The 72,089-nt window shown below is 42.0% G+C and overlaps 1 protein-coding gene across 3 annotated transcripts; it reads left to right on the top strand.

Annotated features, from left to right (window-relative positions):
• The first annotated feature begins 34,028 nt into the window (after positions 1–34,028).
• LOC110521696 (regulator of G protein signaling 8-like) lies at positions 34,029–65,894 on the top strand. 3 transcript variants are annotated; one of them, XM_021599476.3, is made up of 5 exons: positions 34,029–34,224; positions 54,816–54,920; positions 61,796–61,857; positions 64,282–64,448; positions 65,271–65,894. In XM_021599476.3, the coding sequence occupies exons 2-5, from the start codon at positions 54,820–54,822 to the stop codon at positions 65,463–65,465; spliced, it is 525 nt and encodes a 174-aa protein (XP_021455151.1). In that variant the 5' UTR covers positions 34,029–34,224; positions 54,816–54,819; the 3' UTR covers positions 65,466–65,894. The 3 variants fall into 3 exon arrangements, with proteins under 3 accessions (XP_021455151.1, XP_021455150.1, XP_090087997.1); XM_021599475.3 differs by lacking the exon at positions 34,029–34,224 and adding an exon at positions 34,809–38,282; XM_090231871.1 differs by lacking the exon at positions 34,029–34,224 and having other exon boundaries at positions 54,808–54,920.
• Positions 65,895–72,089: the final 6,195 nt, after the last annotated feature.

Raw genomic sequence — 72,089 nt, 5'->3', positions numbered from 1 at the left:
TGAATTATTGTTGTTGTTATTATGACAACAGAGAAATTGCTCAAAAATCATCAAACAAGTCTTAACAGGCCCATGGGCTACTGGCCAGGCCCATTGGGCCACAGGCCAGGCCCCACAGGTGGAAATTACATTTTTGCATCTAATTAAATATTTTGATATTTGAATTTCCTTAAAGTAAACAACAACAATTTGAAATACTTTATGAAATTCTAAATTTTCTTTAGTTTATCACACTACTGTCATCAGCATTTTAATTAATTTTAACCACTTTAAAATGGATATGCATCATTAATTTCAAAGCTCACTACATTAAATTACAAACTGGACGATATTTTGTAACTTACTTTGAAGAGATGGTGATTGAGTCTAAATAGGTGTTTGTTGTTTGGTAGTCTAAATTATGTGTACTTGTCTTTAACTGCCATTTCCCAAATGTCAGCAGGCACAAGCCAACTAATTTTCTCAGCTTCATAAGCATCTGCATTCACATATTTTTTTGTGTGGTTATCCTTAGATACTGTATATTCTCCTGACTTGAATTATTGATATGTTGTGAATGGGCAAAATAAAATATTTCTGTGTCTTTGAACAGGGTATGATAATATGTGCCAGGCACACTGGTTTGTGTAAAGAACTGCAATGCTGCTGGGTTTTTCACACTCAACTGTTTCCTGTGTGTATCAACTCCAGCCACTTTAATAATGGGAATTGATGGGAAATTATGTAAAATATATCACTAGCCACTTTAAACAATGCTACCTAATATAATGATACATACCCTACATTATTAATCTCATATGTATATACTGTACTCTATATCATCTACTGCATCTTTATGTAATACATGTATCACTAGCCACTTTAACTATGCCACTTTGTTTACATACTCATCTCATATGTATATACTGCACTCAATACCATCTACTGTATCTTGCCTATGCCGCTCTGTACCATCACTCATTCATATATCTTTATGTACATATTCTTTATCCCCTTACACTTGTGTCTATAAGGTAGTAGTTTTGGAATTGTTAGCTAGATTACTTGTTGGTTATTACTGCATTGTCGGAACTAGAAGCACAAGCATTTCGCTACACTCGCATTAACATCTGCTAACCATGTGTATGTGACAAATAAAATTTGATTTGATTTGATTTGAACGGCCCACCACCCAAAGGACATCCACATTGTGGCCTGTGGAATGTTGTCCCACTCCTATTTAATGGCTGTGCGAAGTTGATGGATATTGGAGGGAACAGGAACGCACTGTCGTACACAACGATCCATAGCATTCCAAACATGATCAATAAGTGAAATGTCTGGTGAATATGCAGGCAATGGAAGAACTGGGACACTTGCTGAAATATGAGATGATGGCGGTGGATAAATGGCACGGCAATGGAGTTCAGGATCTCGTAAAGTTATCACTGTGCATTCAAATTACCATCAATAAAATGCACTTGTGTTCCCTGTCCTTAGCTTATGCCTGCCCATACCATAACCCCACCACCAACATGGGGCACTCTGTTCACAACGTTGACAAACTGCTCGCCCACACGACGCCATGTACGTGGTCAGCGGTCTTGAGACCGGTTGGACGTTCTGCCAACCGAGCTGAAGGGATGGCAGAGATGGAGTTTGGCACCTCAGTGGTACAGGCTTCCAACTGGGAGGAATCAGAGGCTCTCAGGGCACAGCATGGAGCCATTAAAGCCTGGGATATAATCAGTCCACCCATAACACAAGTCCATAACATTTTTGCAGGCTTCATGCTTTTTAACACCTGAACACTAATACTTCCATAGGGTGCTACTCTAGTGGGTGAATATTCTTCTTCACTAAGTAGTTCCACCCCTGCATCAACAAATCCATTCTTGCTAAAATTATGTTTTTGAGGTGGGTTAATGAATCAATACTGAGCTGTTGATAGCGCCAACAGTTTGTTCTTCACCTTGTCCATATTGCAGCGAACGGTGGGGCAGGGAAGCAAACCAGAGTCGATGGTGTGAATAGCAAACACCCTTTGCAGCACACCAATAGGGTTAACCCACCAGGTGGGAATTATAACGTGGCTCATATAGCAAGGATCGCTACATTGCCCCCTCCGAAAGGGAAGACGCGATCCTTTGCTTCGACTACACAGCCACCTCACATATCCGGGCTGTGTTTTCCCATGTCATCATGCATGTTTGAAGGGACGGGCTACCAATCTATAATAGCTGTGCAATCAACTCCCAATAGGCAGGGGCGGATTGGCCATCTGGCAATTCTGGAGAAAGCTAAATGGGCTGGACCCTATTTATTTGGGTTGGCTGGTTGAAATGTAATATTTTTTTAAGGCCAGTCACCACACCCTCATAGGGTAATTTGTTTTGCATATGTGCATAGTGAGCAAATCCATTTTTCTGAACACTGGATGAAGTCAGCCTACATATTTTGGCTTCATTTTGTTAAGACACTTCAGGACCAGACGTGTCCAGAAATACTTTTTTCATATTTAAAATGTAAAAAAAAAAAAGAAAATCTAGAAAAAGTATTGACAACTTATCAACAATTCAAGTCTGGAGAATATATCTAAGGATAACCAAACAAAAAATGGTGAATACAGATGCTTCTGAAGCTGGGAAAATTAGTTGGCGTGTGTCTGACTTTTGGAAAATGGCACTTAAAGACAAGTACACAGAATTTAGACTACCAAACAACAAACACCTATTTAGACTCAATCACCATCTCTTCAAAGTAATTTACTAAATATAGTCCAGTTTGTAATTTAATGTAGTGAGCTTTGAAATTATTGATGCATGTCCATTTTAAAGTGGTTAAAATTCATTAAAATGCTGATGACAGTAGTATAATAAACTAAAGAAAATGTAGAATTTCAGACATTTTTCAAATTGTTATTTACTTTATGGAAATACTAATATTAATGGACCAAAATTCCAACACATCTCAGAATATATAGATGCAAAAATGTCATTTCCAGCTGTGGTACCTGGCCTGTGGCCCATGGGCCTGTTAAATTGTTTTGATGATTTTTGCGCAATTTCTCTGTCATACTAACAATAATCAATAATAATAATAATATAATGAGCATTTGGCTATTCAGTTGGCAATGCCTGGGCTCCCCTACCAAGATTAGCCGGCCCGGGTTTGAGACTGGCTGCGCTGAGTTCACACAAATTCCCCAAAACGACAGAGGTGGCTAATGGTAGAGAAATTAACATTACATTCTCTGGCAACAGCTCTGGTGGACAATTCTGTTGTCCGCATGCCAATTGTTGCGTTTATATTTTTGTTTAATATAGATATATATAGAGAGTGAATATAGAGAGTGAAAGTTAGTTATTAACTGGCGAGCTGAAGGGATGGCAGAGATGGAGTTTGGCACCTCAGTGTTACAGGCTGCCAACTGGGAGGAAGCAGAGGCTCACAGGGCACAGCATGGAGCCATTAAAGCCTGGGATATAATATAATCAGTCCGCCCATAACACAAGTCCATAACATTTTTGCAGGCATCTCTCTTTTTTAACACCTGAACACTAATACTTATATAGGGTGCTACTCTAGTGGGTGAATATTTTTCTTCACTAAGTAGTTCCAGCCGGTGTCAACAAATCCATTCTGGCTAAAAGTATGTTTTCAAGTGGGTAATGAAGCATCTCTGGGCTGTTGAGAGCGCCAACAGTTTGTTCTTCACATTGTCCATATTGCAGTGATGGTGGGGCAGGGAAGCAAACCAGAGTTGATGGTGTGAATAGCAAACACCCTTTGCAGCACACCAATAGGATTAACCCACTTGGTTGGAATTGTAACGTGGCTCACATAGCAAGGATCGCTACATTGCCCCCTCCAAAAGGGAAGACACGTTCCTGTGCTTTGACTACTCAGCCACCTCACATGTCCGGGTTGTGCTTTCCGATGTCCACACAAACGCCATCCCACTTCTGACACTAATGTAGTGAATGGCTGGGCAGGAAAGCAAACCCGGTTCACTGACGTGAAAGGTAAACACATCTCACCAATAGGGTTAATCCACGTGGTGGGAATTGTAACGTGGCTCATGTAGCGAGGATTGCTACAATACCCTCACAGTCATATTCAAACCAAACAACTAATTACTTCAATTGGAAAGCATTCAGTTTCCTGTGGCGATGGTGTGTTGACTCATTGTGTGAAATACTGTGAATGCCACTTAATTCTACGACTCACACTCACTGTAATAATATTATATTACCGTCACACATGACATTTTTTGCTCGCAACATTTCCAGTCCCACAATAAATTCAGTAAATATTACAGGTACAAGTCATATTCAAAATGGTACGCAGTAACTCTGAATGGCAGTAGTGCAGTGTTTGCCTGTTGCATCCTCAGTTCAAGCTCATCACTTGAAACCACTTGCTATCAGAGTAGGGTTAGGTCGAGAGTGTACATGTGTGGCTTGTGTATGCGTGTGAGTGAACACTAAGGTTCACTGACAAGACTTAAGAATGACTGCTTTAACCAGCACCGACGCAGAGCAAACTTAATCCCTGTATGCCCACCAATAAATAACCCCCACATGACTCCAACGCTCAAATGCATTATATTTGCTCTCTTAGACTTAATTGAAACTGAAAATGTTATGTTCCACACCGGTGCACTCATAATAGGCCTGTGCTGAGTGACCAGCCTGGTAAAGCAATTACAGGGCAATTACAACATGAGAGTGTGTTTTGAGTTTACCACGGTTAGAAATGAGCCCAGGACGTTGATATCTGTTGAAGTAAGGCTTAAAACAAACTCTGATATACTGTCAAACCAAACTGATTCGATATTTGCCTCTTTTATAGTCAGAGTATTAATATTTATTGAATGTCAATCTGTTGCACAGTGCTGGGAAATATTGGGTAGTTTAAAACATTTAGCGGACCTCTGGAAATGACTAAGGTCCCGTAACAGACGACTAAGGTCACATAACAGATGACTAAGGTCCCATAACAGATTTCTAATACACATGCTAATGGTTAGAGGTAAAATATCATTAGCAAGGTCATCAGAAACTTGCTCCTTTCAGTCCAGTATATGATTAATTAATTACTTAATTAATTACTTTTTAATTTAGGATTTATCCATTTGCAGCTGTTTGACCTTAAGTGATTCAATGCACCTTTCGCTTTAATTAAAATAATGAAATCCAAAATCAAATGGAGTGTGGATCTTTGTGTTGCCTGCGAATGCAACATTGATTGTCTGTGCCGGTCTTTTATTAAATGCTTCCAAATAACATGTATTAACATAACTTAATGGGGAATTAGCTTTGCCACAACCTGTACTGAAATATGGAAAGAAAACAGCACAAGCTGATTTCAATTTAAGGCATGTTTGAAATGCTTATCAGTCCCGAAGATATTAGGACATGTTTTCTGCCCGATCGTAACCAGAAAGGCAATGGGTGATTGGCCTTATGTTGAAATTGAAAGCAGGCCAGCAACACTAATGCTATGACTGGGAAGCAGTGACCTTATAGTTGAGCTCAATCCAGTTAGAGAGATAACCCCCCCAACTCAAATGAGGAGGGCAGAAATATAATTTGATTAGCTGATTGCAGAAGCTGACTGTAGGGTCTGTTTGAGTGATGCTGAAAAGATGACTGGGAGAAAATCACAGAGAGGAAACAACTTGCTCTTTCCATCCCCTAGTGGAGAGAGAGAGAGAGAGGAAATCTTACAACCACGCTCAATGCTCGCACAGGTCAAGAGCAGGATATTGAACCAGAGTAGATCAGAGCAGAGTCACTCTCCTCACACTCTCTGACACTTCTCTCTACCCCTCTATCTCTCCTCATCCCTCACTCTGAGAAGTAATCTCTTATGGGAGACGCGCTGCAGCAGGACATTAGCCAGCAGCGCACCGTGGCAACCGCCCGACAACACCCATCACTCCAAAGAGCCATTCACCTATGACGTCATCACAGCACACCAATGACCTTCATTGATTGGAGCAAACGTTCCATGCCATCTGATTGAAGCAGAGGCGTTCCGTGCCACCCTAACAAGCTCTAATGAGTTTTAATGCATGACTTCTGATAGATGTAATAGATATATCCTAAAGGACATGAGCACATCCATTTCATGATTAATTTAGCTATTAATAAGAACCTAATGCCAAGGGATAGGGCACAATGCTGACAACTGTCCAGTCTGCTGTGTGTGCCACATTAGCATACTGTAGCTGCCTCAGGCTAGCATTATGTTGAGGGTCTAATCTTAGTGTATTGTTCTGGTACAGGGTAACTACATGATCGCGTGAAGATGTCTATGCTTGGTGACATTTGGATTTCAGTGCTACTTTTCCTTCCAGCTCTTGGTCTTTTCTGTCCTTTCTTCTAGCAGGTGATAGAAATGAAATTGCACAGGAACCAACTAAACCACTGTCATTACTGTGTCTGTCTCTCTGTGCTATCTGATGTAAGATCAATCTGTCCAACACTAGACGTTCACTGGGTTTCAGACAGTCCAGACAAGTGTTTTAACACCTTTCTGTCTGGTTGAGGAGACAGAATGTTTCATTTGTTTTGTTGACTTCCTACTCCAGCTGAGTGACAGGTTGAGAGCAAGAACAGATCTAAGTGATTTCCTGAGAGCAGTTAGTGTTCCATTATTCAAACACAATCCCTTCTGGCTTGACACTTATCGATCAGAGTGTTGCACTTATATTTGTCCTATTTCACATACTCATGTGTGAAATAGAAATGTATTTTTTTGCATATCCCAAATCCACCAGAAACACCCTCGGAGAGTGGAGTCACGGCCAGGGTATTATCTACGTCAACACTGGAGCAATTAGGGTTAACTAGCAACCTTTTGGTTACTGGCCCGATGCTCTAACCGCTAGGCTACCTGCCGCTCCGTGTGTGCGTGCATGCGTGTCTATTTGTGCATGTATTCTGAACAGCCACATTCTTCCCCCAACATTCTGGTCAGTGCTGCTAAATTCCACACTTTGCCAGTCAGATAAATACCTTGAGTAAAGCAGAGCCTACATTCACTGCAAATATTAACTGACCCTGTGGTAAATCAAACAAAATGTCAAAAAGAGCTTAGCTGGAAAGCCATGTGTGGTTGCTGCATTTGGTTGTTATTTGCCCATGTCACATACAGCTCTGCCGACCAGTCGATACAACCTGTCTCTTATCATCTAGAGACGTTGATTACTTTTACTTTTTCCATCCCGATATAAAATATCACTCTGTCAATCTCCAGGTAATGAGAAATTAAATCAGGGAATTTATAGAAACATCAAACATATGGGACAAACTCAGAAAGATAGAAATCAGAAACATATGGGCAAGAGTAAATAAAGTGTGTGCTAAAACAGTTACATCTATGAAAAGAAGTCGAATTGCAATGGTCATTTTACAATTAATTTTCCAAGGCAGATGGCTTCACAGTGTGTGGACAGCTGGCTGTGGACCGGATGCTGCGTGACTGTCACTTTCCTATCTTCTTGTTTATCAGCTTTTACAAGCTCGGGCGGATATTGTCACTGCCATCAAAAATATGTCAAGTCCTTGTCACATCATACACCGATGTAGAGCCGAAGAGATGGTTCTAAACCTTCTGATGTTCTACTATGAGCTGCCACCGCCCCCTTGAGGATTTCTGCTCTCATGACATGAGAGAGAGAGAGAGAGAGAGAGAGTGAGAGAGAGAGTTAGTTATTAACCGGCAAGCTGAAGGGATGCCAGAGATTGGGAGGTTGGCAGCTCGGTGGTACAGGCTGCCAACTGTGAGGAAGCGGAGGCTTGCAGGGCACAGCATGGAGCCATTACAGCCTGGGATTTAATCAGTCCAACCAGAGACGGAGGCAGAGGGAGAAGGAGGTCTCTGAGATCCAGAGTTCTCTGTTAGGGGATCAATGAGGCTCTCGTCAACATGGATGGTTATGTTTTTTCTACACTCAAGTCTCAATCTGCCGAATGCTAAGCATTCGATAGCACCTGTGTAGCTGTGTTACCTGGACTGATGCTTCACAACGAATAATGTTTACCTGGCCCTGGTTGATCAGAATAAGGAAGGGAAGAAGAAGAAATTCACAGCTAGTAAACAAGGTCTTTCTGGTAGCTTGTTTATCATTTTAAGGTTATCATACTAGGAATACTATGTTTATCTTCTAATCACTGTTGGCCTTTATAATAATACACATAGGTTTTAGGAGTAATCCTACTGCAGCGTTATTAATTAAAAAGCAAGCGAAAAGTACAAAAAACATGTTTTAGTTTCCAAGTGTTGTCAGTCAGAGTGCTGTTATGCAGGGCAGCCAGCCCACGACTGTTCAAATAGTATTTTACACACACACACACACACACACACACGCACACACACACACACACACACACGCACACACACCTATCTGGACCTCACAAACACAATTGTATCACCTGCCGCTTGTTTTAAAGATGCTCCGGCAGCAGGGACCTGCAAACAGAGGTGTGGAGGTATTAAGTGGGGTAGGTAAGTAGGGGAGAACAGTTCTATATTCTCTCTGTCATGTCTCATATGTGGATCAGATCAGCCAGACAAGTGTTTACCTCTATCTGGCTCCTGTGGTCTGGGTCCTTCCCACTGTGGGGGTGATTCTCACCTTCTCTTTCACAGGTTCAGCCCCATCTGTAGTCGGCTATTGTGCTCTTCTATAAAACTGGCTGTGAATTAAATAAGGACACACACACAGGCAAAATAAAAGTCATCATGCTAAGCATGACCATTTAATAGCTTTAGTACCTTCCTTTGTACACTGTAAGAAGAACAACAGTAGCTCTTCCAAGGGCGATGAGTCCAATTTGTCCTCTTGTGGTACCATAGGGCTTGAACTATTTTACAGCTATATTTTTATATGAAATAAATTCTGAGCATTGTAACTATGAAAGAGATGGAGGATGATATATTTATGACAACAGCCATACCTGGGGTTCACCCCTGAATTTTTTCATCTTAATACTCCCTGTCTGTCTGGCTAGCTCTTCCTCTCCAAATCTCAGGGGGAGCAATAACAATGGGAGCACCTTGGGTTTATCTCCACCTCCATATCACTGCAGATTAAACAGGCTGAATTAGACTGAGCTCAGTCCAGCTGTGGTGAGAGAAGATGGGGAGAAAATGGAATTGGCCCAACGAGTGTGGGCTTCACAGCGGAGGATGGGTGGGCCCCACAGTGCTGCTCTGTGTCTATAGCTCAGCTCAATAATGAGGCTCTCTGAGCCTATCCTCACAGGCTACCTCAATGGGTCATACAAGAACCTTACCACCCAACAGGTAAGGCATGTTCATAGTTTAGTTTAACCTTGATTTAGCCAGGTAAGTCATATCATAAATTCTATTTTATGATATCAGATGCTTTTAGGAGATAAATGTTTTGATGTGGATTTATTGTTGTATGATATATTCTGGTCATATCTGTATACTTGTCGCAAGACCCACTGGCTGGTCATGGCTCACATCAACAACATCCTCCTGGATACCCTAGACCCACTCCAATTTGCATACCGCCTCAACAGATCCACAGATGATGCAATCAATTGCACTCCACACTGCCCTTTCCCACCTGGACAAAAGGAAAACCTATGTGACAATGCTGTTCATTGACTACAGCTCAGTGTTCAACACCATAGTGCCCACAAAGCTCATCACTAAGCTAAGGACCCTGGGACTAAACACCTCCCTCTGCAACTGGATCCTGGACTTCCTGACGGGCTGCCCCCAGGTGGTGAGGGTCAGCAACAACCCATCTACCATGCTGATCTTCAACACTGGGGCCCCTCAGGGGTGTGTACTTAGTCACCTCCCTTACTCCCTGTTACCCCACAACTGCGTGGACAAACAAGACTCCAACACCAACATTACGTTTGCTGATGACACAACAGCCTGATCACCAACAACGATGAGACAGCCTATAGGGAGGAGGTCAGAGAACTGGCAGTGTGGTGCCAGGACAACAACCTTTCTCTCAATGTGAGCAAGATAAAGGAGCTGACCGTGGTATACAGGAAAAGGCAGGCCGAACATCGACGGGGCTGTAAAGGAGCGGGTCGACAGTTTCAAGTTCCATCTTGTCCACATCACCAATCAACTATCATGGTCCAATCACACCAAGACAGATGTGAAGAGGGCACGACAAAACCTTTTCCCCCTCAGGAGACTGAAAAGATTTGGCATGGGTCCCCAGATCCTCAAAAAGTTCTACAGCAGCACCATCAAAAGCATTCTGACCGGTTGCATCACTGCCTGGTATGGTAACTGCTCGGCATCTGACTGTAAGGCGCTACAGAGGGTAAATCAAAACAAATGTTATTGGTCACATACATATGTTTAGCAGATGTTTTTATTTTTATTTTATTTTACCTTTATTTAACCAGGTAGGCAAGTTGAGAACAAGTTCTCATTTACAATTGCGACCTGGCCAAGATAAAGCAAAGCAGTTCGACAGATACAACAACACAGAGTTACACATGGAGTAAAACAAACATACAGTCAATAATAAAGTATAAACAAGTCTATATACAATGTGAGCAAATGAGGTGAGAAGGGAGGTAAAGGCAAAAAAAGGCCTTGGTGGCAAGGTAAATACAATATAGCAAGTAAAACACTGGAATGGTAGTTTTGCAATGGAAGATTGTGCAAAGTAGAAATACAAATAATGGGGTGCAAAGGAGCAAAATAAATAAATAAATTAAATACAGTTGGGAAAGAGGTAGTTGATAGGGCTAAATTATAGGTGGGCTATGTACAGGTGCAGTAATCTGTGAGCTGCTCTGACAGTTGGTGCTTAAAGCTAGTGAGGGAGATAAGTGTTTCCAGTTTCAGAGATTTTTGTAGTTCGTTCCAGTCATTGGCAGCAGAGAACTGGAAAGAGAGACGGCCAAAGAAATAATTGGTTTTGGGGGTGACCAGAGAGATATACCTGCTGGAGCGTGTGCTACAGGTGGGAGATGCTATGGTGACCAGCGAGCTGAGATAAGGGGGGACTTTACCTAGCAGGGTCTTGTAGATGACATGGAGCCAGTGGGTTTGGCGACGAGTATGAAGCGAGGGCCAGCCAACGAGAGCGTACAGGTCGCAATGGTGGGTAGTATATGGGGCTTTGGTGACAAAACGGATTGCACTGTGATAGACTGCATCCAATTTGTTGAGTAGGGTATTGGAGGCTATTTTGTAAATTACATCGCCAAAGTCGAGGATTGGTAGGATGGTCAGTTTTACAAGGGTATGTTTGGCAGCATGAGTGAAGGATGCTTTGTTGCGAAATAGGAAGCCAATTCTAGATTTAACTTTGGATTGGAGATGTTTGATATGGGTCTGGAAGGAGAGTTTACAGTCTAACCAGACACCTAAGTATTTGTAGTTGTCCACGTATTCTAAGTCAGAGCCGTCCAGAGTAGTGATGTTGGACAGGCAGGTAGGTGCAGGTAGTGATCGGTTGAAGAGCATGCATTTAGTTTTACTTGTATTTAAGAGCAATTGGAGGCCACGGAAGGAGAGTTGTATGGCATTGAAGCTTGCCTGGAGGGTTGTTAACACAGTGTCCAAAGAAGGGCCGGAAGTATACAGAATGGTGTTGTCTGCGTAGAGGTGGATCAGAGACTCACCAGCAGCAAGAGCGACCTCATTGATGTATACAGAGAAGAGAGTCGGTCCAAGAATTGAACCCTGTGGCACCCCCATAGAGACTGCCAGAGGTCCGGACAACAGACCCTCAGATTTGACACACTGAACTCTATCAGAGAAGTAGTTGGTGAACCAGGCGAGGCAATCATTTGAGAAACCAAGGCTGTTGAGTCTGCCGATGAGGATGTGGTGATTGACAGAGTCGAAAGCCTTGGCCAGATCAATGAATACGGCTGCACAGTAATGTTTCTTATCGATGGCGGTTAAGATATTAAGATGTTAATGTGAGTGTAGCGAAATGCTTGTTATGCGTATGGCCCAGTGCATCACTGGGGCCAAGCTTCCTGCCATTCAGGACCTATATAATAGGCGATGTCATAGGAAAGCCCATAAAATTGTCAAACTCTAGTAACCCAAGTCACTGTTTTCTCTGCTACCGCACAGCAAGCGGTAGCAGAGTGCCAAGTCTAGGACCAAAAGGCTCCTCAACAGCTTCTACCCTCAAGCCAAAAGACTGCTGAAGAATTAATCAAATGGCCACCGGACTACTTACATTGACACCCCCCCCCCCCCCTCCATTTGTTTTGTACACTCTGCTGCTACTCTCTGTTTATTATCTATGCATAGTCACTTCACTGCTACCTACATGTACAAATTATCTCCACTAACCTGTACCCCCGTACACTAACTCGGTACCCCCTGTATATAACCTCGTTATTGTTATTTTATTGTGTTACTTTTTATAATTTTTTTTACTTTAGTTTATTTGGTAAATATTTTCTTAACACTTACTGAACTGCACTGTTGGTTAAGGGCTTGTAAGTATGCATTTCACGGTAAGATCTACACTTGTTGTATTCGGCACATAGGACAAATAAAGTTTCATTTGATTTTTATTTAAAAAACCCTCTTAGACCTCACTCCCCCTATCTGAGATACCTACTGCAGTCCTCACTTTCCACATACAACACCCGTTCTGCCAGTCACATTCTGTTAAAGGTCCCCAAAGCAACCCTGTGTCACTCCTCTTTTCAGTTCGCTGCAGCTTAAACGAGCTGCGAAAAACACTCAAACTGGACAGTTTTTTCGCCATCTTTTCATTCAAAGACTCAATCATGGACACTCTTACTGACAGTTGTGGCTGCTTCATGTGATGTATTGTGGTCTCTACCTTCTTGCCCTTTGTGCTCTTATCTGTGCCCAATAATGTTCGTACCACGTTTTGTGCTGCTACCATGTTATGCCGCTGCCATGTTGTGTTGCTGTCATGTTGTGTTGCTACCATGCTGTGTTGTCATGTGTTGCTGCCATGCTATGTTGTTGTTCTTAACTGACTTGCCTAGTTAAATAGAGGTTCAATAAAAATGATATTAAAAACATACATATAACTATTATACATTATACTCCATGACTTTGGAATGTATTTACTATTCTTATTTGTGTTTAAAACCCTAAAAGCAATAAACACATAGCTGTAAAGACGGTCACTGGCAATACACATGAAATTACCACTATTTCCCAACACCCAATAGACAGCAGCCAATAAGGAAAGCATTAATTACACTGGCTAATTACCTGTGATGTCTATCGTCTCCAGATGGATCAGACCAGATGGAACAAGTCGCAGAATGGCTTTCCTTTGGCTTTGCATTGATTATAGATCTGAAACATTCCCCTATCTCCCTGGAAACCACAGGTGATTACTGTATTTACATTACATCCTGCTTCAAGACTCCACAGTGTAAATTATTCCGGGTGACATGCAATTGCAGTTACTATGCCTTTGACTAAGTCAATTCGGAATTTCATATTTCCCTTAAGATCCAGGTTATTGTATAGCGTTGCTGATATTTGATAACAGGGTTGGGATAACTAATGCACTGTTTCATTCCATGTCTTCAAACATCAAGTGTAATAAAGTTTTAAACTTATGCGCTATATTACAATGAACTTGGCAATATGAATGTTATGGGAAACAAATCCAAGATTGGCGAAAAGCATGAACCAAGATTGTTTTGCATGAACATCTACGACATTCCTGCAATGAAATTGCTGATAATAGTCAGCAGGGACTAGGGTTGCAAAGCTACCGGAATCTTCTGTAACTTTTGTAATTAACAGGTAATCTATGGCAATCTATGGTAATTTATACTTTAATAAAAAAATATGTATTAATGTTGTATAATCAATACCTGTCAAAAGCTTGGACACACCTACACATTCAAGGTTTTTCTTTATTTTTACTATTTTCTACATTGTAGAATAATTGTGAAGACATCTTCCTTTCCTGTGGCGATCTTCATGACGGACAGTTCCATCATGGCGCATGATGGTTTTTGCGAATGCACTTGACATTCTTGACATTTTCCGTATTGATGACCCTCATGTCTTAAAGTAATGATGGACTGTCGTTTCTCTTTGCTTATTTGAGCTGATCTTGACATAATATGGACTTGGTGTCACATCTGCTCCCACTCCCCCTCTCTGGCGCTCGAGGTCACCAGGCTGCTCATCATTACGCACACCTGTCACCATCGTTAAGCACACCAGTGCTTCATCGAACTCACCTGGACTCTATCACGTCATTGATTGCCTCCCCTATATATGTCACTTCCTCAAAAAAATAGTGTCGGCTCCTCTCCTTGCTCGGCAGTCGGTGTCGCCCATTCGGTGTAATTTTCCTTTTGTTTTGTCTCGTCTTCCCACACACCCGGTCTCAATTCCCTCATTACATGTTGTGTATTTAACCCTCTGTTCCCCCCATGTCTTTGTGCGGAATAGTTTTTTGTAAGTGCATGTGCATGTTTTCTCTGGTGTGCGAAGGGTTTTGTACCCATTTGTTAGTTGTTCTGGTTTCCGGTGATTTTATGAATAAAACTGCTCCGTTGATTACCCAGTCTTGCTCTCCTGCGCCTGACTTCCCTGCCGCCAGTTACGCACTCCCTTACAAATTGTCATGCCCTGGTCGAGGTATTTTGTGTTTATCTTCATTTATTTGGTCAGGCCAGGGTGTGGCATGGGTTTTTGTATGTGGTGTGTTTTGTCCTGGGGTTTTGTTAGGTATTGGGTTTGTGGCTTAGTAGGGTTATCTAGTTAAGTCTATGGCTGTCTGAAGTGGTTCTCAATCAGAGGCAGGTGTTTATCGTTGTCTCTGATTGGGAACCATATTTAGGCAGCCATATTCTTTGGGTGTTTTGTGGGTGATTGTCCTTAGTGTCCTTATGTCCGTGTTTATGAGCACGAGAATTAGGCTGTTTCGGTTTTCGTTACGTTTATTGTTTTGTAGTTTTTGTATTGATTCGTGTTTACGTTGTGTTATTAAACATGGATCAAAATCTACACGCTGCATTTTGGTCCGACTCTCCTTCTACCGAAGAAAGCCGTTACACAAATTGGGTTACTCCATGGTTCCATGTGTTATTTCATAGTTTTGGAGTCTTCACTATTATTCTACAATGTAGAAAAGTGTAAAAATAAAGAAAAAACGTTGAATGAGTAGGTTTGTCCAAACTTTTGACTGGTACTGTATATATTTTACAATACCTTCAGAAAGTATTCACACCCCTTGGCTTTTTCCACATTTCATTGTGTTACAAAGTGGGATTAAAATTAATTTAATAGTAATTTGTTTGGTCAACAATCTACACAAAATACTCTGTAATGTCAAAGTGAGAAAAAAATCTAAAAAAATAAATAAACACTAATATATCTTAATTAGATAAGTATTCAACCCCCTGAATCAATACATGTTACAATCACCTTTGGCAGAGATTACAGCTGTGAGTCTTTATGGATAAGTCTCTAAGAGCATTCAAGCGCTGTCAAATTGGTTGTTGATCATTGCTAGACGCCATGCATTTCAGGTCCTGCTGAAAGGTGAATGTATCTCCCAATGTCTGGTGGAAATGCAGACTGAACCAGATTTTCCTTAAGGATTTTGCCCTTTGATTAGCTCCATTAGATTTATTTTTACCCTAAAAAAACTCACCATTCCACCACTTTGCTTGAAAATATGGAGGGTGGTACTCAGTAATGTGTTGTATTGAATCCTGTGTTGTATCCTGTATTCAGGATAAAAAAGTGAATTGCTTTACCACATATTTTGCAGTATTACTTTGGTGCCTTGTTGCAAACAAGGATGCATGTTTTGGAATATTTTTATTCTTTACAAACTATCTTCTTTTCACTCTGTCAATTAGGTTAGTATTTTGGAGTAACTACAATGTTGTTGATCCATCCTCTATGACAGCCATTAAACTCTATAACTGTTTTAATGTCACCATTGGCCTCATGGTGAAATTCTTGAGCGGTTTCCTCCCTCTCCGGCAACTGAGTTAGGAAGGAAGCCTGTATCTTTGTAGTGAGTGGGTGTATTGATAACTTTACCACACTCAAATGGATATTCAATGTCTGCTTTTTGTACCCATTTACCAATAGGTGCCCTTCTTTGCAAGGCATTGGAAAACTTCCCTGATCTTTGTGGTTGAATCTTTCTTTGAAATTCACTTCTCGGCTGAGGGAACTTACAGATAATAGTATGTGTGGTGTACAGAGATGAGGTAGTCATTCAAAAATCCAGTCCATGCAATGTATTATGTGACTTGAAAGTTAGAAAAATGATTGTAGTTTCCTTCAAATTTAGAATGTTTCAAGTAATATATCCTATTCACATATGATTTTTATACACTTTGGAGTTATTACCACCAGCCTCATCAGTATGAATTAATCCACTCCCAGCAGCACACAGTTCATAGTATGGTCAGGTGGTTCTGTCATTTCCTTCTATCTCCTCTCTAAAACATACAGAATCAAAGGCATACTCGGTAATACGAATTAAAAGGAATGTGTCCCTGCTAATGTAATTTAAATGTGTCATTATCTGTTCTTCATGGAGGGATTACTGCCAATGCTAAGCTATTAGCAGGTCTGTATCATAACCCTTTCCTCTCCTTTTTGTCCTCTCCTTGTCTTCACTTCCTCTCTTCCTCCTCCCCTCCTTCAGAATGAGATTAATTCCATTAACTGTACTCTCCTCAAGCCCAGAGGGATTGATGAAATACATATTTAATATAGAGAGCGGTCATCTGACTTTAGGAACTGGGCAGTCAATCAATCAATAATTGAGTTGACTAATGATTCCCTTTGTGTGTCTCTCTCAGGTTCCAGATAGCCTGAGGCTTCAGCAGGGAGCGCTATGTCCTGGTGTTTGGTGTCAACAGCTTTGTGGGCATGACCCTGCAGTCTCCCTACTGCCATCATCGTCAACACCAAGAGTCTGCAACTCACAAGTACTGCAGAGAGACATGCACTTACAACCACACACATATACAACCACCTCAAACACATACCTTACTGAAATACAATAATCTCACAAGCAATTACTGACAAAAATTATATTTAAAAAAAGTGGAAGGTATGGTGGAACTGCATGTACTTTCTAGCTTGTTACTGTAAAAATAACAACAACATATTTTCATTTACACAGGTAGTTACTGTGTTATAAGACCTATGTAATGCAATGTAGCATAACAAGAGCGTTCTTCCCCCTGCAGTTCTTTGTCTATGTCAGTTACATTGCTGCCATGGCCGTGCTGTTTCTCATCAGAGAAGTGTATAATCTTATTCTTTGCAGCCGATTGGTGGAGCGCATCCCAGCTGAGTGTTTATCAAAGAGAAGAACTGACCTGCCACAAGTTTAACCTCTGGCATGACACTCAAAAAGGGAAATAACATGCCGCACTGCCACCACATAAAGGGAGAAGAAAGCGATGCAACGGATACACAACACACCTGTATTACAATTGTTTGTGTCCAAGGAGTGCAATACGTGTATATAGCCATCAGAGAGCACTGTAGCCTCATGAACATGAACAACAAGTTTCCAGCAGACTTTTTACAACACACACAAAAAAGTATTTTGTATAGATCTACCCTTGAGATGTGTGTGCCAAACCAAATATTTGCCATTCAGTTCCTCTACAACCACGTTCATGTGCACAATGTAATCACTATGTATATGGTCAAATTCCATTTGATTGTTTTTAATAAAAAACCTGTGCTGAACAATGCAAGTCAATGTAAAAATGTGACTAATTCATGAAGAGTAAGTATAACTGTGGGAGCCTTTTTATAGATTGCACGGATAATAGGGTAGCAGCGCAGAGATGCTTGATTCTTTACTATTGACAATTTTGTAAAAGGCTATGGGTTAATTCAGCCCGAGTTACACATGCATACATGTAATTTAATTCCCTTTTTGTGCACTTTTCTCTCTATGGGTATTCTGACCTTGAACTGAAGCATGGGGAAACACATGTGCTAGCCAGGTATTCATTTGGGGTGGAGATCCCAGAAATTGAGGGGTGGAAGAGGGGTGTCTACAGATGCGCTATATTAACCTTGACAGTATTCTGACCTTGACTGATAATTCCACCACCTTTACTCGTGAGGAAACCATGAATATGGTCAAGCAAACCTTTCGGCTCCAAGTGGAAAAACATGTGATTTCTTTTTTCCAGATAGAAGCAACACCATTCTCCATGCACAGTAATTTTATAAATTGCTATGAGTTATGCAAGCGAGTAATCTTCTTGGAGAAGGGGATTGAACAAATAACAAATGATGGAAATAATTTTTCGCTAGAGACGGATGTGAAAACATTAATGGAGGCAAACTGAAAAGCATACAGTATCAACATGACAGGTATTTCTGCCCTTTTCCAACAGTGAAGTAAAACACACCTTATGCATCATTTAAATTGTATGGCCTTTAAACTTTTTTTCTCATTATTATTATTTTTTCATCCCAGGAGATGAGTTTGGATTGGTCTGCTACTTTTCTCAACAACATTGATGCCCTGAATTTAGCAGGCGCTATGGACAGAGCAGTAGGAAAAGGTAATCCAGTGGAGGCTGGTGAATTAAAACATTGCGGGGGATGGGAGACCCACGGTACAGGCACGGAACACGGAGACAACAAAGTGTTTCAAATATCTTCTAGGACTAATTATTTTAACCTAAAGCATTTAATAAAGGCATTTATAGTAGAATATTATGAGGAATGGGAATGAAGTGGCCACTTACACAGTGATGGAAAGGGATCACAGCAGTGATTGAATAAGGGTATGAGGCATGAGTTGAACTGTTCAGAGGCTCGACCAGCGGAGGACAGGATTTGACTGGGAAGACAAAAAACAATACCACAACATAATACACAGACAAAAGAGCTACGATTGAGTTAGCCCAAGCAAGGAGTAAAATCATTGATGTGTAATAATGTGATTGTTTTTGTGTATGTGATTGACTCTACATACAGTAATGAGAGAACTGATAGGGGTACTATATCAATCACTCTCTAGTGCTTAGAAAGGAAACATTCAATGTACCAGTGGATGAGCGGGCACAAGAAACGTGGATTCAGTTCATGTCAGGAGAGAGTGGCAGTGGAGTGGAGTAGCCATCACCTCTTAATCAGGGAACAGAAGGGGACTTAGCTGTAAATACAAAAAGCAGACACATTCCATTACAGCTGCACAATCGTAGGTTTGGGACAACGAGTTTCTCTATGAAGTTAAACTCAGACATCTCAAAATAAATATAGTCAAACACAGACTGCTCATCTCGCCTACTTGACAAATCAAATTAGTCCAACAAACGTTCCTAAATAAAGCCCTGATCATCCACATACTTGATGATAACTGACAACTGCAAGCAGACTGGTGGCACCATAGGTCCCAGAGCGGTGGGGCAATTTTTACCCTCTGGGGCCTGGAGTTTTTCCTTATATGATAACCTAACTAGGAAAACTCTGGGCCCTATAAGGTATGACAGTGATTAATCAGTTGTAAAAAGGTTTTAAATGGGCTGTGATGGGACCAGTTTTTCCTAATTAGATCACATGGTTTAAAAAAACTCCTGGCCCTGGGGGGATGAAACCTCTATCAAACTGCAGCTACCTTATATTTGTTCTTATAAATTATATTTAGACTAGATTAGGAGGGGGATTTCCTCTACCTAGACACATATACAACAACTGATAGACAGTAGAACTCCAAGGGCTGAGCTTGCTTTATGCATGTTTGCATCATGCAGGCCTATGCAACTGTAGACCTTACAAAATATTTACTCACTATTATGTTGACTGATTAATTCCAGTTAATAATGTTGGATCAAAAACGTATAGGCAGCCTAGCCAGCCCAATTTTTAATAAAAACTACATTTGATCACATTCACAGTTTCTCCTGACACACAAATGGACTATATATACATGACCAATTAGTTTACCCTGACCAGATGGACAAGGCGCATAGGATGTAACGTTATGCAGCTGCTCTTATTACTAGTGTTATATAAATATTCATACACATAGCTCATATATTATACAGCGCTAAGCTAAACCGCCTGACTCAAGTCATCTTACGTACCCTTGCTAAAACAGGAACTAGCTCACACAGCCAGCAATAAAACTACCCCCCTAACACTATCCCCTCAGCTTTGTTGTCTCCCGACCCCAGGAAACAAAGACATTCCATCGCATGAACACATACACCCAGCCATAAAAACTGCCCCTCTACCTCACGAACCCCTGACACAAACATCTCCTAGTATAAACACATCTCACCCCCCCTACTGGTCGGGTGCCAAGAGCAAAGGACTTTGCTGTGCACCAATGGGGCCCGCTCTGGCTAGGGCAAGGCCCGCCTCCAACCCTTTGTGACCAGTCAGAAGACCAAGACGACAAGACTCCACCTACTTTATTCTATGTATAAAAATGAATGTAACCTTTGTATAAGGCCTCTTTTTCACCTGACCCCTTGCCGAGTTATATGAACTAGATCCGTGCACGTAAAACTGCGGGACAAGATATCTTTGACTCATTAAAACTGTCTTTTGTTACAACTGAAATCCACTCTGTCCAGCGTCCTTGATTTGGTCTCAACTCTCCAGTATTTAAACACTAACACTAGCCTACAGTTGTTCAGAGTGAAAAGTAGTCTTGTTTTCATCACATACAGCATTCCAGATTTCTAATGTTTATATGTAGACTAGGATGCAGCAACATTTCTGTCATGAGTTTTTGCTGGTGTCTGTCCGGAGTGATTATATGTTATCATCTTTGCTAAATAAATACAGGAGAAAAGTGGAAAGTCTACTTGAGCGCACACGAAAAAATGCACTGGGTCATCATCTCTCTTTAATGAAAACTTTAATGAATGGTGCGATGGAAGCTATCAAATCATGCGGAATTGTTTTCGACATCCTAGAAAAGACAGTCGAAAGTTCGATATGTTCAGCAAATGAAAGCGTCGTAACGTGCAATTACCTCTGTAAGCTCCTTGTAGTTGCCCTTGTTGGTGGAACTTTCCCTCTCGTCCTGTCCTCTATCGATGCAGCTTTTTTTTTAAATCTGATGTGGCCATTTATATGCTCGCTGCTTTTGTTTCGCCGTTTAGCTGAATGGTCGATGTTCTTCAGGTCAGTGTACCCACCTTTCGACCAAGGATCAGACTTTCCAAAAAGAAGACAAGGCAAGCAATACAGGCGGCTTGATGAAAGGCTCCCTGTTAACCAGTTATACCTTTGACACCAGTTGATATTGAACGCCCTCACATTTTCATCCTTCTTCATGAAACTGGTCTCAGGTAGAGGTCGACCCTCACTTTTAATTCGCACTCTGTGTACCACAGAGAATGAAAGGGGTTCTTTAACAATAGGACACCCATAATGCTCTGTGGCACAATCCCAATGTATCACACTAAATTAATTATCTGATCCTAATTTTATGATTGGATGGACAACATGTCAGTTTATACTGCAAAACCTTTGATTGAGACATGTAGCTAGCTACATGTCTAAACAAAAAACTCCACTTCGCCAGATTATTACATCACCCATCAAATTAGCAGGTGTGTCTGGGGGTGATTACGGCCACTGATTGTATTTCATGAATATGTGTACATGTCTAGACAATAATGACCATCAATTTACAGTAGCTAGATGTGGGTGAGGGGTAGTTATAGAATGTACTTCACATGACCCATCAATTTAGAGAAGTCTGTCAGGTAAGCGTCATCGAAAAACGATAAAATATTGATACAATTTTTTTTTCTCTGGACACCTTCTGTTTTTGATATTGCTTCTATGCAAATACGCAAGTACTATCACTGTACTGTTTACAGCTTCTGTATCCTGCGCATGTCAAATAAACTTGAGCGTGTGTTTACCACATGGCCTCAGATGTGAATCATCAAAGAGATGGGTGGGACTAAGGCTTATGAGGGTGTGAAAGATGCTGAATGTGTGTAGACAAAGAAGAGCTCTCCAGTAGGGCATTTTTCATCAAAAGTGAGGTTTACAAGTTTATCAACTTTCAAAGCAGAATTACTTTCCCATTGTTCCTCAACTGTAGTGTACAATGTACCAGTTTCTAGCTCGGAGTCTCTACTTTTATCCAAATAACACAATTTCAAATTTACTACAGAAGACCGAATCAAGCCGGTCGGTCACAAATGTCTTGACTCAATAAGTATTCAAACCTTTGTTATGGCAAGCCTAAATAAATTCAGGAATACAAATGTGCTTAACAAGTCACATGATAACTTATTTCTGTTTCACCTGTCTTTGTGCTTGTCTCCACCCACCTCCAGGTGTCGCCCATCTTCCCCATTATCCCCAGTGTATTTATTCCTGTGTTCTCTGTTTGTCTGTTGCAAGTTCATTTTGTTTGTAAAGCCTACCAGCGTTTTTCCCTTGGCTTGTTATTTTGCCTGAAGGCTGTTCTAGTAATACACTTTTGTTAGTTCGACACTGTCTGCATCTGGGTCTTCTCCTGAAAAGTGATAGTACAAACTGGCCATGACTGACCAAGAAGACTCGGACCAGCTCCACAACACCATCTCTTCCCAAGGAGACACCATTGGAAGACACGAGGAGTTGCTTCCTGGTCTATTAGAAGGGTTCCAGACCTTGTCCGTACCCTGTCCATGACCGAGCGTTGAACACATTGCTGGAGCAACTCCACAGGTTGACTGTTAGGCAGCCTACCACAATGGTAACTTCCCAGCCCCTCTGTATCCCGGCTGTTAGCAGCGCTACCCCCTCCGGCCACCTTGATTTCCCGGGAACCCTGCTTATCTCCCCCGGAATGCTTCGATGGAGTGTCGGGAACCTGTCAGGTATTTCTCGCTCAGTGTTCCCTCATCATCAAGCTGCAGCCCTCCTCCTTCCCCTCGGACTGCTCTAAGATAGCATACCTCATTACGCTGATGTCCGGGAGGGCTCTCGCCTGGGCTACAGCAGTATCGGAACAGCAGTCACTTCAGTCTGGAGGAGATTGTAGTTTTTGATGCTCAATTGTCCGGGAGAGAGGCTGCCCAGAAGTTACTCCAGCTTCGGCAAGACTCCCGCAGTGTGGCAGACTATGCGGTGAATTTCCCCACATTGGCAGCTGAGAGTGCCTGGAACCCGGAATCACTGTTCGCATGTTCCTGCACAGAGTATCGGAGGAAGTAAAGGACAAGCTTGCAGCCCGGGAAATACCGACAGATCTCAACTCACTCATCGCCTTGACCATTCAGATCGATGGGTGACTACGGGAACAAAGGAAGGAGAGTAGGTTCGATTTCACTCGACCGCCCAAGGCTTCCACCTCGCCTCCGAGACATCCCAGAAGTCCCCAATGGTTCCGTTGCCGAGTGAACCCGAGGCTACCCAAGTTCCCCCGAGAGTCTCAGAAGTCTGCCAATTCATCTCTTCCCAAGCCGATGTCACTAGGCAGAGCTAGGCTGTCCCCAGCCGAATGGCTATAAAGGCTTCACATGAAGTGTTGCCTTTATTATGGGACTACTGGTTATTTCCACTAAAAGACCAGGCTCACTGGTAGGACAAAGTACTCTGGTGGGCCATGCAGATAATTTTTACTCTCCCCTTACCCACACCCCTTTTCATGCCATCTTGCTGTGGGGGAACCAGTCGAAATCTCTCTGGGTACTCAACGACTCTGGTGCCGATTAGAGCTTTAGGGACGCTACCATGGCATCCGAGCTGGGCATCCCCACTCAGCCCCTCTCCATTCCCATGAACTTTAGAGCACTGGACGGGAGTTCTATAGGCCGGGTCACACACAATATCACCCTATCAACCTACGTGTGTAAGAGAACCAAAGTGGGACAATCCAATTCCTGCTTATTAAGTCTCCTCAGGTTCCCGTGGTATTGGGATTCTCTTGGCTCCCGCAACACAATCCCGTTATTGATTGATATGCTGGAGCCATCATGAGCTGGAGCCCGTTCTGCCACGCTCATTGCCTGAAGTCAGCGCAGCCTGCCTGGGGTCTCGGAAGTTGCCCCGGACTTCTCCGCCATTCCTGCGAGGTACCAGGACCTCCGTGAGGTGTTCAGTAAGACGTGGGCCACTTCGCTTCTGCAGTACCAACCCTATGACTGCGGGATCAACCTTTTCAAATCAAAATCGAATCAAATCACATTTTATTGGTCACATACACAGATATTAGCAGATATCAGATATTAGATATTAGCAGATATTATCGTGAGTGTAGCGAAATGCTTGTGCTTCTAGTTCTGACAGCTCAGCAATGTCTTACATGTAATCTAACAATTCCACAACAACTACCTAATACACACAAATCTAAAGGGATGGATAAGAATATGTACATTTAAAAATATGGATGAATGATGACCAAGCAGCATAAGCAAGATGCAATAGATGGTATAAGAATAAGTATCTACATATGAGATTAGAAATGTAAGATTTGTAAACATTATCAAAGTGCCAATATTTAAAGTGACTAGTGATCCATTTATTAGTGGCCAATGATTTGGGTCTGTCTTTCTGTCGTTTCCGGGAGACCAAGGCTATGGAGACCTACATTGAGGACCTACATTGAGGACTCCCTAGCTGCAGGGTTCTTCTGTCCTTCTGCCTCCCCCGCCGGCACAGGGTTATTCTTTGTGGAGAAGGAGAAAACCCTGCACCCATGCATCGACTACCGGGGCCTCAACGACATCACGGTAAAGAACCGCTACCTGCTACCACTCATCTCCTCAGCCTTCAAGACGCTCCAGGGGGCCACCATGTTCTCTAAGATGGACCTACAGAACGCCTACCACCTCAGTGCAGATACGGGAAGGGGACAAGTGGAAGACTGCCTTCAATACGGCAAGTGGTCACTACCAGTATCTGGTCATGCCATTTGGCCTTACCAACGCCCCTGCTGTGTTGCAGGCTCTGGTGAATGTTGTTCTCTGCAACATGTTGAACCGGTTCGTCTTTGTCTACCTTGATGACATCCTTGTTTTCTCCCGCTCTGCCCAATAACATATGCTCCACGGCCGACAGGTCCTCCAGCACCTCCTGGAGAACCATATTTTTGTGAAAGAGAAAAAGTGCGAATTCCATCACTCCACCATCCCCTTCCTGGGTTTCATCATCGCTGCAGGGAGTGTACAGATGGATCCCGGGAAGGTGAGAGTGGTGGTGGATTCGCCCCAGCCTACGTCCAGAGTGCAACTACAAAGTTTTTGGGGGATTCGCTAACTTTTATCGCTGCTTTATCCGGGGTTAGGGCATCCTGGCTTCCCCTGTCTGCACACACCTCTCCCAAGGTTCCGTTTCACATGGTCCCTGCTAGGAACATCCTGGACCCAGACCTCATCATTGATTTCCAACACAGGCACCCCGGTCAACCAGGTATGCGCGCAGGTAGGAGGCCAGTTGGCACCCCTAGGGGGGTGGCTGCGGTCACACCCTGATCCGTTTCATCTGTCTTTATGCTTGTCTCCACCCCCCTCCAGGTGTTGCCCATCTTTCCCATTATCTCCAGTGTATTTATACCTGTGTTCTGTTTGTCTGTTGCCAGTTCGTTTTGTTCGTCAAACCTACCAGCATTTTCCCCCTTGCTCCTGTCTTTTTCTAGTTTTCCCAGTTTTAACCATTCTGCCTGCCCTGACCCCGAGACTGCCTGCCATTCTGTACTTTATGGACTCTGATCTGGATTACTGACCTCTGCCTGCCTTTGACCTGTTGTTTTGCCTGCACAGTTCTAGTAATAAACTTGTGTTTCTTCGACACTTTCTGCATCTGGGTCCTCTCCTGAAATGTGATAGCATGGACTCACTGCGTGTGCAAAAACAGTTTTAAACAAGATGTTTTTAATGACTACCTCATCTCTTTACCCCACACATACAATTATCTAAGGTCCCTGAGTCGATCAGTGAATTTCAAACACAGATTCAACCACAAAGCCTGGGGAGGTTTTCCAGTGCCTCGCAAAGAAGGGCATCTTTTGGCAGATGGGTAAAAAAAACATTGAATACACCTTTTAGCATGGTGAAGTTATTAATTAGACTTTAGATGGTGTATCAATACACCCAGTCATCACAAAGATACAGGTGTCCTTCCTAGGTTGCCAGAGAGGAAGGCAACCCGCTCAGGGATTTCACCAAGAGGCCAATGATGACTTTAAAATAGTTACAGTTTAATGGCTGTGATAGGAAAAAACTGAGGATGAATCGACAACATTGTAATTTCTCCACAAGACTAACCTAATTGACAGAGTGAAACGAAGGAAGCCTGTACATAATATCTAAAAATATCCAAAACATGCATCCTGTTTGCAACAAAGTACTAAAGTAATACTGCAGAAAATGTTGCAAATCATTCAACTTTTTGTCCTGAATACAACGTGCTATATTTGTGGCAAATTCAATACAACACGCTATATTTGTGGCAAATTCAATACAACACATTACTGAGTACCACTCTCCATATTTTGCAGACGGATGTAAATGGACAAGTGTTGGAGGAACTACTGGATGAGAAAGGGCTTGTGAGTCTAAATGACTGCCGGGGAACCAGGATTGACTTAGTAACTGGAAGCGAATCTGCTCTGTATTTTAAACTGATCTGAAGGTCAATGGCAGGCAGATGTAGTTGTGAGGTTTTTGATGAATCTACAGGGGTTGTGATCACTATCCCATCATGTGTACAGTAGGAATGAGGGTGGACGATTCAGTAGGAAATGGATTAAGGTGGATATTTGGGAAAGTGGGGTCAGTTTCAGGAGTTGAGTGAACCTGAGCTGTCTCAGGTTGATCTCAATTCAGATATAGAAAAGTGAATGATGGATCAATAGTAGGGGCCGCAAGGCTGGTGATTCCTATGGGTACAGTGGAGAGAAAGAGTAAAGCAGTTCCCTGGTGGACTGAAGAGTGTAAGCTGTGAAGAGTAGGAACAGGGCTTTCAGAATGTTGAAAAGGTCCCATAATTACCAGCGCCTGATTCAGCATAAACAAACACAATCAGTAGTAAGGAGGATCATTAGGACAGCTAAGAGGGAGTGTTGGCACTGGTTCTGTGGAAACATAGGCAGGACCACTCCTGTGGGAGAGGTATGGGGTATGGCTAAGAGAATGAGTGGGGTCAGACGAGATTGGGATCTTCCTGTGCTGAAAAGTGGGGAGATTGTTGCAGTAGGCAATTTGGAAAAGGCAGAGATGTTAGCCCAGACATTTGTGAAGGTGCACAGCGCAAATAATCTGACAGAAAAGCGGCAGCATGGGGGAGAGAGGGTCTGTGGAGAACATCCGGGGATACTGGATCAGAGAGAGATGGTGGGGGATGAATTGAATGCCCCTTTTACGTTGGCTAAGATGAGAGAATTAGCTAAAGCTGGGGTAGCATTATAATGGAGACACAGTAGGGAAATTTGGGACAGTTTGTACATAACTGCATGTCAATGCAACAGGTCAAAAAGATTAAGATTACAAGAGAATTGTTTACTTTAGAATGTGCTTAGTTCAGCTTTACGGGATACCGTATCATCTGATGTGTTTGAAGTATAATTCTGTATACTCATGGGTTTATTAAGACTTCCTGCCCAAGATGGAGTGAACTCGATTATGTTTATTTTCTTTCTTCCATGGTATGGAATGTCCGCTACCAAGTTTTTTTTTTTCATGTTAATCAATGATTCTGTATCTCTCCCTTTGAAAGGCTCCCTGAGGCAGGTGCCTTGGGAGAGCAGTTAAAAGTGCCCGGATCCAGCTGTTTAGGGACCTCCCAAATTAAGCAAGACCTAGCCATTTTGTTTGCGTTTACCCTACGATTTTTTGCCACACACAACCCACCTCTTATTACTCTGTTGGATTTAGAGGTCTGGGGTAATTGTATTTGGTATCAGTGGGTTTTTAACAGGTTAGAAAAGATGCTGAAAACAAATGAAAGTTTATATTTGAGAGTTTTGTTTGCACACGTCAATTCTCTACATCTGCATTGCTTGCTGTTTGGGGTTTTTGGCTGGGTTTCTGTATAGCACTTTGTGACATCAACTGATGTAAAAAAGGTCTTTAGAAATACATTTTATTGATTAGAAGAAATGTACTTAAAAAAAACAATATCTTTAAATAATGTCTGAGGTACAGGAAAAACAAACACTCACTTAATGGGGCTGACTGACCTCTGTTGTCACGTTCTGACCATAGTTTTTGTGTTTTCCTTGTTTTAGTATTGTTCAGGACGTGAGCTAGGTGGGCATTCTATGTTGTGTGTCTAGTTTGTCTATTTCTATGTTTGGCCTGATATGCTAATCAGAGGCAGGTGTTAGTCATTGTCTCTGATTGGGAACCATATTTAGGTAGCCTGTTTTGTGTTGGGATTTGTGGGTGGTTGTTTCCTGTCTTAGTGTTTTCTGCACCAGTTAGGACTGTTTTGGGTTTTGCCACGTTCATTGTTTTGTAGTGTGTTCATGTTTGAGTTTCTCTTATTAAAAAACCATGGACACTTACCACGCTGCGCATTGGTCCTCAGATCCTTCTCGCTTCTCCTCCTCAGACGAAGAGGAGGAAAACCCTTACAACATGTATGTTACGAATCCCTTTTGGCCCGACAGTCTAGGGGGGGGGGGGGGATGGTAATGAGACCCGTAACATAACTCATGCAAATTATAATTGTGACAAAGTAAAAAAGTGTGAACGAAATAACCAGGACAACTGAAATTATACCGTCAAACTCAAGGTTTATTTATAAACACACGGTAATGGGGGGAGCAGGAAAAGGGGCTGAGCTGCACCCAAGGAAAGAAACAATAAGTATACAAAAACACCCCTAAGCTAGACTAGCCTACTTTAACAACAGCTAACTAACCAAAAATACAGTGGGTGGTCCGCCCAGTTCTAACTAGTGTATTTAACAAAGTTCACCTACGGGTAGTGTATGCCCATGGGCGACTTGTCTTGGTTGCCCCTTTTCCCACCAGCAAACACCATAAGCAAAAACAATACTCACAGGAGATGACAAAGTGATTTGGAGGTGCTCAAACAAAAGAGAGGTTAAGACACAAAGAGAGAGTGAAACACAGAGACCTACATACATGGCATTTACAGAGAGATTGAGCTCTAGAGCAAACAACTGATGGGGTTTTTAAACCAAGGGAAAGGAACTGTGATAGGGTAGGAAACAGGAGGAGGTGTGTCTTCTGATTGATGATTGATTGTTGACTGATTGGGGAGTGATGATTTTCACCTGTGAGGGGAGAAGGAGAGAAAAGAAACACACACACACAGGATACACACTCACACAGACACAGGATACCTGTATCCGTAACAATAAAGTTCATATTTACATCCAAAAACCTCAGTTTACATTGGTGCGTTATGGTCAGAAATGCATTGTTTCAAACAAACATCCGGTGAAAGAGCAGAGAGCCACATCAAATTACAGAAATACTCATCATAAACATTGATAAACGATACAAGTGTTAAACATACGAATATAACTTCTCCTTAATGCAACCGCTATGTCAGATTTCAAAATGGCTTCACGGAGAAAGCACACTTTGCGATTATGTTAGGGCTGCACCTAGCCACAGAAACCCATACAGCCATTTTCCAGCCAAGGAGAGTGTCACAAAAGTCAGAAATAGCATTACAATTAATCACTTACCTTTTATGATCTTCATCTGGTGGCACTTCCAGGCCTCCGTGTTAGACAAATGTTTGTTTTGTTCGATATTGTCCCACTTTATGACCAAATACCTCCTTTTTGTTCTAGCGTTTTGTCCAGTAATCCGAATTCTTAAGGCGCGTGCACTAATAAGTCCAGACTAAAACTTTTTTTAAAGTACAATAAAGGTTAGTAGAAACATACCAAACGATGTTAAAAATCAATCCTCTGGTTGTTTTTGTCATAAACAATCAATAATATTTTTACCAGACAAAAGCTTCGTCAATAAGAAAGGCTTGTTCCCGATCAGGCACATGGCTGATGAATGGAAAATTCAAACTGGCCACTGATTGAAAGTGTTGTATCTCCCTCATTTTTCAGAGGAAAAGCCTGGAACAATGCCTAAAGACTGGCCACATGTAGAGGAAGCCACAGAGCTCATGTAACTGGGTCCTAAGTCTTTGTATGGTGGATAGGCTTTCAATGGAAAAACAGCCTTTCAAAATAATAGCACTTCCTGGTAGGATTTTCCTCGGGTTTTCACCAGCCATATCAGTTCTGTTATACTCACAGACATTGTTTTAACAGTTTTGGAAAATGTAGAGTGTTTTCTATCCAAATCTACGAATTATATGCATATCCTATCTTCTGGGCCTGAGTAGCAGGCAGTTTAATTTGGGCTCGCTTTTAATCTAAAATTCAGAATGCTGCCCCCTACCCTAGTGAAGTTAACTAGCTTCTTACATATGATGAGCACTTGTTGGCTACTTTCCTGAACTCTGCGGTCCAACTCATCTCAAACCATCTCAATTGGGTTGAGGTCGGGTGATTGTGGAGGCCAGGTCATCTTATGCAGAACTTCATCACTCTACTTTTTGGTCAAATAGCCCTTACACTGCCTGGAGGTGTGTTGGGTCATTGTCCTATTGAAAAACAAATGATCGTCATATTCAGCGCAAACAAGATGGAATGGCGTTTTGCTGCAGAATGCTGTTGCCATGCTGGTTAAGTGTGCCTTGAATTCTAAATAAATCACAGATATTGTCACCAACAAAGCACCCCAAAACCATCACACCTCCTCCATGCTTCACGATGGGAACTACACATGCGGAGATCATGCATTCACCTACTCTGGGACTCACAAAGACACGGCGGTTGGAACCAACAATTTCAAAATTTGGAATCATCAGAACAGAGGACAGATTTCCACCGGTATAATGTCCATTGCTCATGTTTCTTGGCCCAAGCAAATCTCTTCTTCTTATTGGTGTCCTTTAGTAGTGGTTTCTTTGGAGAAATTTGACCATGAGGCCTAATTCACGCAGTTTAATTTGAACAGTTGATGTTGAGATGTCTGTTACTTGAAGTCTGTGAAGCGTTTATTTGGGCAGCAATCTGAGGTGCAGTTAATTGCTGATTTCTGAGGCTGGTAACTCTAACGAACTTATCCTCTGCAGCAGTGGTAACTCTAGGTCTTCCTTTCCTGTGGCGGTCCTCATGAGAGCCAGTTTCATCATAGCGTTTGATGGTTTTTGCAACTGCAATGGATGGCTTTTGCGATCGCACCAGCGCTTCATCGGACTCACCTGGACTCTATCGCGTCATTGAATGCCTCCCCTATATATGTCACTTCCTTAGTTTCGTTCCCGTGTCTGCATTGATGCTGTTTTGTTTATCTTTTCCAGACGTTGGTCTTGTTAAGTTTCATATTTTTAAATGGAAGAAGTCTGGAACCACCAAGACTCTTCCTAGAGCTGACAGCCCCGCCAAACTGAGCAATTGGGGTTGAAGGGCATTGGTCAGGAAGCTGACTAAGAACCCGATGATCACACTGACAGCTCCAGAGTTCCTTTGTGGACATGGGAAAACCTTCCAGAAGGACAACCACATCTGCAGCACTCCTCCAATCAGACCTTTATGGTAGAGCGGCCAGACGGAAGCCACTAATCAGTAAAAGGCACATGCCAGCCTGCTTGGAGCTTTCCAAAAGACACCTAAAGACTCTCAGACCATGAGAAACAAGATTCTCTGGTCTGATTAAACCAAGATTGAACTCTTTGACCTGAATACCAAGTGTCACAACTGGAGTAAACCTGGCACCATCCCTACTGTGAAGCACAGTGGTTGCAGCATCATGCTGTGGGTATGTTTTTCAGCGGCAGGTACTGGGAGACTAGTCAGGTTTGAGGGAAAGATAAACGAAGCAAAGTACAGAGAGATTCTTGATGAAAACCTGCTCCAGAGCACTCAGGACCACAGACTGGTGTCATGACGTGACTGTTATTTTATCAAATCAATTAACTATTATTAAGTGATTAAATGAATCATGTAACAATCAACTAATTAGTAACTTGGGGCACCATGGAAAAAGTTTGTTTATTGAGTTACCATTTCCCGAATTAACTCAAGAATTTATCAGAATATATCGTTATCATACCAGTCATCCATTAATCATTATTACCTCATATCAGTCTCATTCTGATGTCATTGACCTCATTAATCTGCACGAACCCTAGTCTAAATGATGATTTGGCTTATTTATTTACTAACTAACTAAACAATGACACAGAAATACATAAACACACACAGTATAGGTTGAATTGATTACTAACATAATACAATGAAAAGTCCCTAGTGGACTAACCTGATATGACGGCTTGTTACACAATGGAGAGGGGTGGGGACAGATAAAGAGTGGGAAAGACATTGTACATACAGTTGGAAAACTATGCTCATGGGAATGTGAATACTTTGCACATGAATGGCTGTTCAATCTAACAAAATTGCAATGTATATTTTTACACTTGTACAGTGGTTTCTCCTTTAAAAGTTGCGAGCTTACCATGCGGGATTTAGAGGTACCCACCGTCACGGCTTCATTGCTCCAGACCACCGCAATGGAGAGTTAGAGCACTCATTATGCATTTGGGTCCCTTGGTTTTTATATGACCAATCATATCGAGTGGTTTCAATGACGAATTTGATGCGAGCCATCAATCGCTGGTGACTTTCTTCAGCAAAGATGGCTGACAAAACATTATGGTGGAAGCAAATTTAAGTAATTATAACGGCATAACGAGTCAAACAAAAAAATGACAATTGAGAGGAATAAGTTAGTTAATGTAGAAACAAACGATTGTGCATATTTTTTGTCATATATACAGAAAAAAACATTACACTATGCTTCCTATGCATATCTAACTCTCTTCATCTGCATTAATCTGAGGACACAGGATAGGTGTAGTATTTCAATGAGATACTTAATTTCAACCAGTGGAGCGTTGATGCCCTCATCACTGATTTTGTATATGTTTTATCTTACCTTTATTTAACTAGGCAAGTCAGTTAAGAAAAAGTTATTATTTACAATGACGGCCTGGAAAATACCATGTAAGAAAGATTAATGTATGGTCATGTCTGATCTTTAATTGCTAATTATTGTAACAAACTTGTTAAGATTCTGCGGAAGTCATGGAACTAACATTTTAGATTAAGACTTTTGTTTAGCAGTTCTAGTGTAGACTGATTCACGTTGTTTGTGATAGGATGAGATAAGGTGGGTAATTGCTATGTCCATATTTAGGAGACTTTACACATAATTCTAACGTCCAATTAGATTTCCATGTTTATTTAGCAGTTAACAGATGAGAATTTTAAGTTTGTTCTTGTTGATGTATGTAAGCAAGGAGTTTACACTGTTGTATGATGATGACATATTGCTGAGTTTAAAGTCTACCACAGGCATTCAGAGGGAGGGCTGAGTGACGGTCGGACACTGTTGTTCTCATAAAGCCAGTATAAGCAGGAGCAGAAGCTTTGTCTCTTATCAGCCCCTCAGCTCCAATGGAAACTATGTACACATCCTATTATATTGCATAGTATCTCTATCATCACACTTCCTCTGGCGATAAAACTAAATGACAACCTTAAATTTGCATGTCACAAAGACAGTTATGTGTGTGTCTGACTTCCTTCTCCCCTCCCTCCTAACTCTTTTGCGCTCTCGGTTTTTGAAAATACCAAATACCTGATAACATTAAAAAAATGTATGTACAGTATAGTTTAGTGTTTTGCCATGTCACATCTATCCCAAACAAGGAATGGCATTTAGGCGTTTAAATATAACATGACATAAAACAGACCAAAACATGTATTATCTGCCCCCCCATCCCCCGTCAGTACGAATTCAATATTTAGGAAGTAAATCACCCATACTCACTGTCAGTATAATGTAATAATTTAGGAAGTAGACAACCCATATTAGGAAATCCCTGTGTGTGTGACTTCTCGTCTTCGCTATCCCCACTGAACTAACAGTGTGTGGGTGGGCGTTCATTCAGAATGGTATTTTCCACCCACCCACCGGTCGCCGAGCCACAGTGCATCACTCTGACGCATGCAAGGTCTTCACTCGCCTCCCCACATAAATGCGTGGCATTACCTCCAGATGAAGCCACGGCCCGCCACTGACTACCATTGATCTAACCAGAGATGTTACACCCATCAGTGCTAAAATGTCTTTAAATGTCACAGGGCACGTAATTGGGAAGAAAGAGGAAACAGTTTGAAGCAGTCAGAGCCTGTTATCAGTCGAATTACAGCAGGAGGAGAGTCATGATGGTAGGTAAGGAACAAGATCTGTCGAAGAGAATTAAACTACGTAAAATTAGCTACAGTGTAGCGACTTCATGTTTCCCGTGCTTTGTTTTACCTATGACAGAACAGATGAAACCTCTTTCACTCTCTCTCTGTCTCTTTCAATTCAATTCAAAAGGGCTTTACTGGCATGGGAAACTTATTTTTACATTGCAAGTGAAAAAAACAATCACAAATTAATAGTTAACATTAAACTCACAAAATAAAAATATGTTTGAAATATTATATTACTAATTATGTGTAGTGTTGTTACAATGTGCAAATGGTAAAAGTACAAATGGCAAGGGCAAATAAAAAAACAGATAAATATAGTTTAATTTACTTTGGTGTTTGTGCTCCACTGGTTGCCCTTTTCTTATCGCAACAGGTGACACATTTGCTCTGATGATTACACAATGCGGTATTTCACTTAACAGCTAACATATACAGCAACTTATCAATATTTGTTTATTGTTCAAATCATTTGGGGGTCCTTGTAATCCCAGGGAAATATGTCTCTTTCTCTCTCGCTCTCCCTCTCGCCCTCGTTCTCCTTCCTGTTTGTACAGGTGAGATCTGTTTTGTTGTTCCTCTCCTCCACCTGTTGTCAGTTATTATTATGTTGTCTCATAAAATACCTCGATGAGAGACATCTTCCATCTTAGTTGTTGTTCACAAAAAGAGGTATGAAGGAGTGTCAATATTGGACAACTGATTGCAATATTTAGAAGTATACAACATCGAGATGACTTTGTCTGAATATAAAAGTGTACAGTGGCTTGCAAAAGAATTCACCCCCTTTGGCATTTTTCCTATTTTGTTGCCTTACAACCTGGAATTAAAATATATTTCTTTGAGGGGTTTGTATCATTTGATTTACCCAACATGCCTACCAATTTGAATATGCAAAATATTTTTTATTGTGAAAAAAACAAGAAATAAGACAAAAAAACTGAAAACTTGAGCGTGCCTAACTATTCACCCCCCAAAGTCAATACTTTCTAGAGCCACCTTTTGCAACAATTACAGCCTCAAGTATCTTGGGGTATGTCTCTATAAGCTTGGTACATCTAGCCACTGGGATTCTGTCCATTCTTCAAGGCAAAACTGCTCCAGCTCCTTCAAGTTGGATGGGTTCCGCTGGTGTAGAGCAATCTCTAAAATCATACCACAGATTCTCAATTGAATTGAGGTCTGGGCTTCAACTAGGCCATTCCAATACATTCCCCCTTAAACCACTAAAGTGTTGCTTTAGCAGTATGCTTAGGGTCATTGTCCTGCTAGACTGAACATCTGTCCCTGTCTCAAATCTCTGGAAGACTGAAACAGGATTCCATCAAGAATTCCCCTGTATTTAGCGCCATCCATCATTCCTTCAATTCTGACCAGTTTCCCAGTCCCTGCCGATGAAAACATCCCCACAGCATGATGTTGCCACCACCATGCTTCACTGTGGGGATATTGTTGTCGGGCTGATGAGAGGTGTTGGGTTTGCGCCAGATATAGCGTTTTCCTTGATAGCCAAAAAGCTAAATTTAGTCTCATCTTACCAGAGTACCTTCTTCCATATGTTTGGAGAGTCTCCCACATGCCTTTTGGCAAACACCAAACGTGTTTGAATATTTTTTCTTTAAGCCAGTACATGTCCAGGCCCGTCTGAAGTTTGCTAGAGAGCATTTGGATGATCCAGAAGAAGATTGGGAGAATGTCATATGGTCAGATGAAACCAAAATATAACTTTTTGGTAAAAACTTACCTCGTCGTGTTTGGAGGACAAAGAAGGCTGAGTTGCATCCAAAGAACACCATACCTACTGTGAAGCATGGGGTGGAAACATCATGCTTTGGGGCTGTTTTTCTGCAAAGGGACCAGGACGACTGATCCGTGTAAAGGAAAGAATGAATGGGGCCATGTATCGTGAGATTTTGAGTGAAAACCTCCTTCCATCAGCAAGGGCATTGAAGATGAAACGTGGCTGGGTCTTTCAGCATGACAATGATCCCAAACACACCGCCCGGGCAACGAAGGAGTGGCTTCGTAAGAAGCATTTCAAGATCCTGGAGTGGCCTAGCCAGTCTCCAGATCTCAACCCCATAGAAAATCTTTGGAGGGAGTTGAAAGTCCGTGTTGCCCAGCAACAGCCCCAAAACATCACTGCTGTAGAGGAGATCTGCATGGAGGAATGGGCCAAAATACCAGCAACAGTGTGTGAAAACCTTGTGAAGACTTACAGAAAACGTTTGACCTCTGTCATTGCAAACAAAGGGTATATAACAAATTATTGAGATAAACTTTTGTTATTGACCAAGTACTTATTTTCAACAAAAATAGAACTGTTCAGCCATAATGACTATTGTTATGTTTTGAGGAAAAAGGGGGAGGCTTGCAAGCCAAAGAACACCATCCCAACCGTGAAGCACGAGGGTGGCAGCATCATGTTGTGGGGGTGCTTTGCTGCAGGAGGGACTGGTGCACTTCACAAAATAGATTAAATTATGTGGATGCATTGAAACAACATCTCAAGACATCAGTCAGTTAAAGCTTGGTCGCAAATGGGTCTTCCAAATGCACAATGACCCCAAGCATACTTCCAAAATTGTGGCAAAATGGCTAAAGGACAACAAAGTCAAGGTATTGGAGTGGCCATCACAAAGCCCTGACCTCAATCCCATACAAAATTTCTGGTCAGAACTGAAAAAGCATGTGCGAGCAAGGAGGCCTACAAACCTGACTCAGTTACACCAGCTCTGTCAGGAGGAATGTGCCAACATTAACCCAACTTATTGTGGGAAGCCTTTGGAAGGCTACCGAAACGTCTGACCCAAATTGAACCATTTGAAGGCAATGCTACCAAATACTAATTGAGTGTTTGTAAACTTCTGACCCATTGGGAATGTGATGACAGAAATAAAAGCTGAAATAAATGATTCTCTCTACTATTGTTCTGATATTTAACATTCTTAAAATAAAGTGGTGATCCTAACTGACCTAAAACAGGGAATTTTTACTAGGATTAAATGTCAGGAATTATGAAAAACTGAGGTTAAATGTATTTGGCTAAGGTGTATGTGAACATCCGACTTCAACTGTATACAGTATGTCACTCCCCTTGGTTCCTTTCCCAGGCGTCATTGTTTCAGTTTCATGTCAGTGCGTTTTTCGAGTTTCTTGTTTTGGATTATGTTGCGTTTTTCATTACAAACGCTCACTTCCTGAACTTGCTTCCCGACTCTCAGCGCACAACCTTACAGCTTAATTCCATCTTCCAGCATCATTATTATCTTCTATCAGCTGAACAATGTTTCTGTCCCACCTTTTATCCCTACAGTGCCTAGAACAGTATATTATTTTTTATAAAGATCCAGTCTAGAACTGTTTTTATATAGCCTCTGTCCAGAAAACTATATTTCTATTTAGCCACTGTATATTTATAGCCATACATCATCTAAACAACCACTCTGCTAGAGCTTGGCTTGTCTTCAGAGAATTCCCTTACCGCAAAAACACATGCATTTCACTTGATCAGATATGAATTGTTCCAAAAACATGTTTTCACACGTTTTCATGTGAAGTTAATGTGACAACATGTAAATCAATATATGATTACATGAAACTAAACATATGAAAACATGTGATTTCAAGTGAAGGGTTCCAAAATACGTTTTCACATGATTTCACGTGAATGTTCACGTGAAATCATGTGGATTTTCTGTATGGGTTCTCTGTGCATTAACAATGTTCTCTGCCTTTCCCTCCTTCTCTGTTTCTCCCTCTTCCTAACCCCTTCGCCCCGTTTCCTTTCCCCCCTACCACGTTTTCACACTGATGAGCATGCTGCGTGGCTCCTAGCCTCCTACTTACGGCAATTGTAATAGTAACAGCAGATATAATCGCCACACAAAGAGGAGTGCCATCACAGACAAACACACACTCACGCACACACCGACGTGGATAAATAGCGGCTTGTTCCTCTCAAACGTACGCTGGGGAGGAAAAGAGAGAAAGTGTCCACCTGCGCTGATCAAATACACAAGAGGGCTAAGGTAAAACATCATCCATATTCATCTTACTAGTAGATTGCTACATTACTTAAGTCCACTATGGATAAAGGATGGGAAGCAGACTGTTGTTATGTACATCTGCGGTCAATGTGTCTGATCACCAGAATAGAAAAGATGGAGACGGTTCGTTTACAGGACAGATAACTGTCATCATCTGGAAACACACTATTAGAGACATGAGAAGATAGTTTATTTACTACTCCAAATATAGTTTGGTTTTGGTTATTGCTTATTTACATCAGCAGTGCATTGTTTACACATTTAGAAATTGTAGTATGTGTGCGTGTATGTCAGTAAATGTCAGACAGTGGAGGAGCTACAGACAGAAGGGATTTGAAGCACCCACAAATGCCACCTACAGGTTTAACAACTCTCTCTCACTCTCTTCTATCTCAATCATTATCTCACCTCTTTATCATTTATCACACAAGGGTAATCCAACAAATATCATCCTTGGGTACAGAAATAATCAATATCGTTCCTCCCTCCCTCTCATCTCTCCACTCCTCCCTTGTCCCTTACATCTCAGTACTCCTCCCACCCTTTTCAGCATATATTACCCAAAAACCTGCCCCTAATCAAACAGAGATTCTGCCTGGCCACTCTCAACTCAGAAACATTATATGAACATCTACATCCAAAAAGTGTGCATTTGAAAGAGAAAACAGCTATAGCTACCTAAATCTAGATGCAGCTACAGTATTTTTAAGCCAAATGACCCTACAAAGGGTTAGTAACTGTGAAAGCTTTCAACAGAATGAGCTGTCAAGCTTATTCAGTCTGGATAGAGTGGTTTGCAAACCTAATCCCCCAAATACATTGATTACATAAAAACCTAAAGTCAGGATTAAGAGCATAATTTCTGACTCAGCAGAAAATAACATTTAAAAAAATAACAAAAGAAGGGCAATGTTCAAACTTGTAATCATCATCTACTTCATAATCATCTGCCCAGTGGTTATTATCCAATAAGAGCTCACATATTCACTGCATAATTAGACGTTGATCCACGTTCTTTAAATGTCACATTTCATAGTTGCTCCAAACATACTATTTCTACGTGTTTTTGTTGCTCCTGTTGCTCTGTATCGTTCCATTTCACCAAACGTCAAATTTCGAAGTTAAGGATTAGGTTTTGGCTGTCATTCTGAATGGTTAAGGTTTGGGATATGGTTCATCCTGAAGAGTCCATCGATGCACATGTGCATCAATCTCAGTAACACAGTAAAAAAATCCTCATCAAAATCCGTCAGTTTAAGATAGAGATATCTGCATGGGCTGTGTCTCAATCCACCTCATCCGCCCATGTCGCCCTTCCGCATCTGCAGTCGAAGGTAGCCAAGCTACAGCGGTGTTTGTCAGACCATGAGACATCCCGAAAATTGGTCTTCTCAATTAAAAGTCTGTAGCGTCCGAACGGTTTAGCATACAAACTATTATGATCTATGGAAAGGGGAGACTTGCACGAACGCAATGGTGTCACGAGACTCGTCTGAAGGTAACCCATGCAAACGAATGGAAGTACGGAGGAAGATTTGTGTTAAATATGTGCCAAAAAATATTTCCTTCACTTTCTTACATCTCCTAGACACGTAAAAACCTTATTCCTTATGATTTTATTTTTGATAGTCTTTTTTTGCAATTTAGAACTGTGTTATTCAATGCGTTTGTAGGGGCTATGGTAGTAAAGGCCAAATTAAATATTTTATCAAATATTTTTTCAACCTAATTTTTATACCAAAAGGGGTCCTCAAATTCTTAATCAAATAGCCCAATGATCCATGATATGACCATCTTTAAAAAATTCCATATGTTAGCTTAGTACCCCCCCCCCCCAACATCTTAGACTTTCAGAGGTTAAAACCAAAAATGTAAATAAAAAATAAATTAAACAGTGTCCGAGGCTGGAATCGAACACACAACCTTCTGATCCAGAGTCCACTACCTCCATCCACCTCAGCCCACAATGCTGTAGTACCGCCCAAGCTTTGAAGCCATTTTCCATCATCCTTAGGACATGGATAGATGTTTAATTTCAACATCAATCTTGAACGACCTGGCTGTATTATCACCTCTCCATGATTCCAGAGCAAATTAACAAATAAATGTAGTTTTGTTGTGCTAAGGTTGAATAACGAAGCACATGTCTGTGCTCGTTGTAAACCGTACAATGATTCTGAAACAGAGATGAAAACGAAAGCTTAAAATGTAATTATAAATTGCATGCTGTGATGCTCCGCACAATGTTGTTTTTAGCCAATATTACATCCAAATGTCCCCATTAACATGGTCACTCTGTGCATACATTTAGTTGAAATAGAACTGTTCTCATCACTCAGGGCTGGATGGGTATATGGCCTTACTCAGGGTCCTTACTGCCCTTGTGATATATGCCTCAGTCCCCAACTTCCACCTCCAGGGGGCAGTGAATGTGTGTGTGTGTTTGCGTGGGTGTGCATGCGAGTGTGTCTTAATTTTTCTTATTTGAAATGGTAATGAGTGCATTAGATTCAATTGTAGCCTACTGGGCAGCAGCACACATGAAAATCAACCTCTCTGTAGAACAAAAGTGACATTAATATGATCGTACATCACTGTGCCTGAAGAGAGCTAGGGTAAAAATAGATAGACAGTGTTAGTTTGATGAAATGAGACTGGCTTTACCCCATGCCTGTCGAGGTGCGCCATGCATCGGGGCTGATGTGTTTATCAGGATCAGGTCTACTCTATGAGAGTGTATAGAGATAGCCTACACTCGGTTGTGTATACTGCAAAGCTGGCATAACAAGGCAAGGACATCAGTGAGACAGCAAGCTGCAGCCTGCAGAACAGACAACAGGGCTAATTTTAGAGTTAGATTACCTGAGGGGGTAAGGTCAATGCCTCTGTGTATAAAAGCATGATAGCTGGGGGTCCACATAACAATGTTCATGAAGGGTAACCGTTGGCAGTGGCAACACGTACACAAATAGGGATGTGAGAGATATAGAGAGAGTGATGAGGTAGGGATGGAAAGAGGCTAGAGAGAAGAATGGAATCAGTTCAAACAGATTCAAGTTTGCCCCTCGGAGACAAACTGGACATCAGACAGATAGACGGATAGACAGAGCAGGGCAGGGACAGGCAGACAACCCCAGCCTTAAACAAAGACAGCAGAGCAGCATAGGTCTGTAAGGCCAGAAATAGCCCATAAACAGCCTGGGAAGGTTTCAGCACTGGCACTCATCTTTCGGACAGGGACACAGACGGTATCCAAATGTGTGCATGCGCATACCCTTATGCAAAAGTGGACACACATACAGATACACACAATAAATATAAAGGACACCGAATTATTCAGTGTTCCCATGATGTTTAACTCACACGGGAAATAAAGGATTGCAGCAATTGCTTCTCTCCATACCTAATGCAACGTTTAGATAATACTGTACTTTAGCAACAAAGAGAAACTCTGCATGGTGGGAAACTGCTTGCACCAAGTCAACAGGGTGGTTATTCCAACCTGGACTCAGAGCATTTTGTATTATTCTGTACATAAATCAGAAACACTTGATTTATTATGATATGTGAAACTAGGCATATGTCGCGCGTCAATACTTCACAGGAAAGTCATTTGAACGTAAACTTTTCTTTATCATATGTGTTTTTGGGCAAAAATGCCTTCGGGAATATGTGAACTTTCATGTGCCTTAATATCAAATGTGTATGCCATCTGTAAATACGAATACAATTGTTAAATTACAGGGCAAATTGGTTTAGCCACAGAAAAAGGAACGAACCTTCCTGCTAGCCATGATTAGCGGCGATAATGAGTGGGCTGGGCATGCCGAGTGATGAGTTTGCATTGGTCTGCCATGTAGCGCACTTCTGTCTATAATATGAGCTGGTCAGTATGTGTAGGTAATCCTTTCTAACGCAGCTTTTTTGAAAGATATCACATAGTACAAGTGCATAAGTGTTTCGCTCCACTTTCTGGAGGACCGAGTTTTGAAATCAGTGGAATTAGAGTTTGATATCTAAGGAGTTGGATAAAATATGCAGACGGAGTCGAAAAGAGATCACACAGAAGGCTGTTGTATAAAACACCTCTCGCAGGATTCAAACTAAGGGCAACCATGGCATCTTTGATAGAGAGGGAGAAGTGTCCAACCATGTAAAGGGGTAAAGATAGTCTATCTACCGACATTTTCAGATATTGCACGTTTCTAATTTTGTCAGAAAGACTTTTTCATTTCAAGTGTACTGTTAGCTAGCTAGCTTAAGTTAGCTGGCTGGCTCGCTAGGTAACGTTATGGGTATGATATGTGTATTTATATTATTCTTATCTCAGAGCCATTTGCAATGCTAGTTATAGCCTAATGTTAGCCAGCTAACATTGAACCTGGTTGGTAAGCTACCTGCAGATTCATGCAGGGTTGTAACATTATGAGTTGGGATTATGGTTAATTGTTTAGCTAGCTAGCTACATGTCTAATCAAAAGACTCCACTATGCAAGTAACCATTTCAATAGAATGCTCATGATATCACTGCAAAAACTATCGATAGACGTAGCTGGTAAATTCGATCTGGTTATCTACTCTAATTTCAGAGCACTCTCGTCTGAGTGTTCCAGAGCGCAGAATAACTGACGAATTTACGAACGCTCAACACACGATGAATATAGTTGGTGTCAGTAAACATCAGCAAACAAGTCTAATTCAATTGTTGCAAAGCACAGTTACAGTCACCAACGCTCTGAATAACATGAAAACAGCCTAATCAGCTCTGCCAGGGCGAGTAAAATGGTCAAAGTGAGGTGTTCTAATATTTGTGTCTGGAAGTAGCTAGCAAGCTAGCCAATGTTAGCTAGTTAGCTTCGATGGTTGACTGCCGTTGTGAGGTCAGAACGCTTGGATCAACCCTACTCCTCAGCCAGAGCATCCAGTGTAAGCTCTGAATGTTCTGAGAGTGAAACGCTCTTGACAGCACTCTGAATTTATGAACAACCAGAGCACACTCTGAGCGCACTCTGGCACTCCAGATTTAATTTACGAACACACCCGTAGTATAAACCAGCCTTTAGGCTTAATCTTTGGTTGTTTAGTAGATGGCCTCACATGTCAATCCTGAAAGAGATGGGTGGGGCTAAGGCTTTAGAGGGTGTGAATTATGCTGAATGGGTTTAGACAAGAAAGAGTTCTCCAGTGGGTGTACCAAAATATTCAAGGGCCATTTTCTCAAAAGAGAGGTTACAAGTTTGTCAACTTTCAAAGCAGAATTACTTTCCCATTGTTCCTCAACTGTAGTGTATAATGTACCATTTTCTAGCTCTGAGTCTACTTTTGTACAATTTCAAATGTTGCTATATAAGAACGAATCGAGCCAGTTGGTCACATACATTACATTTGGTATGGTTACAGATGGTTCCTTAAATCTTCTTGAGGGGCAGTATTCGGAAATTCGGATGACTGACGTCCCCAAAGTAAACTTCTGTTTACTCAGGCCCAGAAGATAGGATATGCATATAATTGGTAGAATTGGGTAGAAAACACGCTAACGTTTCTAAAACTGTTAAAATAATGTCTGTGAGTGTAACAGAACTGATATGGCAGGAGAAAACCCGAGGAGAATCCATCCGGAAAAAATGTTTTTGGAGCTCACCAATCATTGAAATGGCTGTCTATGGGAAAATCAATGGAATACCTCCCAGATTGCAGTTCCTAGGTCTTCCAGTAGATGTCATCAGTCTTTAGAAAGAGTTTCAGGTTTGTTTTTTGAAAAATGAGCTAGAATTTGTATATTTTCTAGGTGGCTCCGATTTTGGCAGTAGTATTGTGGCGCGCGTGGATGAGGGCGCGCACTTTGTTATTTATCTCTGGTAATGAACATACTATTCTCTGTCTTAAATTTGATTGTTTATTTACATATTAGGATACCTGAGGATTGATTAGAAACGTTGTTTGACTTGTTTGGATAAAGTGTATTGGTAACTTTGGCATTCATTTGTATGCATTTTGCACGCCAACTAAACTGACTCTTCTGGGATATAAAGAAGGACTTTATCGAACAAAACAACCATTTGTTATGTAGCTGGGAACCTTGGGATTGCAAACAGAGGAAGATCTTCAAAGGTAAGGGATTTATTTTGTCGCTATTTCTGACTTTAGTGACGCCTCTGCTTGTTTGAAAAATGTTTGTAACGCTTTTGTATGCAGGGCGCTGTCCTCAGATAATCGCATGGTATGCTTTCACCGTAAAGCCTTTTTGAAATCTGACAAAGCGGCTGGATTAAAAAGAAGCTAAGCTTTTAAACGATGTAAGACACTTGTTTTTTCATTAATGTTTAATACTATAATTTTTTATTTAGAATTTGGCGCGCTCTGAATTCACCGGATGTTGTCGAATCTGATCCCGGGAAGCGGGATTTCCGCACTAAGATTATTAAGGAAAAAATGTAAGTTGGGTGCTTGGTCATGGTGGATGGTTCGGTGTAAAACGCAAACATCTAGTAGCCCAAAAATTGCGGTCAAATCTCATCAACTACATATTCCGCATGTAAGCCAAAACTTTTTCTTAACATTTAACCTTCCCTTGACCCTGCAACCTAACTCTTAAACTTAACCCCTAGCCTATTGTACATTTGGAAGTTCGTAACATATAACACGTTTAGCAAATTCTTAACCTGTTATATGTTTTTCTAATTTGTAACATACTGTACCATTTGAAAATGTGTATGATCTACCACTTTTAACAAATTTGTAGCATATTGTAGGATTTGCATATTCATAACATATATTACAAATTAATTTGTAAGATATCAAATGAAATTGGTGATGGACATTCACAAATTAATACATACCATGCATGATATGTAACATATCATATAAGTACAGAATACTATGAAATGCTCTGAGACCAGGTTGGTTATTCATGCAGTGTTTTATACCCTGCAGTGGTATTCCAACAAACAATACACTGATTTGAACCGATACATGTTCATGGCCAAATGTCAAGGCCAATGATGTTTCCTTGACAGATGGACATACCAGGATCTGCTCTCCAACTACATTCTCCACACTAAGAACAAGAAAACCATGGCACAGGAAAAAGTCAAAATACCGTAAGGCACCAAAACAACATCAAAGGGAATTTTTAGACCCAGTACTTTTCAGCAACCAGGCATCTTTTAAAGGAATTGCGAATGTTGTTCTATAAAAAAATTCATGAGGAAACTGACATATTCAAATTTGGAATCCTTTTTATAGCAGCCCCTCCAGGAGTCTGTGCCTGCTGCATGGCTGAATAGAACATTAAGTGGCTTACCCCTGACTACACAGATTTGTCACAGAACTTTATAAATAGCTCTGCAGGCAGGCAGAGAGGCACGTGTTCCCACCCAATGTAGGTGAAGAGATTCAGCTCACTACAGAGCAGAGAAAACGTGAAAACACAGCTCTGCTTTCCACTGCAGAGATTGATTGATTTAATACTTTATTGTCCCTCTAGGGGAAAGTCGTCTGGCAACATACAGCAGTTCCTGGCAAACATACACAAAATCAAAGCACAGGACATACAACACTCCATTTACAGACAACACATATCACAAGACGTACTTCAAACTTATGGATGAATCCTGAAAGTTTGGAGTTATGTCAGTGCATAACTGCCATCTTATGGGCTCCTGACCAATTCTGCTATTTTTTGTGCTTTTTTTCGCTGATCGTAACTTTTCTTTACATAATGTTTCTGCCATCCTATGACCAAAAACAGCTTCTGGACATCAGAACAGCGATCACTAACCTCAATTTGGATGAAGATTTCTGAAAAGTGTGCTCAGGTACAAAAATATTGAGATTTATAAACTAGGCGCACCCTATACAGTACATAAGCATGTTTCCCATTATAAATCAGATCTGTCGTAAAGCTGTCGTAAAATGGTTGTAAATGAGCATAGCAATTCCACCTGGAAAACGCCTCCATTCACATTTTATTGTGACGATAATGCTGTATTTGCTGTATAATTTGGAGCTATTGGTATTAGGCCACGGCATGCAAAAATACTTATTGTTGTTCAGTATTTTGTTTTTCAACAACTGGGTTTATATGTTCTGTCTCTGTATAAACTCTGAGATGAAATAGGCAATTATGTCGCGCTCCTATCGCACAGCAATACTGTATCATTCCCATACTCCTCCATAGGGAATGAAAAGCGTTGAGTTAGACACAGACAGCTCATTTGGGGGCTCAAATGAACCACAGAGACTGAGTGTGGGATAATAGCTTGGTCGTGTTGAACCTTGCTTGTTCTCTCGACTTCTCTACCAACAACTAATTGCATACAGAGCTCATAACCTGTATAACTAGACACCTCATAGGGACTAGTGAGCTACTAGCAGGAATCAGTAATACATACACACATTAATTACCAAGAGAGTTTTCATCTATACTTTTCATCTATATTTCTCGTAGCTGTCTATTTACCACCGCATTCGGAAAGTATTCAAACCCCTTGACATTTTCCACATTTTGCCTTATTCTGAAATTGATTCAATTGTTTTTTTTCCTCATCAATTTCCACACAACACCCCATAATGACGAAGCAAAAGCACGTTTTTAGAGTCTTCTTGGGTATGACGCTGCAAGCTTGGCACACCTATAATTGGGGAGTTCCTCCCATTCTCCTCTGCCGATCCTCTCAAGCTCTGTCAGGTTGCGGTACAGCTATTTTCAGGTCTCTCCAGAGATGTTAGATCGGGTTCAAGGACATTCAGAGACTGTGTGCTTAGGGTTGTTGTTCTGTTGGAAGGTGAACCTTCGCCCCAGTCTGAGGTCCTGAGCACTCTGGAGCAGGTTTTCATCAAGGATCTCTCTGTACTTTGCTCCGATCATCTTTGCTTCGATTCTGTCTAGTCTCCCAGTCCCTGCCGCTGAAAAACATCTCCACAGCATGATGCTGCCAGCACTGTGCTTCACCGTATGCATGGTGCCAGGTTTCCTCCAGACGTGATGCTTGGCATTCAGGCCAAAGAGTTCAATCTTTGGTTTCATCAGACCAAAGAGTCTTGTTTCTCATGGTCTGAGAGTCTTTAAGTGACTTTTGGCAAACTCCAAGCAGGCTGTCATGTGCCTTTTACTGAAGAGTGGGTTCCGTCTGGCTATTCTGCCATAAAGGCCTGATTGGAGTGCTGCTGAATGTCCTTCAGGAAGGTTCTCCCATTTCCACAGAGGAACTCTAGAGCTCTAGAGCTCTGTCAGACCAAGGCCCTTCTCCCACAATTTGCTCTGACATACACTGTCAATTGTGGGACCGTATATGGAAAGGTGTGGGCCTTTCCAAATCATGTCCAATCAATTGAATTTACCACAGGTGAACTCTAATCAAGTTGTAGAAACATCTCAAGGATGATCGATGGAAACAGGATGCACCTGATGTCAATTTCGAGTCTCATAGCAAAGGGTCTGAATACTTATGTGAATAAGGTATTTCCGTTTTTATATTAAAAAAAATAAATACAAAAAATGTCATTATGGGGTATTGTGGGTAGATTGCTGCAGTTTTTTAAATCTATTTTAGAATATGGCTGTAACATAATAAAATGTGGAAAACTGCTCCAGAGTCCAATGGTGGCGAGCTTTACATCACTCCAGCCGATGCTTGGTATTGAACATGATGATTTTAGGCTTGAGTGTGGCTGTGCGGTCATGGAAACCTATTTCATGAAGCTCCCGACGAACAGTTCTTGTGATAATGTTTCCATGCATCGTCAAGATCGGACAGCAGTCTTGAGTTTGATTTATTAGGGTCCCCATTAGCGGAGCCAAATGTCTTACTGGCGTCCTACACATAACGGAAAAGACATTACAGACAAAATACTTTACAATTGACATATTTAAAACATTTACATGTAGTGTGTGTGTGTGTGTGCATCTATTAGTTACACATAAATGTCAGTACATACACACAACAACTAGAAATAGGTTAGCTGAGAGGGGGAGCGGAGTGGCTTTGTCATCAACAGCTGGAGCACGATCTCTAATATTAAGGAAGTCTTGAGCTTTTGCTCACCTGAGTCAGAATACCTCATGATAAGCTGTATATTATCTACCAAGAGTTTAGCTATATTTTTCATAGCTGTCTATTTACCACCACAATCACCGGCTTTATTAATAAGTGCACCGACAACATTGTCCCCACAGTGACCATATGTACATATCCAAAATGGATTACAAGCAACATCCTCACTGAGCTAAAGGCTAAAGCTGCCACTTTCAAGGAGTGGGACATCCATCTGGGTGCTGCTATGACCTCCGACAAGCCATCAAACAGACAAAGCTTCAATACAGGACAAAGATCGAATCCTACTAAACCGGCTCTGACGCTTGTCGGATGTAACAGGGCTTGCAAACTATCACAGATTACAAAGGGAAACCCAGCCGTTAGCTGCCCAGTGTCATCAGCTTACCAGACGATCTAAATGCCTCACTTTGAGGTGAGCAACACTGAACCATGCATGTGAGCACAAGCAGTTCTGGATGACTGTGTGATCTCGCTCTCCGTAGCCATGTTAATAGGACCTTTAAACAGATTAATGTTCACAAGGCTGCAGCGCAAGTCAGATTACCAGGATGCAGAGCATGCAGCTGGCGGGTATCTTCAATGACATTTTCAACCTCTCACTGACCCAGTCTGTAATACCTAAATGTTTCAAGCAGACTACCACATTACCTGTGCCGAACATGCCAAGGTTACCTATCTAAATTCCTATAGCCCCGACGCACTCACATCTGTAGCCATGAAATGCTTTGAAAGGCTGGTCGTGGCTCACATCAACATTATTATCCTAGACACCCTGGACCCAGTCCAATTCGCATACCGCCCCAACAGTTCTATTTTTGTTTCATCAGACCAGAGGACATTTGTCCAAAAAGTACGATCTTTGTCCCCATTTGCAGTTCCAAACCGTAGTCTGGCTTTTTTTATGGCGGTTTTGGAGCAGTGGCTTCTTCCTTGCGGAGTGGCCTTTCAGGTTATGTCGAAAATAGGACTTGTTTTACTGTGGATATAGGTACTTTTGTACCTGTTTCCTCCAGCATCTTCACAAGGTCCTTTGGGATTAATTAGCACTTTTCGCACAAAAGTACATTCATCTCTAGGAGACAGAACGTGTGTCCTTCCTGAGTGGTATGACGGCTGCATGGTCCCATGGTGTTTATACTTGCGTACTATTGTTTGTACAAATGAACGTGGTACCTTCAGGCGTTTGGAAATTGCTTCCAAGGATGAACCAGACTTGTGGAAGTCTAGAATTTTTCTGAGGTCTTGAAATACATCCACAGGTACACCTCCAATTAACTAAAATTATGTCAATTAGCCTATCAGAAGCTTCTAAAGCCAGGACGTAATTTTCTGGAATTTTCCAAGCTGTTTAATAAAGGCACAGTCAACTTAGTGTACAGTATATCAACTTCTAAACCACTGGAATTGTGATACAGTGACTAATAAGTGAAATAATCAGTCTGTAAACAATTGTTGGAAAAATGACTTGTGTCATATACAAAGTAGATGTCCTAACCGACTTACCAAAACTATAGTTTGTTAACAAGACATTTGTGGAGTGGTTGAAAAATGACTCCAACCTAGTTGTATGTTAACTTCCAACTTCAACTTGATCTACTGTATCTCAACGACCTCGTACTTCGGCACATCTACTCTGAACTGGTAACCTGTGTATATAGCTAAGTTATCGTTACTCATTGTGTATTTATTCCTTGTGTTATTATTTGGTTTTTATTTTTCTCTCTGCATTGTTGGGAAGGGCCCGTAAGTGAGCATTTCACTGTTAGTCTACACCTATTCTTTACAAACCATGTGACAAATAAAATGTTATTTGTTTTGAAAATGTATGTGTTCAGGAATCTGTTTTTGTTTGGAATAGAGTGGGATTTTGAGTCTTTGGCCGGACTGTAATGTTTGTAATGTACTGGTTGTACAGCAGGTGTGTGATGTCTATATTGATGTGTCTGGCCTTGTAGATGGTTCTGGTTTTATCATGATATGCTTTGGCACTTGACACAGCAGACTTTGCTTGAAATGTTGACATTTTTGCGAATTGTGTGGGTTTTTGTTATTGAGAGTGAACTATACCAGCCAAGGAAACAGAAGGTGAGAATGCTTTAGATGAATGCCTTATAGAAGAGATGGAGTATTGTGTTCTAAACATTGAATTTTACTGAGGAAGTGCAGTCTTTGTTGTCCTTTTTTGAATATTGCTTTTGGGTTAGAATTCCAGGTTAGTGTAGTCGAGGATTGTTCCCAGGGAGTGGTATGCTTTTACACTGTCAATATTTTCTGTGTTGATTTTGACCGGTTCCAGATCCTCAGCTTTTGTTTGGAAGTTGGAGATATATATATATATATTTTTGGACGTCTAGCTGTAGTGAGTGATTGTTGCTCCATTCTGTGAATGTGTGTATTTCTTGTCTGTAGTTGTGTTCTTGAAGGCCTAACATTATTCCGACCATGGCTGTGCCATCTGCAAATTTGATGGTGTGGCAGAGCATGGCTTTGCGTAATTTGTAAACAATATGAAGAGAACTGGTGAAATGACACTTCCTTGGGGACAACTGTGTTGCTGGGTATGGAATGGGAAAGGCCAGAGTTCACCCTCACTGTTTGAGGGAGGTTATTCAGGACGCTGTCAACCCATCTGATGATGTAGCTGTTGTCCATATGTTTTTGCAGAAGGAGATGTGGTTGAATGGTGTTGAATGCTGAAGAGAAGACCAGGATCAGAATCCAGGCATATGATTTTGGTGTATCCACGTGCTGGTGCAGGATGTGCATGAAGAATAACAGAGTGTCCTCTGTAATCCGCGCTGCTTTGTAGGTGAATTGGAGGGGGTCCAACAGCTGTTCTGTTATAATCTCTATTGACGTGAGGGCAACAGGTCTATAATCGTTGAGGACTTTCAGTTTAGGGATCTTAGAGAATTATCACAGCTGATACTGATCTGTAGATAGTCAAGGGACATTTCGAGAGCTTGGGACTATAAGGTTATATCTGCAATTTTGTCCAAATTGAGTTATTTACACAGTCTTGTTCTGTTCAATGTTCTCTACCTACAATGCCTTCAGAAAGTATTCACACCCCTTGACTTTTTCCACATTTTGTTGTGTTACAGCCTGAATTTAACACACACACAACACACACAAACACACACACACACAAAGTGTTCTAATAAACCTCCTCTGCCTAGATGGAATCTATGAGTGGAATCTTAAGAGTGAATGATGAGAAGGCCTATTAAAGTGATTTTTGCATGCAATTTGACCAATTACAGCAGACGCCAAAACAATCCTCCATGACGCCTCCTCCAACACCCACCAATGTTTCTCTGTAGAGGAAGTGTTAGTTTAGATAGATGCTGAAATACAATAGTAATATAATACATTTTAGCAGACAATTGTATCCAAAGTGCCCTAGAATTAACTCATATATTCTGTATGTATGGTAGCACATTCATGAATCAAACCAACAACCTCAGTGTTTCTAGCAGCACCATGTTCCATCCAACTAAACCATCTTAACCAACAATATATATTGTTTTGCAATATAGTGGCATGTAGGAATCAAGCTTATTGAAAAAGGAAAAGCTTTTGTGATACAAGCAGTTTGTTGATATTGTAGTGGGACTGCCGGGGGCATCTGGCTTTAGGGTAATGATCACCAAAGGAAGTAATACTTACACTAACTACCCTGTTGTTCATAAGTATAAAAAGACCAGACAACCCCTCTCTCTTTATTCGCCAGCAGAGAAATACTGCAAACACCAGTTATTTAAAAGAGGAGTCCTTGGATTACAGAAGCTTGACTGACCATTCCAATAACACCAAGAGGCAAAGCAACACTGAGTACTCTAACAATTTACCCACCAATGGGATGGAGATCATGTCACTGATCATGTCACTGATGTAACTAACTACAGATGCAGGAACTCATTCCTCTCATTCCATTTTGGCATATTGAGCACTCAGCAGTGTTTGGTGTGCGTGTTATCAGGGGAAATAGGTGCATGGTAGAGAGGCTTGTGGCTCACTATCCAGATTGGATGTTCTCTGGTAGCTAGCTGATGGGTATTCATGTTGGCTTCTCCATATGGAGCTACACCTGCTTTCTATGTCTATCTGGTGTGTCTCTTTAGAGCAATGACTCTAATCAGATTCATCAATATGTCTGTCTGTCTGATCTGTCTAATCCTACAGCAGCTGGACAATAGGTGATTATATGAAATGTTACTGTCAGGTAGGACATTTACTGGCCATTTCATTCATTTGATGATTCCATCAACAACCGGTGTCCATGATACACCATAGAAAAAACATTGAACAGATTGATTGTGTGATATGTAGTGTGAGTGAGTAAGTAGAAATATGTCGAAGGCAAATTACTATGTGTCAACAGGTCGTTGCATATTAAACAAATGTGAAGTGATGTTTAAGTAAACTTCATGAGGCACATCCTGAAACTGTGCTCTCCCACTTCCAACATCTGAACACCTGGATGCAAACATTTAATTATGTAGTCATTGGATGGATCAATACACTGATCCACAGGCCATGGCCTTGCTCATGACTGACCCATCAGCATAGTGACTACAGGCAGGAGGTTTAGATCTGAGCACTTTCCTAGAAGACTATGTTTAGAGCTGTAGGTGTACATGTTCCCTGTACTTGCCCTCTTCAAAGGGGGGGACACTCTTGACCCAAACTGCTACAGACCTATATCTATCCTACCCTGCCTTTCTAAGGTCTTCGAAAGCCAAGTCAACAAACAGGTTACCGACTATTTCAAATCTCACCATACCTTCTCTGCTATGCAATCTGGTTTCAGAGCTGGTCATGGGTGCACCTCAGCCACGCTCAAGGTCCTAAACGATATCTTAACCGCCATCGATAAGAAACATTACTGTGCAGCCGTATTCATTGATCTGGCCAAGGCTTTCGACTCTGTCAATCACCACATCCTCATCGGCAGACTCAACAGCCTTGGTTTCTCAAATGATTAATCGCCTGGTTCACCAACTACTTCTCTGATAGAGTTCAGTGTGTCAAATCTGAGTCTCTGATCCACCTCTACGCAGACGACACCATTCTGTATACTTCTGGCCCTTCTTTGGACACTGTGTTTTAACAACCCTCCAGGCAACCTTCAATGCCATACAACTCTCCTTCGGTGGCCTCCAATTGCTCTTAAATACAAGTAAAACTAAATGCATGCTCTTCAACCGATCGCTGCCTGCACCTGCCCGCCTGTCCAACATCACTACTCTGGAAGGCTCTGACTTAGAATACGTGGACAACTACAAATACCTAGGTGTCTGGTTAGACTGTAAACTCTCCTTCCAGACCCACATCAAACATCTCCAATCCAAAGTTAAATCTAGAATTGGCTTCCTATTTTGCAACAAAGCATCCTTCACTCATGCTGCCAAACATCCCCTTGTAAAACTGACCATCCTACCAATCCTCAACTTCGGCGATGTCATTTACAAAATAGCCTCCAATACCCTACTCAACAAATTGGATGCAGTCTATCACAGTGCAATCCGTTTTGTCACCAAAGCCCCATATACTACCCACCATTGCGACCTGTACGCTCTCATTGGCTGGCCCTCGCTTCATACTTGTCGCCAAACCCACTGGCTCCATGTCATCTACAAGACCCTGCTAGATAAAGTCAGTCCCCCCTTATCTCAGCTCGCTGGTCACCATAGCATCACCCACCTGTAGCACGCGCTCCAGCAGGCATATCTCTCTGGTCACCCCCAAAACCAATTCTTTCTTTGGCCACCTCTCCTTCCAGTTCTCTGTTGCCAATGACTGGAACGAACTACAAAAATCTCTGAAACTGGAAACACTTATCTCCCTCACTAGCTTTAAGCACCAACTGTCAGAGCAGCTCACATATTACTGTACCTGTACATAGCCCACCTATAATTTAGACCAAACAACTAACTCTTTCCCTACTGTATTCATTTTATTTATTTATTTTGCTCCTTTGCACCCCATTATTTTTATTTCTACTTTGCAGATTCTTCCACTGCAAATCTACCATTCCAGTGTTTTACTTGCTATATTGTATTTACTTTGCCACCATGGCCTTTTTTTGCCTTTACCTCCCTTCTCACCTCATTTGCTCACATCGTATATAGACTTGTTTATACTGTATTATTGACTGTATGTTTGTTTTACTCCATGTGTAACTCTGTGTCGTTGTATGTGTCGAACTGCTTTGCTTTATCTTGGCCAGGTCGCAATTGTAAATGAGAACTTGTTCTCAACTTGCCTACCTGGTTAAATAAAGGTGAAATAAATAAATAAAATGTTGGTTAGCTAAAATGAAGCTGTGAAGATGGATTTCTACATCAGAGGACAGTCTAAATTTTATATCATAGGTTTTCATGTCTTGTGAATGGTAATCAGGAGAGGTACTTTCTTGTGTGCTTCTATTCCATTCTCCCATTCATATGAGTAGAACCATGAAGACCAGACTAGGCTGCCTGTCCAATAAGTCTGACTCATACCCCGACTTCACTGAGTTCCTGCCCCCTTCCCAGGACAGGGCCACCAGAGGCCGAAAGTAAGTAGATGTTTTCATCAGATGACATTGTTCCAGTCCATCCCATTGATATAGAATGTAGGTATTATTACTCGCAATGCCAGAAAAATGTCATACAGTTGAAGTCGGAAGTTTACATAAACTTATGTTTTTCAACCACTCCACAAATGTCTTGTTAAACAAGTCAGTTAGGACATCTACTTTGTGGATGGCACAAGTCATTTTTCCAACAATTGTTTACAGACAGATTATTTCACTTATAATTCACTGTATCACAATTCCAGTGGGTCAGAAGTTTACATACACTAAGTTGACTGTGTCTTTAAACAGCTTGGAAAATTCCAGAAAACTTTGTCATGGCTTTAGAAGCTTCTGGTAGGCTAATTGACATCATTTGATTCAATTGAAGGTGTACCTGTGGATGTCTTTCAATGCCTACCTTCAAACTCAGTGCATCTTTGCTTGACATCATAGGAAAATCAAAAGAAATCAGCCAAGACCTCAGAAAAAAATGGTAGGTTTCCACAAGTCTGGTTCATCCTTGGGAGCAATTTCCAAACACCTGACGGTACCACGCTCATCTGTACAAACATTAGTATGCAGTCTAATCACCAAGGGACCACGCAGCCGTCACACCGTTCAGGAAGGATACACGTTCTGTCTCCTAGAGATTAACATACTTTGGTGCAAAAAGTGCAAATCAATCCCAGAAAAACAGCACAGGACCTTGTGAAGATGCTGGAGGAAACAGGTACAAAAGTATCTATATCCACAGTAAAATGAGTCCTATAATCGACATAACCTGAAAGGCCGCTCAGGAAGGAAGAAGCCACTGCTCCAAAACCGCCAATAAAAAGCCAGACTATGTTTTGCAACTGCACATGGGGACAAAGATCGTACTTTTTGGAGGAATGTCCTCTGGTCTTATGAAACCAAAATAGAACTGTTTGGCCATAATGAACATCGTTATGTTTGGAGGAAAAAGGGGGAGGCTTGCAAGCCAAAGAACACCATCCCAACCGTGGAGCATGGGGGTGGCAGCATCATGTTGTGGGGGTGCTTTGCTGAAGGAGGGACTGGTGCACTTCACAAAATAGATGTCATCATGAGGGAGGAAAATTATGTGGATATATTGAAGCAACATCTCAAGACATTAGTCAGGAAGTTAAAGCTTGGTTGCAAATGGGTCTTCCAAATGGACAATGACCCCAAGCATATTTCCAAAAAACTGTGGCAAAATCGCTTAAGGACAACAAAGTCAAGGTATTGGAGTGGCCATGTCATGTTGTCTTGTCTCTGTCCTTTCCCTTCACCCTGTCTCCCTCTGCTGGTCGTGTTAGGTTACCTTTTCTCCCCCGCTTTCCCCCAGCTGTCCCTTGTCTCCTCTAACTACCCATTCACCCCGTTCCCCACCTGTTCCCTTTTTTCCCTCTGATTAGGTCCCAATATCTCTCTCTGTTTCTGCTCCTGTCCTTGTCGGATTCTTGTTTGTTTGTGTCATTCATGCCTGAACCAGACTGTCGTCATGTTTGCTGTAACCTTGTCCTGTCCTGTCGGAATCTGCCGGTCCATCTGAGCCTACCTATGTTTGGTAATTAAAGAAGCTCTGTTTAAGTTGATTCGCTTTTGGGTCCTCATTCACGCACCGTAACAGAAGAATCCGACCAAGAATGGACCCAGCGACTTCGGATCCTCTCCACTCAGCCGTCGAGATCCAGGGAGCGATGCTAGGCAGACACAAGCAGGAATTGTCTGCTGCTCGACATGCCGTTGAGACCCTGGCCACCCAAGTCTCCAACCTCACAGAACAGGTTCACCATCTCCGCCTCGATCCACCGGCCACTTCCAGGGCTTTCGAATCTCCGGAGCCCAGAATCAATAACCCGCCGTGTTACTCTGGGGAGCCCACTGAATGCCGCTCGTTCCTCACCCAGTGTGATATTGTGTTTTCTCTCCAGCCCAACACTTACTCCAGGAGCACTGCTCGTGTCGCCTACGTCATATCTCTCCTTATTGGACGGGCTCGTGAGTGGGGCACGGCAATCTGGGAGGCAAGGGCTGAGTGTACTAACCAGTATCAAGACTTTAAGGAGGAGATGATACGGGTTTTTGATCGATCTGTTTTTGGGGAGGAGGCTTCCAGGGCCCTGTCTTCCCTATGTCAAGGCAATCGATCCATAACAGACTACTCTATTGAGTTTCGCACTCTTGCTGTCTCCAGTGGCTGGAACGAGCCGGCCTTGCTCGCTCGTCTTCTGGAGGGTTTCCGCGCAGAGGTAAAGGATGAGATTCTCTCCCGGGAGGTTCCTTCCAGCGTGGATTCCTTGATTGAACTCGCTATTCGCATTGAGCGACGGGTTGATCTTCGTCACCGAGCTCGTGGAAAGGAGCTCGCGCTCTCCGTCGCCTCCCTCTCCGCATCACTACCATCTTCCTCTGCCGGCTCGGGTGCTGAGCCCATGCAGCTGGGAGGTATCCGCATCTCGACTGAGGAGAGGGAACGGAGAATCACCAACCGCCTCTGTCTCTATTGCGGTTCCGCTGGTCATTTTGTCACTTCATGTCCAGTAAAAGGCCAGAGCTCGTCAGTAAGCGGAGGGCTACTGGTGAGCGCTACTCCTCCTGTCTCTCCTTCAAGATCCTGCACTACCTTGTCGGTCCATCTACGCTGGACCGGTTCGTCAGCTTCCTGCAGTGCCTTAATAGACTCTGGGGCGGAGGGCTGTTTTATGGACGAGACCTGGGCTCGGGAACATGACATTCCTCTCAGACAGTTAAAGGAGCCCACGGCCTTGTTCGCCCTGGATGGTAGTCCTCTCCCCAGGATTCAGCGTGAGACGCTACCTTTAACCCTCACTGTTTCTGGTAATCATAGTGAAACCATTTCTTTTTTAATTTTTCGTTCACCTTTTACACCTGTTGTTTTGGGCCATCCCTGGCTAGTTTGTCATAATCCTTCCATTAATTGGTCTAGTAATTCTATCCTCTCCTGGAACGTCTCTTGTCATGTGAAATGTTTAATGTCTGCTATCCCTCCTGTTTCCTCTGTCTCTTCTTCACAGGAGGAGCCTGGTGATTTGACAGGGGTGCCGGAGGAATATCACGATCTGCGCACGGTGTTCAGTCGGTCCAGGGCCACCTCTCTTCCTCCACACCGGTCGTATGATTGTAGTATTGATCTCCTTCCGGGAACCACCCCCCCCCGGGGTAGACTATACTCTCTGTCGGCTCCCGAACGTAAGGCTCTCGAAGATTATTTGTCTGTAGCTCTTGACGCCGGTACCATAGTCCCCTCCTCCTCTCCCGCCGGAGCGGGGTTTTTTTTTGTCAAGAAGAAGGACGGGTCTCTGCGCCCCTGCATAGATTATCGAGGGCTGAATGACATAACAGTGAAGAATCGTTATCCGCTTCCTCTTATGTCTTCAGCCTTCGAGATCCTGCAGGGAGCCAGGTTTTTCACTAAGTTGGACCTTCGTAACGCTTACCATCTCGTGCGCATCAGGGAGGGGGACGAGTGGAAGACGGCGTTTAACACTCCGTTAGGGCACTTTGAATACCGGGTTCTTCCTTTCGGCCTCGCTAACGCTCCAGCTGTCTTTCAGGCATTAGTCAATGATGTCCTGAGAGACATGCTGAACATCTTTGTTTTCGTTTACCTTGACGATATCCTGATTTTTTCACCGTCACTCCAGATTCATGTTCAGCACGTTCGACGTGTCCTCCAGCGCCTTTTAGAGAATTGTCTTTTTGTGAAGGCTGAGAAGTGCACTTTTCATGCCTCCTCCGTCACATTTCTCGGTTCTGTTATTTCCGCTGAAGGCATTAAGATGGATCCCGCTAAGGTCCAAGCTGTCATTGATTGGCCCGTCCCTAAGTCACGCGTCGAGCTGCAGCGCTTTCTCGGCTTCGCGAACTTCTATCGTCGTTTCATCCGTAATTTCGGTCAGGTGGCAGCTCCTCTCACAGCCCTTACTTCTGTCAAGACGTGCTTTAAGTGGTCCGTTTCCGCCCAGGGAGCTTTTGATCTCCTCAAGAATCGTTTTACATCCGCTCCTATCCTTGTTACACCTGACGTCTCTAGACAGTTCGTTGTCGAGGTTGACGCGTCAGAGGTGGGAGTGGGAGCCATCCTTTCTCAGCGCTCCCTCTCTGACGACAAGGTCCACCCATGCGCGTATTTTTCTCATCGCCTGTCGCCGTCGGAACGTAACTATGATGTGGGTAACCGCGAACTGCTCGCCATCCGGTTAGCCCTAGGCGAATGGCGACAGTGGTTGGAGGGGGCGACCGTTCCTTTTGTCGTTTGGACTGACCATAGGAACCTTGAGTACATCCGTTCTGCCAAACGACTTAATGCGCGTCAGGCGCGTTGGGCGCTGTTTTTCGCTCGTTTCGAGTTCGTGATTTCTTATCGTCCGGGCTCTAAGAACACCAAGCCTGATGCTTTGTCTCGTCTCTTCAGTTCTTCAGTAGCCTCCACTGACCCCGAGGGGATTCTCCCTGAGGGGCGTGTTGTCGGGTTGACTGTCTGGGGAATTGAGAGGCAGGTAAAGCAAGCACTCACTCAAACTCCGTCGCCGCGCGCTTGTCCTAGGAACCTTCTTTTCGTTCCCGTTCCTACTCGTCTGGCCGTTCTTCAGTGGGCTCACTCTGCCAAGTTAGCCGGCCACCCTGGCGTTCGGGGTACGCTTGCTTCCATTCGCCAGCGTTTCTGGTGGCCCACCCGGGAGCATGACACGCGTCGTTTCGTGGCTGCTTGTTCGGTCTGCGCGCAGACTAAGTCCGGTAACTCTCCTCCTGCCGGCCGTCTCAGGCCGCTTCCTATTCCCTCTCGACCGTGGTCTCACATCGCCTTAGATTTTGTCACCGGACTGCCTTCGTCAGCGGGGAAGACTGTTATTCTTACGGTTGTCGATAGGTTCTCTAAGGCGGCTCATTTCATTCCCCTTGCTAAGCTTCCTTCTGCTAAAGAGACGGCACAAATCATCATCGAGAATGTTTTCAGAATTCATGGCCTTCCGTCAGACGTCGTTTCGGACAGAGGTCCGCAATTCACGTCTCAATTTTGGAGGGAGTTTTGCCGTTTGATTGGGGCTTCCGTCAGTCTCTCTTCCGGCTTTCACCCCCAGTCTAACGGTCAAGCAGAACGGGCCAATCAGACTATTGGTCGCATCTTACGCAGTCTTTCTTTTCGCAACCCTGCGTCTTGGTCAGAACAGCTCCCCTGGGCAGAATACGCCCACAACTCGCTTCCTTCGTCTGCGACCGGGCTATCTCCTTTTCAGAGTAGCCTCGGGTACCAGCCTCCGTTGTTCTCATCTCAGTTCGCCGAGTCCAGCGTCCCCTCCGCTCAGGCTTTTGTCCAACGTTGCGAGCGCACCTGGAAGAGGGTCAGGTCTGCACTTTGCCGTTATAGGGCGCAGACTGTGAGAGCTGCTAATAAGCGTAGAACTAAGAGCCCTAGATATTGTCGCGGTCAGAGAGTTTGGCTCTCCACTCAGAACCTTCCCCTTAAGACGGCTTCTCGCAAGTTGACCCCGCGGTTCATTGGTCCATTCCGTATCTCTCAGGTCATTAATCCTGTCGCAGTGCGACTTCTTCTTCCGCGATATCTTCGTCGCGTCCACCCGGTCTTCCATGTCTCCTGTGTTAAGCCCGTTCTTCGCGCCCCCGCTCGTCTTCCCCCCCCCCCCCCATCCTTGTCGAGGGCGCACCTATCTACAGGGTCCGTAAAATCTTGGACATGCGTCCTCGGGGCCGTGGTCATCAGTACCTAGTTGACTGGGAGGGGTACGGTCCTGAGGAGAGGAGTTGGGTTCCCTCTCGGGACGTGCTGGACCGTGCGCTGATTGATGATTTCCTCCGTTGCCGCCAGGTTTCCTCCTCGAGTGCGCCAGGAGGCGCTCGGTGAGTGGGGGGGTACTGTCATGTTGTCTTGCCTCTGTCCTTTCCCTTCACCCTGTCTCCCTCTGCTGGTCGTGTTAGGTTACCTTTTCTCCCCCGCTTTCCCCCAGCTGTCCCTTGTCTCCTCTAACTACCCATTCACCCCGTTCCCCACCTGTTCCCTTTTTTCCCTCTGATTAGGTCCCAATATCTCTCTCTGTTTCTGCTCCTGTCCTTGTCGGATTCTTGTTTGTTTGTGTCATTCATGCCTGAACCAGACTGTCGTCATGTTTGCTGTAACCTTGTCCTGTCCTGTCGGAATCTGCCGGTCCATCTGAGCCTACCTATGTTTGGTAATTAAAGAAGCTCTGTTTAAGTTGATTCGCTTTTGGGTCCTCATTCACGCACCGTAACAGGCCATCTCAAATCCCTGACCTCAATCCCATAGAAAATGTGTGGTCAGAACTGAAATAGTGTGTGTGAGCAAGGAGGCCTACAAACCTGACTCAGTTACGTCAGCTCTGTCAGGAGGAATGGGGAAAAAAATCACCCAACTTATTGTGGGAAGCTTGTGGAAGGCTACCCAAAACATTTGATCTAAGTTAAACAATTTAAAGCAATGCTTCCAAATACTAATTGAGTGTATGTAGACTTCTGACCCACTGGGAATTTAATTAAAGAAATAATAGCTGAAATAAATCATTCTCTCTATTATTATTCTGACATCTCACATTCTTAAAATAAAATGGTGATTCTAACTGACCTAAAACAGGGAACGTTTACTCAGATTAAATGTCAGGAATTGTGAAAAACTCAGTTTATATGTATTTGGCTAAGGTGTATATAAACTTATAAACTTCAGCTGTATGTAATAAGACTATGCGATAGATGGTGTAGACTCTTTTTGAGCAACCTCTTAAACTATTAATGTGTGTGTGTTGAATTGCCTTTATCTGCATGGTTGCATACACATTTGAAAACATGTCACTGTATCTTTCTGTCTTTTCTTCAAGGCTGTCAAAAGATGAAGTCGTTCTGTGGGCAGATTCCTTCGATGTTCTTCTGTCTAACAAGTGTAAGTCCCTTTTTATTGACAAGTATCAGTCAATCCTTCTCCTTAGAGTTAGATATGAGAAATTGAACCAAAATAAGGAGAAAACAATATTATATTTTTTTTATAAACCAACCCCTCCAAAAAACTGTCCGTGCTATTGTTTAGCCAAGCGAACCACGCAACTGTACGGATTACATTTTTTCCTCAGTCCCATTCTATACCCCTTCTGTTCCCTTTGAAAACATGATTGTCTTTCTGTTTCCTATCTGAGGATGGCTCCCCACATCAGTCCATTTCTTTCCCCCTAAACCCTTCTTATGTAAGATCCGCTGTCTGTCTGGCTATTGATGTGTGACTCATTGTGTTACTCCTCAACACACAATGAGTCACACGCTTGGTTGTGACCTTCTCTGTGGATTACACAATAACACACATGTTCATGTGCAAATACACACATGCAAAACACACACACAGACTCACAAGCACACACATAGCGTTCACGTGCAGGCACACACACACACGTGACAGGTTAAGTGTGTTCATAATAACAGGCCATCTGAAGAGACTGTCAGTGTTCTCTCTCTCTCTCTCTCTCACTAGCACATACACTCTCACTAGATAACCTGACAAAAAGGACAGACAAGAGAGTGATAGCTGTAGGCTCTCCACAGGGAGCGGAAAACTAGACTGCACAGTAGGAAGACAGACGACCGACCTTGACTTTAGTTCAATTTTATTTTATTTTTCAGTGCGTCAATGAACAACAACTTGCTGTTTTTTAATATTACAATAATATTTTGTCCAAACTAGTGATATACTCACAACTCAAGTCATATGGTAATGTTATCTTAATGGTCATTTGTAATGTAATGTGTGAATGTTTTAAATTAGCATTTGTCTCTATTGAGTTAATCAAGCAGTACTGTAAACCCTTCTACTAACTCTTTAACAGGTGGTGCTGTTGTACAACATAGACAAATTGGTGTAAACTTCGATCATGGTTTGACGTCACATCCACACGTAACCTCTTATGACCCTAGCTGCATGAAAGTCTAGGCTCTCAGTCTGCTTGTTCCTGGAATTGACAAATATTATCCTCAGACAGAAGGGAACAAAGGGAAACACTTCTGTAACCGGTTTCACCGAACACAATTTTTACAATTATTTCACCTTTATTTAACCAGGTAGGCCAGTTGAGAAGTTCTAATTTACAACTGCGACCTGGCAATGAGTAAAGAGACCTTGATGCTGAACTAAATCTATGTTTTTCAATATTAAATTATAATCTTTATGTGTACATTAGCTCTCTCTGTGTAGTGTATTTCTGCATTCTGTAAGGAAAATCGAATGAGAGTGAGAAATGAACACTGACCTACAGTACATTCAGACATTGGAAGGCCTTTGCTTGACTACCAGATAATAGCCTATTCCTAAAGAGGCTAATTAATTAAAACCTATAAAAAGACAAGCTAATATATGGAATTGTTTTAAGATGGTCATACCATGGATAATTGAGCTATTTGATTTAGAATTTTAGCACCCCTAAAAAAAAAAAAGTGTAAATTAAATATAATTTGATAGAATATTGAATTTGGTCTTTACAACTACAGCCCATACAAACGCATTGAATAACACATTCAATGAAAAAGACAGTCATAAGGAATAAGGTTTTGAAGTGTCTGTCCTATATCTAGGAGAAATAAGAAAGCTCAAGATTTTTGTATATTTTTTGGGACACATATTTAAGAATAAAGCAGGGCGAGAGAATCTTCCTCCAAGCTAAGTTCAATGTTTTTTTATTTTGAACACTGTCTGTTGACAAGGCTGCATGCAGTCACAGTGTCCCTGGTGATTTTCCTATAGCCAGTGTGTAGTGAGAGTGTGTGAGTAATGTTGGTGATAGGGCCTGATGGACTACTCTACTGCTGCTGCTGGGAAAATGTTAAGCAAATAAATGCAAGAGAAAAGAGGGAGGGAGGGAGTGAAGGAGGGATAGAAAGTATGGAGAAAACATGTTAACATGACATGGCCGATTGCAAAACATGACCTCCTGTGTTTTCATTGATGTCAGACAAATTGATCACTTATCTTTGATTGACAAAAAGCTCATTGAAGGTTTGTGGGTCATATGTTTATGTTCTAATAACAGAGCTCTTCCCTGTGCTGAGAACAAGAGCACACTCTGCATCTGAGACAATATCAACACATGATAAACAACCCTGTTAGTATCTACAGCTGCTCTCTGTGAAGAAAAAAAACATCAGTTCCAAAGAAACTGGCCCATGTTCAGAAATAGGTGCTGGGATACAATATCGATCTTTGCAAAGGCACTCACTCACTCACTCACTCACCGACCGACCGAACGTCCGTCCGTCCGCTCTTCTGTCCATCCGTCCGTCCGTCCGTTAGCTCTTCTATCTATCTGATGGATGTTTTGTGTCTTAGGTGGCCTGGCTGCCTTCCAGGCTTTTCTCCAGACGGAGTTCAGCGACGAGAACATTGAGTTCTGGATGGCCTGCGAGGAATATAAAAAAATCAAGACTCCCGCTAAATTGATGACCAAAATTAACAAGATCTACAATGAGTTTATTGATGTCAAGGCTCCCAGAGAGGTTTGTGTTTGATCAAATGACTAATGATGCAAAATATTCACTTTGTCACTTTTAAGGCCAGGCACCACACCCTGATAGGGTATTTTCCCCCTTAATCATATCACAATCTTTTACCAGTTGAAAGTGTACAGAAATCTAATAGTTGTTTGTATTAAATATGAAAATTAGGTGTTCTAATTAAATATGTGTATATTTGCATATCACACAAATACATTTTTTCTGGACGCTGAATGAAGAAATATTCGTGTTTCATTTTGTTAAGACACTCCATGACTGGACTTACACATAGATTGTTTTTTAAAGTATTTATTCACACATCTATCTGTAAATACTAAAGAAAGATAGGTAAAATGCCATTTTGGCACATTTTTCAGAAGAAAATGTCATCTAGAAAATAAAAAAAATAAAAGTAAATTAACATGTAACATTCTCTATGAAATGGGCTTATAAATGATGTGTGATTAAATTAGCTTTGAAATTATTTGTAAAATACTTTTTGATGAGTAAGAATAAGATAAAATATAGAAAATATTAATGGACCAAAGTACTGTATATGCAAAAACATATTTTCAACCTGTGGTGCCTGGCCTTAAATAACAATGCAAAAGGCTATGATTCGTTTTTAATTTGGGGTTACTATGTGTCAGATAAACATTTTAATCCACAAATTACCGCTAGATACACATGAATACTCTTTGCATACTTTGATTATAAGGATTAATAATCATGTTTATGCTGTCCACAAACAAGTGTTTCATAGGAAATTCACACTAAGATGATTTGGATATCTAAATTTTCATTTCTCTTCCTTGGTCTCTGTAGGTAAACATAGACTTCCGTACGCGGGAAGTGATGAGGCAGAGCCTTGCGGAGCCCACCCCCTCCAGTCTGAATGAGGTTCAGGCCAGGGTCCACAGCCTCATGGAGAAAGACTCTTACCCACGCTTTCTCCACTCCAAGATCTACCAGGACTTACTCGACATGCAGTACACACACTGCCATCGGAACTCTGTCTGAAGAACACACACACGTGCCGTCGCAGATACACACACACACACACAGTTGTGTTTTTCTTCAGTAGCTAGAACCCAAGGAACCATTATTCCTCAAGTTCTAACTTGAGATCTCAATGCGTAACTCAATAACTCACGATGACATGTTGAATCATGTGAACGTTTTTGAGTTATCCATACAAATATCAAGTTAGGATTCTCCTCTCACAGATTCTTAGTATTTAGACATATTGTGATATTGTATCATCCCTCTTAGAACTGTGTCAACATATAGTTTACACTTACAAAATACCACAAGACATTGTACTGTGTATCCTTTTATTACTCCTAATAGAAAATTTGTTGTTGTTGATGATATTTATTTCTCCCATCACTATAGATTTATCGTGGTGTAGAAATATGTCTGGCAATTTTATTAAAGTTTTGCAGCATGTCATCTGATATATACACTATATGTGGGCGGTTGTCCAGAAGTGGTGCAAATTGTCAGTTGGAAAAAAAGTCTAATCAACATCATGTTTTTCCAAAACTTTAACCACCCATCTTACAACAGATACAGTGGGTATTCGCCCCGTCCACTCAACTCAGCTCCATTTGAAGGTGATTGTGTTTGTTTCCGTCTCACAACTTCCGTCAACGCTAGTGAATTACCTCAGCGGTGGCTAGCTAATACTAACAAACGAGCATCATTAACACATCATAACATTAAAACCTACCCTAACCAGAAATCGTAATAGATGGTAGCATTCGCGCAAAACTGAAAGCGCTTACCACCGCATTTAAACATAGCAAGGTGACTGGGAATATGCCAGAATACAAACAGGGCAGTCAAGGAAATCAAACAAGCAAAATGTCAGTATCGAGACAAAGTGGAGTCGTAATTCAACGGCTCAGACACGAGACGTATGTGGCGGTGTCTACAGACAATCAAGGACTAGAAAAGGAAAACCAAGCATGTCACGGACACCGACGTCTTGCTTCCAAACAACACCTTCTTGGCCAACTTTGAGGATAATACAGTGCCACCGACCTGGCCCGCTACCAAAGACTGTGGGCTCTCCTTCTCCGTGACCGACTTGTGTAAGACATTTAAACATGTTAACCCTCACAATGCTGCGAGCCCAGGCGGCATCCCTAGCCAAGTCCTCAGAGCATGCGCAGACCAGCTGGCTGATGTGTTTACGAACATATTCAATCTCTCCCTATCCCAGTCTGCTGTCCCAACATGCTTCAAGATGGCCACCATTGTTCCTGTACTCAAGAATGCAAAGGTAACTGAACTAAATGACTATCGCCCCTTAGCACTCACTTCTGTCATCATGAAGTACTTTGAGAGACTAGTCAAGGATCATATCATCTCCATCTTACCTGTCATTCTAGACCCACTTCAATTTGCTTACTGCTCCAAAAGGTCCACAGACGATGCAATCGCCATCACACTGCACACTGCCCTATCCCATGTAGACAAGAGGAATACCTATATATGAATGCAGTTTATTGACTATAGCTCAGCATTCAACACCATAGTGACCTCCAAGCTCATCATTAAGCTTGAGGCCCTGGGTCTCAACCCCCACCCTGTGCAATTGAGTCCTCGACTTCCTGACGGGCCTGCCCCTGGGTGGTGAAGGTAGGAAACAACATCTCCACTTCGCTGATCCTCAACACTGGGACCCCACAAGGGTGCGTGCTCAGCCGTCTCCTGTACTCCCTGTTCACCCATGACTATGTGGCCATGCACGCCTCCAACTCAATCATCAAGTTTGCAAACGACACAACAGTAGTAGGCTTGATTACCAACAACGAAGAGACAGACTACAGGGAGGAGGTGAGGGCTCTCGGAGTGTGGGTCAGGAAAATAACCTCTCACTCAACTTCAACAAAGCAAAGGAGATGATCTTGGACTTCAGGAAACAGCAGAGGGAGCACCCTCCCATCCACATCGACGGGACAGCAGTGGAGGAGGTGGAAAGTTTTAAGTTCCTCGGCGTACATATCACTGACAAACTGAAATGGTCCACCCACATTCTACCCATGCACCTCTTCAACCTCAGGCTGTATCACCGCCTGGTACTGCAACTGCACCGGCCACAATCACAGAGCTCTCTAGAGGGAGGTGCGGTCTGCCAATACATCACCGGTTCAAACTACCTGCCCTCCAGGACAACTAGAGCACCCAATGTCACAGGAAGGCCAAAAAGATAATCAAGGACAACGACCACCCGAGCCACTGCCTGTTCGCCCTGCTACCATGCAGAAGGCAAGGTCAGTACAGGTGCATCAAAGCTGGTACCGAGAAGCTGTTTTTCAGTCTCTATCTCAAGACCGTCAGACTGTTAAACAACCATCACTAGCACAGAGAGGCTGCTGTCTATATACAGACTTGAAATCATTGGCCACTTTAATAAATGGAACACCAGTCACTTTAATAATGCCACTCTAATAACGTTTCCATATCTTGCATTACTAATCTCATATGTATTCTACACTATATTGCATCCTATGCTGCTCTGATATTGCTCATCCATATATTTATATTTATATATTCTTATTCCATTCCTTACTTAGATTTGTATGTATTAGGTATTGTTAGATATTACTTGTTAGATATTGCTGCACTGTCGGAACTAGAAGCGCAATCATTTCGCTAACCTTTCGCTAACATCTGCTAACCATGTGTATGTGACCAATAACCTGTATTTTTTTAAACAAATAAACAAACAAAACAACATGTCTCACATTTGGGAATGGACACAAATGGCTCTTTGGAGGTCAGATGGTATGACATGATAAAATCTCCTGAAATTATGTATGGGGAATTTTTGTATTACTTTGTGCTCTCCTTGGGAGTGGATGGTTCCACTGTGAAAAATGAGTACAGAGTACAGAGGCCTGTCAGTACCTCCACAATGGAAGGTGGGCCAAGTTCTACTACACCAGGGGGAGGGAAAAGGATTGTTATTTTTGAAGGCTGATGTTCAGTCCAGCCAATCAAGCAGCGCTTACCACTCTGCTTGGGGACTTGTGTATCCAACAACCGATCAGAAGAGACGGCTTTCGAACAAATCAAGCATTTATAGTGGACCTGGGATTCCTAGGACTGCATTCTGATGAAGTTCATCAAAGGTAAGGAAACATTTATCATGTATTTTCTGGTTTCTGTTGACTCCAACATGGTGGCTAATTTGGCTACTGTTCTGAGCTCCGTCTCAGATTATTGCATGGGTTGCTTTTTCCGTAAACTTTTTAAAAATCTGACACAGCGGTTGCATTAAGGAGAGGTATATCTATAATTCCATGTGTATGACTTGTATTATTATCTACATTTATGATGAGTATTTCTGTTGAAACGATGTGGCTATGCAAAATCACTTAATGTTTTTGGAACTAGTGAATCTAATACGCCAATGTAACCTCTGATTTTTTTATATAAATATGAACGTTATCAAACAAAACATGCATGTATTGTGTAACATGAAGTCCTATGAGTGTCATCTGATTGTAACGTTCGTCGTTGGGAGAAAGAGATGAGGACCAAGGTGCAGCGTGGTAAGTATTCGCATTCTAATAAAAACGAATACTTGAACAAAAACAACAAAACACGAGAACGAAACGAAAACAGTCCTAAACGGTGAAATACAAACACAGAACAGAAAATAAACACCCACGATACACAAGTGGGAAAAGGCTACCTAAATATGATTCTCAATCAGAGACAACTAACGACACCTGCCTCTGATTGAGAACCATACCAGGCCAAACGCAAAACACAACATAGAAAATGGAACATAGACAAACCCACCCAACTCACGCCCTGACCATACTAAAACAAAGACTAAGGTCAGAACATGACACTGATGAAGATAGTTCAAGGTTAGTGATTCATTTTATCTCTATTTCGGCTTTTTGTGAATGCTATATTTCGCTGGAAAATGGCTGTGCTTATTGTGGTTTGGTGGAGACCTAACATAATCGTTTGTAGTGCTTTCACTGAAAAGCCTATTTGAAATCGGACACTTTGGTGGGATTAACAACAAGATTAACTTTAAAATTATATAAAACACATGTATGTTTTAGCAATTGTAATTATGAGATTTCTGTGGTTTGAATTTAGCGCCCTCTATTTTCACTGGTAGTTGTCATATCGATCCCGTTAGCGGGATTGCAGCCATAACAAGTTATTAAACTAATCATGCAAACATTAATTAACCAGGGAGTCGGGACACCACGGTACATTTTGAGATTTACAGTTATAATTTTCTGAATATAACTCTTCAGATATTTTAATATCTGATCAATTAGTCTTCTATTAATTCATTATTATTACCTCATCAGTTCTCATTACTGAACGTCGCAAACCATTGGATATCTGCACAAACCCTAGCCTAAATCATGAATCAACGATATACAAATTGGCTTAAATATTTATTTAGTAACTAACTAAATAATCACCCCAAAATACATAACAAACAAACAGTGGATATATGGGTTACTACATGATACAAAGAAAAAGTCCCTAGCGGATGAAGCCGATATGACGGTTTTGGTAGACAAGGGAAAGGGTTGGGACCTGAGATTCTGTGAATGTCTGAACATTGCATCCAAAAATAAACTGCTCACATTCTGGACCACTTTGTAAGGACTGTGTTTGTGCAAAATGTTTCTGAAAAAACAGTGTGGCCAGCTCAAAAGCTGATACTTGCGTCATTCGAAACTGGCCACTCTAAATAAGCACTCAAAATAAGCGTTCTAATCACACCGGTTTGATTGTATGCTCACGTCTGCAGCTCATCTCCCGTCAGAACAGGATCTGCACACGTGTTCACATTTTCCATTCCACATTTCTATTGTAGCGTACTGCATGTATGGAGCATAATATATTTGTGTATATTCTTTATCACCGCGGACACGTGAGGTAACGTTACTCATTGTATAACCTTTATGGTGTTATAGTAGTAAGCTGACAACCTGAAATTGTCCATCCACACAGACAGTGTGGTGAAGAGGGCGCAACAGCGCCTCTTTAACCACAGGAGGCTGAAGAAATTAATCTTGGCCCCTAAGAACCTTACAAACTTCTACAGATGTATCAAGAGTGCTTGTTTTGTGTGGACCCCAGTAGGAGTAGCTGCTGCTTTTGCAACAGCTAATGTAGATCCTAATAAAATGCCAATACCAATACCATTGAGAGCATCCTATCGGGCTGTATCACTGCTTGGTGCAACAATTGCACTGTCAGCAAACGCATGGCTCTGCGTTGGGTACTGCGGTCATCCCTATGCATCACCAGGGGCAAACTGCCTGCCTTCCAGGACATCACCCTGTGTCACAGGAAGGCCAAGAACATCATCAAGCACCTCAGCCACAAAAACCTCCCTGGTCTTTGTGGTTGAACCTCCCCGGTCTTTGTGGTTGACTGAGGGACCTTTCATATAATAGTATGTGTGGGGTACAGCGATGAGGCAGTTGTACAAAAATCATGTTAAACATTATTATTGCACACAGAGTGAATCCATGCCACTTATTATGTGACTTATTAAGCAAATGTGTACTTTTGAACTTATTTAAGCTTGCCATAACAAAGGGGTTGAATACTTATTGACTCAAGACATTTCAGCTGTTGAAGTTTAATTCATTTTCAAAAATGTTGAAAAACATAATTCCACTTTAACATTATGGGTTATTGTGTGTAGGCCAGTGACCAAAACATCTCAATTAATCTATGCAGGCTGTAACACAAGAAAATGTTAAAAAGTCAAGCAGTGTGAATACTTTCTGAAGGCACTATATGTATAGCCAACTTCAATGGCATGACAAAAATCATAGAGTAGGAGTTGGCAAGACAGCATAAACAGCACCAGGCTAGCCAAATGTTGATTTTCTACCAGTTGATGTTCACCTGCATGTCCTGTGTCCTGCGTGTGTGTTTTTAAACATTTACTTGATATGAGAATGTGCTCTCTTCCTCTCAACCTTTAGACCATAGAGACACACATCTGCTGGTGGTTGTAATATTGCATTGCAAGCTGGAAAGTAAGTGAAAGTGAAAAGCTTATTCATAAAAACTAAAAACAGGAAAACATATTAAGAAGAACGCAACCATTTGCCGTTAGTGAGAAGAGTGAAAAACTATGCTTTATTTTTTAGAATCTAAAATAATTAGACATAATAATCTTGTAATTAGACATACACTATATATGCAAAGTATGTGGACACCCCTTTAAATTTGTGGATTTGGCTATTTCAGCCACACCAGTTGCTGACAGTTGTATAAAATTGAGCACACAGCCATGCAATCTCCATAGAAAAACATTGGCAGTAAAATGGCTTTACTGAAGAGCTCAGTGACTTTCAAAGTGGCACCGTCATAGGATGCCACCTTTTCAACAAAGGTCAACTGTAAGTGCTGGTCAACTGTAAGTGCCCCGGTCAACTGTAAGTGCTGTTATTGTGAAGTGGAAACGTCTAAGTGAAACAACGGTTTAGCTGCCAAAGGTGTATCAACAAAGTACTGAGTAAAGGGTCTAAATACTTAAGTAAATGTGCTATGAGTTTTTTTTATTTTTAATACATTTGCAAAAAATGTCTGCAGCTATAGCCATCTAGCAGCACCTCTCACCTCCGTTCC

The sequence above is a fragment of the Oncorhynchus mykiss genome, chromosome 4 (genome assembly GCF_057628025.1).
Source record: "Oncorhynchus mykiss isolate SJ-2025 chromosome 4, ASM5762802v1, whole genome shotgun sequence".
Taxonomy (NCBI): Eukaryota; Metazoa; Chordata; class Actinopteri; order Salmoniformes; family Salmonidae; genus Oncorhynchus; species Oncorhynchus mykiss.
This window is presented reverse-complemented; position numbering and strand designations above follow the sequence as displayed.

What these genes read in the sequence shown, in the direction of transcription:
- LOC110521696 (XM_090231871.1), top strand. Translation starts at nt 54,808, where the DNA reads ATGAGTAGAACCATGAAGACCAGACTAGGCTGCCTGTCCAATAAGTCT. An exon ending in AGGGCCACCAGAGGCCGAAA is followed by an intron (nt 54,921 to 61,795) that starts GTAAGTAGATGT and finishes CTTTTCTTCAAG; the next exon opens with GCTGTCAAAAGATGAAGTCG. An exon ending in ATGTCAAGGCTCCCAGAGAG is followed by an intron (nt 64,449 to 65,270) that starts GTTTGTGTTTGA and finishes TGGTCTCTGTAG; the next exon opens with GTAAACATAGACTTCCGTAC.